General features: G+C 42.0%; 1 long non-coding RNA gene across 1 annotated transcript; it reads left to right on the top strand.

Moving 5' to 3' along the window:
• The first annotated feature begins 43,722 nt into the window (after positions 1–43,722).
• LOC125961980 (uncharacterized) lies at positions 43,723–47,408 on the top strand. Its single transcript, XR_007473220.1, has 3 exons — positions 43,723–43,860; positions 45,497–45,693; positions 47,268–47,408. It is a non-coding gene; the product is annotated as an uncharacterized LOC125961980 (long non-coding RNA).
• The last annotated feature ends 24,681 nt before the right edge of the window (positions 47,409–72,089 follow it).

The following is a 72,089-nucleotide window of genomic DNA, read 5'->3' as shown; positions in this document are numbered from 1 at the left end:
TGTATGCTGAATGCTTTAAAACACACTAGGGACGTGTCTGTTGGTTTGCAAAGTCTGTTTAAAACCCAAGAACTGTGTCTGTGTCAGAGATGTAGGGGAGGCTGCCATGTGCATGACACTTGGGGTCAATTTTCTTCTTGGGTTTACCATCTTGCAAGGTTTCCACCAGCAGGAAGCTACGGTGGACCCAAATTTGTAATGTAGCTGGTGCCCCCTGCTGGAATAGGGTTTCTTAAATTTCCATCTCTTGGGGTGTCTGTGCCAGCAGCCCTGTTAAGACAGCAGCCTTGCCAACATAGCCTACGGGCATCTGGGTAAGTCAGTTAATTAACCTCCGCTTCAGGTCTCTGACATGTAAGAGTGGGTAACAATAGCAGCCCATCCTAAATTTCTCGTTGAAAGGTAGAATTAATTAGGGAAGACAGTAAAATACTTTATGAAAACCAGGGACTGAAGAGTGATAAATGTTTGAACATGCCTCTGCTATTCTTGGGCAGGAAAATGACCATGTGATACGTATTCTTATTAAAGCTGCTGTGGCTAATTTTACCTCACTGTTAATTCTCGCTACTCTCAAGGTGAGATGCATAGACACACCTCACACGTCCCAGTCGATGTTATATAAGCTGAAGGATCTGGGTGGTCGTGGGCTCTGGTGCATGGGTGTGGAGAGGACGGAGGGCCCCAGTCCGTAGGTGCATCTCGGCACTGCAGGTATGACACTTTGGAAATCTGCTCTGCTCTGTGCTTTCATTGATAAGGGAGCATGCTATCTCTCTGCACAATAGTGAGAGTGCCGTCAGGATCCCAGAGAACGAATTCCCCTGGAAGACAGAAGGGAGTAGAAAATTGAAGATGACCTTCCTGATACAGGAGAAAGAAGTGTCCTCTCCTTCTGGTCGAGCAGCTGATGGGAAAAAGAAGAGAGAATGGATTTGAGTGAAAAGGTCAGCGTGGGTCCCGTTTCCTTCCTTGAACTAGAACCCCAGTGGGGCAGGGGGAAGTCTGCAGACAGGGTAAAGATCTAGGAACTTTCCAGGAGCAGCGGCTATAGCTGGGGGCTGCTTGTCTCCAAGAGGAGCTGTACTTACGTTTGCATCCTGCCTGAGGCACCAGTGGCAGAAGCATAGGGGTGAAACAGGCAGGCCTGTGGTTCCCGCTGCCTGTGTGCGGTGTGCAAGAGATCAAGAAACAATCCCGGTGGGAAATGGTGAAGGAGTGAGTGATCCTGGGCTTAAGACCAAGGGTGCAGTTTGCTAAACCTTCAGGATTCGGGGCAGGTGGCTGGGACCGTGGATTTCAGCAAGGAGAGCCACCACAATGCCCGGATGGTCCTGGTATCGGACACACCGTAGCGGCTGTGGGCCGGCGGGTAGACGAGATCACCCACCCGCAGCAGACACTTGAGGATGTTATGGATCCGGACAGCCCTGCTCTCCGGCCACTCGGGCCACAGCAAGACTACAGTAGGTCCACTCCAAGCGCCCAGATGCTCTCTAGGAGGGATAAGGACCACTGAGGATTCACCCAAAGAAATAGTAAATGATTGGGTCAGACTAAATTCACCAGACTGAGAAAGTAGATCAGCCCCAGGAAGTGAAGACGCTCTCGCGCACAGCCTCCTTTAGTGCACACATCTGTGGCCCCTCTACATGGCTGAAAAACTGTACCAAAAATGCACGGATTTCCACCGGTGGCCCAACTGTTCTAAGTATTATCCAGTAAAAAAGTGTTGTATGGATACGGTCGCCTGCACCGCAGAACTTGTTACGAAGGACCTGGTCTGTGTTAACCCATGAACTAAATGGATTTTTGTAGGCCCTTAAAGACGTAAAGTGGCCCTTACCACTGATGTGCAGTTAACAAAATTATTATGGGATATGACGTAAACAGAGAGGATATATGCCATGCATGGAGAAGAAATCGGCAATGGAGGATTTTAGTTTAGATAATAGCCAGACTTGTTCTCTGGAATGATACAGGGGTCTGAGCGAGAACCAAGAGGCCAGATTCACTGCCATTTAGAAACAAGAGGAATCTGGGCTGTTCTCTGGGTTTTGTTGTTGTTGTTATTGTTGTTGATGCTGCTTTACAGACTCAAGGCCCACTTTTAAAATAAATGTATGGGACATATACACACTACCATGTGTAAAATAGACAGCTAGTGGGAAGCAGCCGCACAGCACAGGGAGACCAGCTCGGTGCTTTGTGACCACCTAGAGGGGTGGGATAGGGAGGGTGGGAGGGAGGGAGACACAAGAGGGAAGAGATACGGGGACATATGTATATGTATAGCTGATTCACTTTGTTATAAAGCAGAAACTAACACACCATTGTAAAGCAGTTATACTCCAATAAAGACGTAAAATAAATAAATAAATGAATGTATGGAATGGACAGTTGGAGAAAGTATGTTTTCCTACTTAAAGCCATTGTCAGTGAGGTTGATACTAATGACATCACTATCATGACTGTTGCCATTTCATCTAATATTCATTCACTTAACAGCAGGACTGAAAAACCCATGGGTTTGGACAAGCGTGTCCCTGGGGACTTCCAGTCTGGACTGGACGGTATAGCCCCCTCTCTTCCTGCTTCTCCCTGATAAATACATCTATACATCCTGGAAGTAAAGCAATAGACAACCAAAGGAGAAAGTGACAGGAGGAGTGAAGAAGACAGACTGACCAGCGACCCCTGAGAGGAGGGAACCCACGGGGGCATCCATCCAGTGACGAGGCCGTCAGGCCTGGTTGCAGCTGGGCAGAAGGTAGGCCCTGGTCCAAGGGGAGTCCTGCTGGAAACATCACTGACCACCTGGAGACACCTGGCAGGAGCCCTTCTACAACAAGCCCACCTGTCCCGGAAGTGCCTTTCACATCACCGTCAAAGCCAACACTAATGAAAAATAATGAGAAAAAAAAAATAATGAGAGACTCAGGTTCTGTATGGATGTCAGTGTAAAACCTAAATAAAATGTTAATAGGACCCAGGATCCCATTAGAAGAAGAATATCCCACGGTCGGTGGGTTTATCTCAGGCATACCACCTGTATAATGTTCACAGATTATGATACACAATATTATACCATGGGTTCACCATGGCACTTGGCACTTGGTGACCATTTAGTAAAGTTTTGTGAGACGGATGAAGTAAAACAAGTTGGAGACCAGCAGCCTTGGCCATGGGGTAGATACCCACTAAAGGGTGTGCCGTGACCTGTGACTGGTCCCCGTACTGCCTGCTAGCAAGCAGCCTCTGTGGGGACCAGGAAAACAAATCGCAGGAATGAGAGGAGTGGCAGGCCTTCCCGACGAGCATTGGGCCCGGATTCCACTCTCAGGAAAAGGGAGCAGCCGTCCCTGACACAGTTGGGAATATCTTTTTAGTTTTTGAGTAATTCTCAGTGTCAGAGCCATTTAAATTTTCCGAACGTGCAATGTAAAACAAGTGCTCAGCTGGGGAGAAAAGTCCAAGAGGAGAAAAGACTAGAGGCTGCAGACTTGTTTCCACTAGTCGGCGGCCAATAAATGATGTCTAGACTCTGTGTCTTGCCCCATCTGGAGAGTTCTTACATAATAAACGCATCGGAGGAAAGCAGTGAAGGCTCTCTGCATTCTGCATCCTTTACGACGTCCTTGCCGACAGGAAGACAGCTATTCTACCGAAGCCAGTGAACCCCATGAAAACTGCCTTCTGCCCAGCCTTTCTCCCCCTCCGACCAGCCAAGCGGTTTGGGGTCGCCAAGTCGTACTTTGGCTCAGGACTTTCTTATACTCTGAGAATTCATACGAAGAAGATTATGTACACTTTCTGACTTCTTTTTTCAGAGCCTGAAACCAAAGCCATGTTTAAACGTCTTATTATCTCTCTCTGGTGATTGCGTGTGTGTAAGCAATCAGTGTTTTCTAAGGGAAAGCGAAGTGCAGATTTTGTTCGGGGAAGGGAGCAGCAAAGGAAGAGGGTGCTTCCTGCGAAACTGCGAGCCAATGGAGGAAGCGTGGCGAAGAGAGCGCGCGACTGCCTCCCGGCCTTGCACGCTTCCTTACCGTTGGCTGGACTGCAGCTATCTCTGCTTCACTGAGCTTTCTTTGTTGCCCAGGTTCCTGCGCAAAGGAGAACAAGTCTCTTCATTCCCCAGGCCTTCCTAGGGGGAGGGGTGCTGTCCAAGGGGGAGGGGGAGGGCCCCAGGAAGGAACCTGGCCCCTCACAGCGGGCAGGAGCAGAGCTCCTGGAATTTTCCAGGGCGTCCTGTGATGCCCCTTGGCCCCGTCTCCTGCATCTTTGGATGGCTGGCAGGAGGGAAGCTGGGGGAGGCTTTGAGAATGGTTCCTGAGCAGGTGTGGTCCCAGCTCGGCTGCTGTCCCGGGCACCTTGGCCTTGGTTGGCCTTGGTCTCTGGAAGGTGCAGTCCGAGTGCCCGTCTGGGAGGTCACGCCCCGTGTAGGGACCGAATTCTGTCGACGGCTGCCGGGCCGTACACACCTATGACTCTGCTCGTCAGTAGAGACGTTTCTGCTACTTTGCTTGGGGGGCATGTGACATGCCTTGATGGGACATGACAGAAAAGCACGAAGCCCGTACTCCTTTGGTCAAAGGCACACAGCTCAGCACTCCCTCTTCAGTTCCCCACGGCTTTGTTTCTAACTGGTACGTTTCCGTGTTTGTCTTGGGCTGGCGTTTCCTGCCGAGCAGCTGGAACAGGGAAGCAGTTGTTACTCATGCTTTCCTCATCCTCCGAATTCTAGGTCTTCATGCTTCTCCCACACCCGAGAGTCCGGCTGCGGCAGCTCCGCACGCAGCCCTCTTACAGGCGTCTTTTACTTGCCATCATCTCTAAAACCTCAGTGTTTTAACAAGAACAACAAGTATAACACTGAAACCTGCCGTGGGCTCAAGAGCAGGTGCGAGCGTCTCATTCTTTCCTGGCCGCTAATATTTAGAATGAAAGCTTGGGCTAGATAGTAAAATGTGGTGTCTGCTGAGGTTCCGTTTAGGTGAAATTCCTCCAGAATTAGACCCCGAGACAAGGATCTGAACGCGTGTAGTTTGGGGGGGGGAGGTCCGGGGTCAGGATAAAAGGAGGGGGGAAGTGATACAGGGAAGGGAAGGCAGCCGATAAAATGTACCTTATCCAATCTACTACCACAGGGCCCACGGGAGCTTAATCCCACCGAGAAATTCTGGGACACATTGTAAAACACGTGCTTCCAAATTTTCCCACCCAAGAAGCAATGGAACCAGTGCAATTAACCAGCAACTACTGAAAGTAGATTAAGGGCTGTTTCCTGGAGTGTTCATTCCCTGCCACTTCCAGCTTGCCTTGCTGGGACCAGAGCGACCTTCCATGGCTCAGGAACTAAATGCCCTCGGACACAAAGATGCAGATAGAAGCAGCTGGAAATCCACCAGACACACTGACAGCCCCAGGTCATCCAAGGGCACCGATAGGATCTGCTCCAGTGAGTTGTTTCTAAGTGAAAGTAGTTGTTTATTGTACTAATGTCTCTGGCTATAATTTTAAGGCTATCAATGACATTTTTATCACAGTCATTTCAGTAATATAAAAATAAATGCTATTTTAATAAAGTCCAACTTATCTCTTTTTTATCCCTCATACTTTTGGTGTCATGCCTAAGAATCCACTGCCGATCCAGGTCATGAGCGTTTGCCTCTGTTTTCTTCTAAGCCTTTTATGGTTTCAGTGCTTACATCTAGGTTGTTGATTGACTCTGAGTTAACTTTTGTACAAATGCGAGACAAGGGGTCAAGTTCACTCTTTGGCGTGTGGATATTCAGTTGTCTCAGCACCACTATTCCTTCCACAGTGAGTGATCTTGGCGCCCTTGTCAAAAATCCACAGGCCATGATGTATGGTTGATTTCTGGACTTTCAGTTCTGCTCCATTGATCTAAATATCTATTCCTATGCCAGCACGACATTGTTCTGATCACTGTGTCCTTGTAGCAAGTTTTGAAATTGGGAAGGATGAGCCCTCCAACTTTGTTCTCTTTTTCAAAATTGTGTTGGGAGTTTGGAACCCCTTATAGTTCCATATGAATCTGATGAACTGATTAACCATTTCTGTCACAAAAAAGACCCCTTGCGTTTTGATAGGGATTGCGCTGAGTCTGCAGGTCCCTTCGGGCAGTATTGCCATCTTAACAGTATTAAGCATTCTAATCCAGGAATATGGGATGTTTTTCATTTATTTAGGTCTTTTAAAATTTCTTTCAGAAATTAAAACAGTTTTACAGTTTTCACTACACAAGCCCTTCACCTACTTAGTTGATTTTACTCCTAGATATTTCATTCTTTGAATGCTATTGTAAACAGAATTATTTTCTTTCCCGATGGTAATTACTGGTATATAGAAACACTGATACTGGCATGTAGATCTTGTACTCTGCAATTTGCTGGATCATTTGTTAGCTCCAGTTTTTGTGTAGATGCTTTGGGATTTTCTATACATAGGGTCATAACATCATGAAAAAAGATAGCTTTGCATCTTCCTTTTCAGTTTGGATAACTTTCATTACTTTTCTTGCCTAATCTATCTGGCTGTAACTTCTAGCACAATGAAATCAGGGATCTGTGTCTTATTCCTGATGCTGGGGGAAAGCTGCTAGTCTTCCACCATCGAGTATGATGTTAGCTGTGGGTTTGTCATAAGTACTTTTCATTGTGCTGAGGATACATGATATTCTATTCCTGTTTCTGAATGTATATTATGAAAGGGTGTTTGATTTGAGGAAATGCTCTTTTGCATTTCTGTCAAATTAGATGATCATGTGACTTTGAAGTCCCTCCCTTCCTTCCTTCCTTTTTTCTTTCTTTATGTTGTTTGTTGTTATTGTTTCTGTCCTGGAAAAGTTTCAGCTAATAAGTCTTTAATGTTTCTTCTCCTATTCTCTATTATTTCTTCTGGGACTCTGATGAGGTGTATATTACATCTTTTCACTTTGTCTTCCATATCTTTAGGTTTCTCTTTTATTCTTTCTATTGTTTGGTACTACTTTCTGGGGAGTGTTTTCAAAGCTATTTGTCATTCCCTGTCTCTTCAGCCCTATCTAATGCGTTGATCAGATATGATACATTTGATTTTTTACTCTCTATAGTGATATTGTTTTTTTCTGTGATACGTATTTGTTTCAGATCTGATCATTTTAATTGTCAGAAGGAAGGAAGGGAGGGACTTCACAATCAAGAAGCACGATACCATAATGAAGTACCATAGAGCACAGACAGAAAGGGACATCGCAGAAGCATCAGAAATAAACACAAACGACCTACAGATGGATGACCATTAGACTAACAAACAGCAGGTGTCCCAAAAGCAACAATGTGAATCAGAGGATGAGACGCTAACCTTAATATCCTGAGAGAAAATAATGACCAACGTCAAATTATACGATATATGTTGGTACAAAACAAGCCATTAATAATTCTTAAAGAAGATAATCTGTACATTAAAAAATAATTCCACTGAAAGTCTAAAGTCCTAGACTTTAAATGACAAAGACTAATTATCTAACACCTCGATCAGTTTTTCTTGTCCCTCTTGTAGATCCTTAGGCAAGCTTGGCATTCATATCTCGTAATTTAACCTTGGCAGTCTAGGTTGGTTGTATTCAATTTTAGGTTGCTTTTGCTGAGTCTCGCTCACACTGGATTTTTTTCCTAATTTGTTCTGTGATTTTCTTTTTAATTGTCAGTGTATGATTCTTGAAACTTTGTGAAAATTATTTGAGGTCTAGGTTTCAGAGAGTTTTTTCTGTCGTTCACCTGGGACAAGCTAAAACTAGATACTGTCCCTGGATTTTTGGAGGTCATGGAAATAGTGTGTCCTCTAGCCCCCAAACACAGATAAGGTCGTCTCTCTGTTGTGAATTCGAATGGAGACGGCTTGCAGTTCTCCTAATTAGCCATGTCCTCTCTTATCTGTCACCTTGCTTTTGCTTAGAGTCTGCTCTCTCTTTTTCAAGGCTAGGGAAGCATTTCCTAACCAACCAGCCCTACTCTGATTAATTAAGGTTTCCTCCGGCTGCCGCGTCACCTAGTTCTTAGCAGTTTTTTTTTTCCTTAAATAAATAAATTTATTTTTTTTGGCCATGCCTCACAGCTTGTGGGATCTTAGTTCCCCAACCAGGAATGGAACCTGTGCCCCCTGCCGTGGAAGCACGGAGTGTTAACCACTGGACCATCAGGGAATTCCCTCTTAGCAGTTTTGACACTGTATTTCAATCATCTGAAACCTTCCTGAAAGCAGGCACTCTATCTTTTCCATCTCTTATCCTCAGGGCTGAGCACAGTCTTTGCCACATCCTAGACATGTCATAAATCTTTGCTGAACAAATGAATAAAGACAGTTCAAAATTAATAAAAACAAAAACATAATACTCCCCTCTTGCTGATGGCTTGACTGTAGCATCACATTTCAGGCCCAATGGTGAAGAATAATCGAACATATTTACCAGTTCCTGTCATCAGGGACAGTTAAAAACAAATTACTGCTCAAACCAAAATCGTGATATTGGGAGAGACTCCTCAGGATTACTGAGTGGGTAACACTAAACAACACATGCAACAAACTCACTCATCTCATTATGTGGGGACCATGGAATGTGTAGCTTAATCGTCCCAGTGGAACTGTCTTCGAGCAGCTCTTTCCAAAAGCCAAAGTTGATGTCAGTAGAAAGAACAGCCTGCAACTCCCTGACGGCCGGCTGACCTTGTGCTCCTGACACACCTCTGCACACATTTGGGGGTTTCTGGGAGGTGGCCTGTTGATGCAATTGTGCAGATCTGGAATTGTTGTTTGAGGAAGCACGGATTCTGCCTGTCCAGCTTTTCCTGCACAAATCTGTAAAACGTGGTTAGAATACAAGCGAATTTCCTTGATTTACATCAGTTTGTCATCTACACTGCTGGCATCTCAAGCTTTGGCTGTTCTTTTGATGAATAACACAAAAACACTCACACTCCAGTCGCTTTTCAGCTTTTTATGATTTGCCAAAAATCCAGCTAAGAAAGTGGACCTTCAAAGGGGAAAGTATGAGCAGTGTTAACTATTCCTTCTTTTAGAGCCCAAATCTCTATCTCTGTATCACATCAGAGTATCAGAAAGTCAAGACCTGGAGTTTATTCCCTTGGATGTCCATGGAAAGTTTTATAGTTCAAGAATAGATGCCTCGATTCAAGGTCAGGGAAAGAAATGAACATGAAGAATTTGTTGCTGAAACCAGACCTTACCCTAACCTACGCGACAGATTGCTTCTTATTTAGCCTAGTGATATTTATGGAGCACTTACTGTTCCAAGAAAAGTTTATCTTTTCAAGAACTAGTAGACTAGCATTAGTTACATAACTCAAACTGTGCTGTGCCTTGAACCTCCTTCTCTACTTTTGCTGCCAGAAAGTTCAAAAGTAATTTGGGGGCCCAACTGCAGTGATTTCCTTTTAACCTCACATTCCTAGTGCAATTCTGTCTCCTCCACTCTCTTCCCACCCTCCTGATTCCGTTCTCTTCTTGGTTCTTGTTATCGCACCCCTATTCAATCTTATTAGGGTTTAAACATTTATATTTAGTGACCTAAAAAAGACAAGTTTCTTTATAATAAAGAGTGGTGCAGCAGCACTGCATTTTTATTCTTTGTCAACCAGCGGTCCAGGGCAGCATTAAGAGTCTTAAAGATCATGATGAAATACACCAAGTATTTCTGGCTTAAAGGAACTTAGTGTCAGGTGGAAACTGGAATACCTGGGCTCTACAAACTCAAAGTCCTGAACAATGAAGCTATTTTTAAGGGCTTAACTGCTTTTCCTCAGTTCTGTTGTATTGTGAGATCGGATGAAGCAGCACTGCTGGCATGGCATTTAGAGTTGGCTGTAGCATGACAAAAGCCATCATTCTGGGCCACCATCTCTCGTCCAGCAAAAACAACTCAGAAATTAGGAGCTTTTATTTTTTTTTTTGCCAGTTGGATATGATGGTGGCCCAGGTTACCTAAGTTTCTGAAGCATCTAAGCTAACATATGACCTGTCATATCTATGTAAAAGTTTTCAATAAAGGCCCATTTATGTATCGATATCATCTGTTAGCAAAGAAGGTATGATGATGACTTATTGAAACACAATCTAAATGATTCTGAAATAACAACAACAGGCACACTAAATTGTAGCCCAGCAATCGAGGGGCTGGAGATTTTAGAAGATAAGGAACATCCGACCTTATAACCCCTGTAGACTATGTAGTGTGTGTGTACCATTCACACGGTCGTCTTGTTCAGTTTTCACAATGCTGTGCGTTGACTAGGGCAAGATTAGTACCTAAGATTCTAAGGTTCAGAAAACTCAATTCCAATTCTAAGTCTCTGAGATAGCAATTAAAATAAGTAAACTAGATTTACTTGTATCATCATATATATATATATATATATATATATATATAACTAAAATAATAAATAATGATTAATAAAAGTTAATTGTAATGCATGCAAACATACTTCAGGAATAATGATTACACTTGGGGGGATATACAGAGGATGAGGTGGACAGTTGTATCTATAACATGTCATGCAAAAAAAAGTAAAATATAATAAATAAACAGGGAAAAAGCTAACATTCCTTTAATCTGGATTGTGAGTATATAAGTGCCTGCTATAATGTTTTTTTGACGTTTGAAACATTTATTTCAAATAATTAAAAATTTAAATTAAAAATCCTCTATGTCTTTGTGATCTCATCACTTATCCACGGTCACATGGATAGGAGTTTGATTGGAGCTCTTCCTACAAAAAATATGTCTGCCCAGAACATCAGAACGTGGCTTTATTTGGAATAAGTTCTTTGCAGATGTAACTAAGGTCAAGGTCTCAAGATGAGATCGTCCTGGATTAGGGTGGGCCCTAAAACCAATGACAAATGTCCTAAAAGACAGAGAAGGAAAAGAAACAGAGATGCAGGGGAGGAGGCCGTGTGATGATGGGGCAGAGACTGGGGTGACGTGTCTACAAGCCAAGAACGCCCGGAGCACCAGGAGCTGGAGAAGGAAGGATCCTCCCTGGAGCCCCCAGAGGGAGCCGCCCTGCCGACATCTTGATTTAGTACTTGGCCTCCAGAACCGTGAGAAAACACATTTCTGTTTTCTAAGCCACCAGGTTTGTGGTGATTTGTTGTGGCAGCCCTGAGAAACTGACACAGAGGGAAATATAAGCCACTCGCTGCCTTTCCAGACCTGAGTGCCGCTTGCATTTACTTCTAGAGAGGCTCCAGGAAGCCGAAGTAGCCAAGATGCAGACCTGCCAGGCTCTGCCCCATCGTGGGTCACGCACAGGTGCCTGGAGCCTTTATAAATACACAGGGAACGATGCCTTTCCAACAGCACCAAAGGTGGATGGTTTCCTGGAAGATGGTGAGGAAAAGAATGTTCTTCTTTTCCATTTAAAGGTTTTTCGGGAAAATATCCGGATTTCTCTGTGTTCTTCCTTTACCATTTGCGGGACTTAAACAGACACCCAACTCAGGCTACCAGACGAATCCTACACTTGAGAGTCCTGTCCTGGGTGGATGGAGATAAATATGGGGCCCTTGGGAGGTCAGATGTGGAGCCATGGTCAGACCCAACACTGAGCATGAGGTCAGGGCTGGACTCGGCCAGTGTGGCCCCGGGTCCCGAGACCAGAGAGCAGCTGGGGCCCAGGCAGGGAGACTGCAGGCTGGTACACACAGTCGACCCCTCTGCCGGCGCAGCTGGAAGCCGGGGACCCGGCTCTCGACCTGTCCACCGCTCCCAGCTGAGCAGCAGGGCGAGCCCCGTGTGTCCCTGGCCGCTGCCCGTTCGCTGAGCTCAGCCGGCTCGGCCAGAGAGGCGTGTCTGAGCTTCCTCGCTTTCTTGGCAGGAAGACCAGAGAAAAACATCAGCTTGGGAACGAGCCCGTACTGGCGAGTGCAGCTCACTGCTCTGTGGACAGCAGATCATTTTTCCATCTGTGTGTGAGGCTTGCACGTGGGCTACAGGTTGGTGGGTGTGATGGACCCACCCTTGCGCTTTGGTCTCGGTTCCACGAGGAATTGATGTTTCTTGAGGGGGCTTGAGGTCACCCAGCAGGTCGCTGGTATTTCACCCAATGCTTTTGCTTCTTTTTCATTTTCTTTCCCTCTTTCTTTCTCTCTCTTCCCCTCTCTGTTTTCTTTCTCTTTCCCTTTCTCTCACTTTCTTTCTTTCCTTCCTTCCTCCCTCCCTCCTTTCCTTCTTTCGTTCTCTCTCCCTCCTCCTTCCCTCTTCCTTCCCCCCATCCTCCCTTCCTTCCTTCCCCATCCTCCCTGCTTCCCCCCATCCTCCCTTCCTTCCTTCCCCATCCTCCCTTCCTTCCCCATCCTCCCTTCCTTCCTTCCCCATCCTTCCTTCCTCCCTTCCTTCCTTCCCCATCCTCCCTTCCTTCTCCATCCTCCCTTCCTTCCCCATCCTTCCTGCCTTCCTTCCTTCCTTCCCCATCCTCCCTTCCTTCCTTCCTTCCTTCCCCATCCTCCCTTCCTTCCTTCCTTCCTTCCCCATCCTCCCTTCCTTCCTTCCCCATCCTCCCTTCCTTCCCCCATCCTCCCTTCCTTCCTTCCCCATCCTCCCTTCCTTCCTTCCCCATCCTCCCTGCCTTCCCCCCATCCTCCCTTCCTTCCCCATCCTCCCTTCCTTCCTTCCCCATCCTTCCTTCCCCATCCTTCCTTCCTCCCTCCCTTCCTTCCCCATCCTCCCTTCCTTCTCCATCCTCCCTTCCTTCTCCATCCTTCCTGCCTTCCTGCCTTCCTTCCCCATCCTCCCTTCCTTCCTTCCCCATCCTCCCTTCCTTCCCCCCATCCTCCCTTCCTTCCTTCCTTCCTTTCCCCCCATCCTCCCTTCCTTCCTTCCTTCGTCCCTTCGTCCCTTCCCCATCCTTCCTCCCCCGCCCCCATCCTCCCTTCCTTTCTCATTTTTTGTTTCTTTCCCTTCCTGTCTGGACTCTCCTTCTTCTCCCATGTCCGTTAGCAATGGGTCTTCAGTGGGCTGTGGTAGGGCAACTGGGGAGCCATAGAGTTGAGAGGTTCTCAAAGCATCACAGACCAAGCCCCTTTTTAAAAATATTAAAGGAGACTCGAACTCTCCTGAAGACAGTGGGGATGGGGCAGTGTGGACTAGGACAGTTCGTTCCCAGCACGAGGACGCTTACCGAGATGCACGGCGTGACCGGCTCCCTGCCAGGCACTGTGGAGGTCGGAACACCTGTGTCATCTTACAAATCCAAGCTTGCACAAGTCTTGCTCATGAAGCTTGGCACGTACTAAGGAAAAGACAAGAGTTCTGCTTTTCAAAACACATTTGGTACTACGGGGGAGACGGGGATTTTTCAGAGCAAACCCAACAAAACAGAACAAAATATGTGTATAAAAATAGAGGCGAGGAGGGAACGGCTTGAGTAACGGTCTCTGCATTAGAAGGGTTTCCCGACACCAACGTGGAGCATGGTTAGTCCTGTGGGCGGGTGACAGGGCCCCACCCGCAGCAGCAGCAGCAGCAGAAGGGTTATAACCTCAGGAACCGACTGGGCCGTGGCGCAGCCTTCCTGCCGGATGACGGTGGGCACCACAAGCCTGGACACATGGAGTGTTAAAGGGCGAAGCGTTGTCACCGTTGTCCCTGGCTCTCTTCTAGATGGGCTAATGGTCTCCTTCTTTGACCACAGGCTGGGCCGTGAGAACACAGCTCCTTGCGCTGGGGACCCTGACCCGACCTGATATGGCTGCAGTGGGCCTGCTCAGGGGTGTCTGTGCCCCCACGGGCATGTCCAGGGCCGCACACATACTACTGCACGTCCAGCCCACATCCCCATCCCCCAGGACCAGCACTTCTGCATCCTCCAGCCCCGCCTGGACAGGAAGCACCGATTCTCTCTGCCAGGCCTGATTCCCCTTTGCGAACTGATCCCAGTTTTTCCTATTTCTTTCAGAAAATGGTCCTTTCAGTAACCCTCCTGCCCTGCCACAAAATCAATTCATCATTTCTTCCTTTCAAATCATTATCACTCTAAGTGGGTCAAGGTTTTCCAAATTCTAAATCAAACGGACAAAACTTCCCTCTTAAAATCAAACAAAAGAAGGACATAAAAAAGAAAGTTACTTTTTGCATAACTTTTCCCCCCAGTACAGTCACATCCCACTTATTCACCCACGTCCAAAATTTTCAAAGAAATTGACCCTTACTTACTTAACTTAGTTCACTGTGTTCTTGTTTGTTTGTTTGTTTGTTTAACTTGGCTTCTGCTCTGCAACACAACTGAAATCATTCCTACGAATGTCATCAAACGTCTCCCCTTTGTTACGCTGAACGGGCCTTTCCGGTTCTCAGACTCTTCACTCATCACCACAGTTGGCATAGTTAACCATTTTCTCTTTGATGTATTTCTCGCTCTCTCTCTGTGTGTCTCTGAACATCACTTGTTTCTCTGAGTCCTCCTTCTCCTCCCATTTTCCGGTCAATATGGTCCATTGGAGCTTCCTACCTGTGCCCTTCTGTCCACAATCTCCTCCCGTCGCTGCAGCTGGGACCTCTCTGTGTGTGCCCTCAGCCCGTCTCCACCTCCCCCTCGCTCTCGTTTTAACCGTCATCCCCCGCCCCCCATCTTTGCCTCCTGCTTACTGCAGTGGGTCCAAAACGGTCCCCCTCATTTCCCCAGACGTGCCAGTGTCTCCTCTTAACTGTTCTATTCCTGGAATCGTGCAGTGGAAACATCTGTAAATTCCTCCTATTCTCTAAGTTCTCTTAGTCATCAGTTCTTAGTGCAGAAAAGCATTTTGTACCTTTTTATATTCCCGCTGCCCCTGCATCTCCCCGTCTCTGTTGTCAGCAGTTTTATTGAGATATAATTCACATGCCATACAATTCAGCCATTTAAAGTGTACCATTCAATGTTTTTTTGGTATATTTCACCACTAGCTTTCAAAATTGTGGTAAAATATCTAGTACATAAAATTTCCCACTTTAACCATTTTTCAGTTTCAATTAAGTGGCATTAATTACATTCGTGATGTTGTGCAACCCTTTAGTTGTACAACTATTTAGTTCCACACTTTTTCACCATCTCGAACAGAAACCCTCTAACCATTAAGTAGTAATAACTCCCCCACTTCCCTCTCTTCTCAGCCCCTGGTAATCTATAATCTACCTTCTGTTCTTAAGAATTTTCCTATTCCAGGTACCTCATATAAATGAAATAATATAACATTTGTCTTTGGTTGTCTGACTTATTTTGCTCAGCATAATGTTTTCGAGGTTTATCCGTTGTAGCATGTTTCAGAGTCTCACTCTTTTTTATGGCTGGAATATTCCACTGTATGTGTATTCCACATTTTGTTCACCCATTTATCTGTTGATGGACATTTGGGTCGTTTCATCTTTTGGCTGTTGTGAACAGTGCTGCAACGAGCACTGGTGTACAGGTATCTGTTCAAGGCCCTGCATTCACTTCCTTTGGGCGTAATAGGGGTGGACTTGCTGGGTCATGTGACATTCTACATTTAGCTCTTTGAAGAACAGACAAAGTGTTTTTATAACAGCTGCAACATATTGCATTCTCACAAGAAATGTACAAGAGTTCCAACTTCCCCACATCTTCACTATTATTATTATCATCACTATTATTATTATTATTACATCCTCACAGCTATCAAGTGGTATGTATCTCTCTTATTATTATCTGGTGCCTGGACTATTATAATAATCTCCTACCTGATCTTCCTGCTGTCGTATTTCTTTTTGAATACATCCAGCACACTAATGCTACGTTCTCTTACCTAAAAAAATTCTCTGATCAACAGCTTTCAATGACTCTTTATTGCCTCTTAAAAAAAGTCTAGACTCTACTGGCCTACAAAACTTGTCATTTCCTTGGCCCCCGTCTATCTTACCTGAACACGGGGAGCATAATATTCCTCCCTCATAGGGTATTTGGAAAGAAAAGGTAACACTCGGTGAGCACAGTTGTCTAACACATGTGCTCAGTAAAGGTTTACTCTTTTGAAGTAACAGCACCTTATTTGCAGATGAAAAAAGTAAAGTCCTGGAAAAAAAAGTGGTTTAACTGAGACTAGCTGCTCAGTCTGAGATGAAGTCCGATTCTGAGCTGTCCAGGGTCAGGTTCGAATGAACTAACCCCTTACTTGTTCTACTGGTCCATGTAGAATTAGGAAACAAGGGTGATTCACGGCCCTGTGAGACATCGTTTGATGGTCAGATTAAGGAATGACCCTATCACGGCCCACCCATCTCCTGGCGTAACGTCCAATGGCAACTTAGTCACGTGGATAAAATCATTCTTCTGCTCGTATGTGGACTTCACACTCAGAGGGGTCTCCCCGGCCTGGGGGGGCTAACCACCACCTCCTCCTAGGCCACCCCCAGTGTGCTCGGTTGTGATGGGTCCACCTCCGTGTCCAATACGCCTCTGAATCCACCGAAGTACCCTTCCTCCGTCTTCCCCATTGTTTCCTGAGCGCAATAACCTCTGATTTATAACATGTATCTCCTCTCCCTTGATGTTTTTAAAGGTCTTTGTCTTATTTAGGTGATAAGCCCAAGGGATCCAAGCAGCTCTGTTTTCTAAATTCAGAGCAGCTCCAAGTATGCTGCCAGCGTTTAATTATTAACGCATGAAAACAGTAAAAACAATACCAGCAACGACAGGCAGATCCCACCATCTGCTACTGCTTCGGGCTAGAAGGGGTGCACGTCCAAGGCCAGCTGTTTTGGGGGGCTTCACTTTTTCCTGCACCATTTGCTTTCGATTTGAGGGCACTGGGGCCTGAGAATATTTTTAGAATTTGTTTCCCTACTGACACGGTACTGATTTCCATACTATCATCTTATGGCTCTAACGTTCTCATTTCTATGTCACATTAAAAATTCTGCTGGAATACTTCACAGCTTTTCCCATATCTTTTTTACCCAGTGGAGATCAGAACTGCCAAAAAGGTTCCAGATGCACTTGAACCGGGCTGTGCAGAGCAGAGCCACTGCTTCCTTGTCCCCCAGGCGAGGGTCCCCCGTAGAAACCCGAGATGGGCCTGCTTCCCCCCACTGTGGGAACGCGGGGAGTGGGCGCTACACCCGGATTCTGGATCAGTGACGTCTGCTCACATCCACTCCTCCACGCAGAGCAAAGATGCTATGTTTTGAGACCTTCATTAAATATCAAGTCAGCTTACTTTCCCTCCATCTGATCTGGTGTTTAGTAAATGGTCCCCTGGGATTCAAAATATTCACGGAGGCTTCTTCGAACCAAAACTGGAAACCAGCTGGAGACAGATTTGCTACCTTGACTGTTTTAACACATATTCAATGAATAATACTTGAAATAGACTTCCAGCAATATTTTTTTCTGCAAAGGTGAATGTTAGAGTCAAGTGCAATGTCTATGACTTAAACTATGTCCCGCATAATGTTCATAAAACTTTCAGAAATGAATGTTTCTTCCCTGTACTTGAAAATTCTATATTGTAGGTTATTAAGATCCCCAGTATAAGGCTTGTGAGAGAGGTCTGCCATATATATCATATAATGTTTTTTCATTAACAGGTGTGAAAACCTTTTAAAATTCATGGTTGAACATAATTCCTAGAAGCCGTCTTTATTTGGGGGACATTTTTTCACTTGAGGTACAATTAAAACCAATGAAATAGTAAGCTATGTTGCTTTTCCTCCAGGACGGCTGGTAAATTGAATGGTCCCCAAGGCTGTTCCAAGCTCACATAATTTGCTAAAGTTCCCAATCTCATCACACTTCCACACATCCCAACGCACTTTCTGTATTACTTTGCCTTCAACGTGAGCAAGAAAACAAAGGTCATTAGAGGTGAACGGTCTCTCCATCCTCATCCTTTCACTTTACATTTTATACCTGTCTCTGTTCACACTTCACTATTTACCTTCCACTTCTCAAAATCAAGCCATGGCCCTCTTCGTTTTTACTGGAAATCCCTCTGTGACTTGGTCACGGAAGAGCTTGGGCATGGAGTCATCCAGACTTCTGTCTGAACTCCAGACTTACTGACTAGTTGCCTTCTGTTGGACCAATTGCTTCATCTCTTCGAACCTTTGTTTCTCCATCTGGGACAGAGAAGGGGATACAGTGTGGTGAGCCAACAGTCGACACTCAAAGCATGATTCTCCTTCCAAAATCTTCCAGGGCCTTTTTACTCTTGACTATCTCTTATTTCTTGCACGTGTTCCTTCCCTCTCGTCATTGGCTTCTTCCTCGGTGAACAAACAAATTTCCCATTTTGAAACAACAAATAAGTTTTTAAGTGGAGCCTTCCTCTTGTTAGTGTTTCTCCTTTAAGCCATACTTCCATTTCTTTTTCCTACTTGTTTCGATGTTTCTTGAAATCATATATTCACTGTGCCACTGTTCACATTGCTTTATTTCTTAACCACAACCCCTGGTTCCTTTCACTGCTTTATCCAAGGTCTCCATTGGGCTTCTATCAGTTCTGATTCTTCCAGACGCATATGGAACTTTTTACCATATTGAGGAGCCCCTCCTAAAAATTGTGACATGGTTTCTGAAACTGAGCCCTCAACTCAGTTCGTTTTCTAGCCCTCTAGCTCCTTTTTGGCGTCCTTCTCTAACTATGCTTCTTCTGATCACCTGTTGTTAAGCTGTCCCTGACATTCTTTCCTGGGACATTGTTATTTTTGCCCTCTCCTTGGACAATTTTATTTCCTTCCATGCCTTTGAATTTATGGAAACAACTTACACTTGATCTTTATACCTGAATATACAAATATAGTGAATGTCTGTGTCACAACAATGTTAGCAGATGTACCTTCTGAAAAAGTAAATGTTGGACTATCTATTTTTCCTCCATATTTTTTTCAACTCTACTGGTTCACTCCAAGTTTTAACTATGTTGCCTTTAAGCCAATTGTTCCCCATTCAAAGAAAAAACTCATTTATTTGCCAAAATGACATTTTTAAATGTTGGCCAGAACAAAGGCCATCAAATTTGAGAAAAGTAATGACATTCCAGTATAAAACATGATCCCTAGTGACCTTTCCTAAATGTAGAATAGCTGAGGGAATTAGAAGCCACCCCTGAAGACCTATTTCTGTGAGAAAGGATTATAAGGAAACATTTTGAGTGACATATGCCAATACATTAGACAACATAGATGAAATGGAAAAATACATAGGAATACATAAGTTACCCAAAGTGATGCAAAAAGTAATAGAAAATCTCATTCAACCTATACCTAATAAAGAAAAAATTGAATTGATAATTAAAATCTTCCCACTAAGAAAAGCCAGGGCTCTCATGGTTTCAGTGGTGAAACCTGCAAGTTAGCATCAAAACATCAGAAAACAAAATTGGAAATACAATTTCATTCACAATAACTTATGAATACATTAAATACTTAGGAATACATTTTAACTTAAATAGTGCAAGAGCTGTACACTGAAAATTACAAAATATTACTGAGACAAATTAAAAATCTGTATAACTGGAAAGACATAACAAGCTCAGGTATTGGAAAACTCCATATTTAGATGACACTTCTCCCCAAATTTATGTGTAGATTTGACACAAAATCTCATGCAGAATTATGTATAAATTCACAAGCTGATCCTAAAATTTATAAGGAAATGCAAAGGACCTAGAAGAGTCAAAATAATTTTGAAAAAGAAGAACAAAGTTGGAAGACTAACACTACCTAATTTCTAAACATACTATATTGCTATAGTAATCAAGACAGAGTGGCGTTGGTTGTAAATATATATATTTACATATATATACATATATGTTTACAAATTTAGATATATATTTACATATATGATATATACATATAATACATATAAATGTAATAGATTAGAGAGTTCAGAAATAAACTTAATTTTATGGTCAATTGACTTTTAAAAGGTGTCAGATTTAATTCAATGGAAGAAAAATACTCTTCAATAAATGCTACTGAAAAATTGGATATTCCATATGCAGAAATATTAACTTAGGCCCCTCAAAGCATAAATAAAAAATTTATTAAAATATATCATTATTCTATATTTAAGTGCCAAAGCTATAAAACTTCTAGAAGTAAACATCAGAGAAAATCTTTGTAATCTTGGATTAGATATATATATTTAGACATGACACTAAACGCACAACACATTACAAATAATACATTGAATTTCATGAATATTTAAAGCTTTTTTTCTTCAAAGACACCATTAACAAAACATAAAGACAAGCCACTGACAAGAAAATAGTTGCAAATATTTCCTGTAAAGAACTTGTATCCAGACATATAAAAAGTTCTTGCAACTCATTAATAAGAAGACAAACAACGCAATTAAAAAATCAGCAATAAATCTGAACAGACATCTCACCAAAGAAGATATGAAAAACTAATAAGAATTATGGATGAACAGCTAATAAGAAGATGAAAAGATGGTCACCATCATTGTCATTAGTGAAATGCAGATTAAATCCCAAATTCCATACCATTAAATACCCACTAGTATATCTACAGTCCAATATAGGACAATAACAAGTGTTGACCCTGCTGTGGAGAACTTGGAGCCCACCTACACTGCTGATGGGAAACTAATGATATAGGAAGCTTGGAAAACAGTTTGGCAGTTTTTATTATTTTCCATATAATCCAGAAATTTCATTTCTGTCCACACAAAGGCTAGTATGCAAAAGTTCATACCAGCATTTTTCATAAGCGACAAAGACTGAGAAAAATCCACTTGTCCATCAACTTGTGCATGGAAGCAAACTGTGGTATTTCTATATAATGGAATACTACTCAGCCATAAAGACAAACTATCGGTACATGCGACAATACAGATAATTATCCAAAATATTATGCTAAGTGAAAAAAGCCACAAAAAGACAACATATTGTATGGTTCCATTCATAAGAGGTTTTAGAAAAGGCAAATCTATAGAGACAGAGGTCAGATCCCAGGTTGTTTGGGACTGGGGGCAGAAACAGGAAATGACTGAAAACCAGCATGAAGGAACTTCCTGTAGTGATGGACAAATTCTAAATTTTGAATTAGGGTGATGATGGTACAACTGTATGCATTTAATAAAAATCACTAATAACTGAATCCTTTTACTGTACACTTGAAACACTGTAAATCAATTATACTTCAATAAAAAATATTTTAAAATTTCATGGAAGTAAAAAAATAAAAAATAAAAATAATCCCACCCCACCAAAAAAAGTCTAGTGAAATTCTAAGTTGCCTGAAGCAAATAAAAGAAAAAAATAAATGTCTCACAATATTTGAAAAAAAAATCATTAAACTTTGCACTTACAAAGGGTGAATTTTTTTCTACTTAAATATAGTTGTTAAAAACTTTATCCTGTCACTTCAAAAATTTAGCAAAACTGGAAATGTATTACAATTCTAAGTGTGCCTACTAATCATAACAGTAATAAATGTTATATATTAAATTTAGGAAATCGGAAGGGAGGAAATTTGTAGTTTTGATTGGTATTTAACAAAGAGATGGGTTGTCAAGAAGTTGTACATTAAACATGAGCTTCAGATGATGTAACTAATTGAAAACCAATAACACCAATAAAGTTTCTCTTTATTGAGTCTCATTCTGTAAACCCCAACACAGCCATCTTGTGAGTCCTAATTTCTTCCATCATTTAAAGAAGCCTTAATTCTTGAAATAAATATTGCCGCACTTCCTTAGACACAGCATTGTATATTTGCTAAGTCATAATATGAATAATAAACACTATTTCAACACTTGAAAACTTGAAAGCACATTCATCTGAATATAGATGTCATTTGTTTTAAATCACTTTGTTATAAAGCAGAAACTAACACACCATTGTAAAGCAATTATATTCCAATAAAGATGTTAAAAAAAAAGCAATCTGCAGTCTTTAAATGTACAATAATTCATTCACAGCTTCATAAGTAATTTTTTGGTGGATCCAGGTCTAGAACTTGCCAGACAGGTATTTTGTGACCACATATATTCATTATTTGGCTTTGAAGGGATACCATATTTCAGAGATGCTGGAGTCCATTGATTTGTAAAGTGTGGGCCACGACCCATTTATAGGTTGTGAGTATAAATCAGCTCAAGGGCTGTGAATATAAATTTTTCTTTTAATGAAAGAGAATATTACAATAGAAAACAATATGAAGCCCAGGCAGTAAATTGTGGTAGAGATTATTATTCTTCCAGAATTTTTCTTTTCCTTCCCACTCTTGCAATAATTTGGCCTTTGGCTTTGGGCTTGTCTGTACAATTTACTGTGACCAATAGAACATGGACAGAAGTGGCAACACGCAGTTCTCAGCAGAGGCTTTAAGGGGATCACATGTCACCACACATGCTCTTGGGCACCTGTACAATTTCACAGGAGACTCTGGTGCAAGATGGGGAGACCAGTGAAGTAAGCCCAATTCCAGCTCTCAACCTGGAGCCTGACCCAGCAGGTCCTGACTATTCCCAGCAGAGTCACAGCTGACACACACAACCAGGTTTGAGGAAGAAATGCTTGTTACTGTAAGCCGTTAAGGTTTGGGGTTGTTTGTTATGTAGCATTAATACCGCAAAACCAATTAATACCCAAAGTTTACTATTGTATCATGAAACTGTTTTTTCACTTAGGACACATATGTTTATATGTTTGAGGAATTGAGCCATCCCTAGAGTTGGGATATAAAATACATTTCATCTTGAGTGTTTGGTCAAAAATTGGAAAATTATTTCCTTAACTGACTAAAAAGGGAAACTCCTTTTAGACAAAGGAAAATACATATTTCTCTCTAGGGAGTTATCAGCTGTTTTTTTGCATCACTTTGTACCTAGTGGTCAAATTCATAATTTTTTTTTCAAAATATCTGGGCTAGAAGTACAGTCAGGAAGGGGTAACGTGGAGCATCAGCTAAAGTTGGAACAATTGGGCATCCTTAATTGTTAAGAGCCTGCAGGAGAAGAAAGCATTCCCTGGGGTCGCGGCTTGTTTCAAGTACAGGCAGGAAGAGTGTGTGACGATGCTGCCTCCTGATGAAGTGTGCCTACAGTGGAATGTTCCAGAAACTCAGAACCACAGAACCAGTGTGGAGATGATGCAAGCCAATTAACTAAGAAGTAACTGAGCCGCAAGATGTGGGGAGGGAGATTTTATTCTCTTTTTGATTTTTTAAAGCTCTATGGGAAAATACTACTAAGAACTTTTTGGTATAGTAATATTCAAAAATTATATAAGTGAAGTCAATTTTTTAGGTTTAAACCCTAGGAATGGCCCAATGATGTATACTAGGTCTCTCCTGCCGGCAGGAAATATTTGGGTAGAAATAGCTGAACCCAAAGTTGGAAGTCATTAGAAAAATTAAATTAAAGTGATAATTTATATCCAGATAGGTTTTAACAAAGAATTCAATTAAGAATTTAAAAAATTTCTGGAGTAGGTTAGAGGAAAATAGGATTTGCCTAAAGTATCAGGTCTTTTGATCCGATTCTGGGAACCCTACAAATCAGATAGCTAAAATGAATGAAGATAAAGTGCATATAATGATGCTTAAAATCTGATTAAGCGTGATCACAGGACTAATTTTGGCTGAAATAAAATGTATGCTGTGTAACCCTTAGTGCACAAATTAGAGAACTTACGAAATTCTAGGGAAAAAAAAAAAAGAGAGTTTGGTTTTAATCTGAGGTGTTCAATTTTCCTGAGGAGGAGGTGAAATGATAAATTCCATGCTTTCTAAATGGTTCTCAACTTCGGCTGCATAAAAAGCACGCCCACTGCCCAGGCCTTATCCCACCCAGTCAGCAGCATCTCTGGGGGGTGGGACCACCGGTGACTTCTGATGCAGCCTAGGTTGAGAATCACTGCTTTAAATATTCTAAATAAGTGTTTAATAGAAACATATGATCATTTATCAATATTTGGAAAGTGGGAAATGATAAAAAGTGATATGAAAGTTTTTTAAACTTTTCCTTCAGTGGGGCTGAGAGGAGTATTAGAGCTGTAGCCTTAAGGTAAACTTTTGATAAATTTGGATACGTTGTCCAATATTTGACTGATGGCTAAACATGTTACTAAAGTCATACGGGGCTCTGGTGTTACAGCATTTCCTGAACATACCTGAGATCGTCTAGATTTAACCATTTCCATCTGGACTGGGAGAACACTGGATCTTATCAGTAGCCCAAGTCCTTTAGTAAAAAAAATAACGAATTGTAAATAAACACAAAATAATGGTAAACACCAAGTCTTATTTTTTGATTCACTTTGGCAATGCAACCTTTCAAGCTGGACTACATATATGTCAGAGGGAAGGGAGGTTGCTGTTTTATGGGTCTAAGAGGAACATTTTCTATTAAGATTCAATCTGTAACATTTGCCATATTTTTCAAATAATAAATTGACATAAATTTTCTTTTTATAGAGCCACTGTGAGCTCTGTATATTAACAAGTGGGACTCTTGTGTCTCACTTGTATCCAGCCCAATACCCAGCCCATAGTAAATACTTAATAAATATCTGTGGAATAACAGTGGAATAATTCTATGCTCGTCTTTCAGTGAATTAAATGAAATGCTATCCTAAATTATTTTTACTAGTTACACTAGTTCCCCCCCACCCCGCGCCCCCGGCCTCCATTTTGCTTTCCGAAGTTTCAGATACCTGTGGTCCACCAAGGTCCGAAACTCTTACATGGAAAATTCCAGAGATGAACAGTTTATAAGTTCTAAACTGCGCGCCGTTCCGAGCAGCTGATGGAATCTCGCGATACCATGTTGTCCCGCGGGGAGGGACGTGAATCACGCTTGTTCCCCACGTCCCGCCCGCCTGCCCGTCAGTCAGTTGGTGGCTGTCTGGGTTATCAGACCGACTCGGGTGTCGCAGGGCTCGTGCTCAAGTGACCCTTATTCTACTTAATAACGACCGCAAAGCAAGAGGAGTGAAGCTGGCAATTCCGACACGCCAGAGAGAGGACGCACAGTGCCTCCTTTGAGGGAAACGGCGAAAGTTCTGGACTTAAAACAGGAAAGAAATAAAGGTGTGTGCCGAGGTTGCTGAGATCCACGGAAAGAACCAGTCTTCTGTGATGTCGTGAAGCAGGAAAAAGAAACGCCTGCTCGGTTTGCTGTCACATCTCAAACTGCAAAAGCGACAGCCGCAGCGCGTGGTCAGTGCTCAGTTACGATGGAAAGGCATTCACTTTGTACAATAAGATTTTTGAGACAGAGGCAACTTCACGGAAGTTTTGACAGTAGGTTGTCATAGTTGTTCTGTTTATTATTCGTCATTGTTGTTCATGTGTCCCTGTGCCTAAGTTACAAGTCAGAACATGACCGCAGCTCTGTGTGTAGCGGGAAATATATGCAGGACTATGTGAGGTTTCAGGCATCCACTGGGGGTCCTGGAAGTATCCCCTGCGGACACGGGGGGACGACTGCATAACCTAAATAATCTCTCTCTCTCTCCTCTCTACCTCTCTGTTTCTCTACTATTCGATGGTAAATTGAATGAGCAGGAACAACATATGTCTCCAGCTATCCTTTGACTAGATACTTGGTGAGAGAACTTTTTCTTCAATTGCGAGTGCATGCCTTTTCTATTCTTTCATAGGTAATAATAATAATAATGTCACAAAGAGTTTCACTAAGTTATTTGTATGTAATTATATATCATATTTAAGATCTATCTATACATTTATATGTATAGATGATTATTATACATAAAATGTATAAGATCTACATATCATATAGGTATATCAGTATAGATATAGATGTCATATATCATTATATAAGATCTATATATCATATTTAAGATCTAAAGCTATACATTTCCTTATATTTAATAATTAAAGTTTACAAGTCCATTTAATGTAAGATTTCTCCTCCCTGGAGCCCTGGGAGGAACCTGCCTTCAGAGCAGTGTCTGGTGGTTCCGTCTCTTTTTTTCTTCTTTCCTCCCCTACTTTCTGGCTGCTGTTTGCACCCCTTCTGGTGCGGGGGGGAGGGATGGAACTCGTGGACCCCACCGTATCAGATTCCATGCTCATTCCCACATTAAGGCACAAAAACCTCAAAAACTTCTATGATGTGAAAACACACCCTGCATTCCCCCCGAGACTAAAGGCAATGTCAGGGCCCAAAGTGAAAGTACGAGCTCTCTGCTGAATGTAGAGATCTCTCACCAAACCCTGTTTTATTCCAGATACAGCTTTTCCTGTCAAAGTTGTATTAATTCCAAGCCTTGACAGCAGAAATTGTTCTATGATCAGGTGAAGCATAGATCTCTTTATAAGACATAACGATCTAAAGAGTTAAAAAAAAAAAAGAACAAGGAACGAGGAGAAAAGAGAAGTGGATCAGAATGTGCAGTAGAAACTGTGATGAGTGGTGGAAGGTTGAAGATATGTCTAAAAATACGTGATTGCTAAGTCTCTTCGGCTGATAATGTAGATATCGCTCATGCAACAGTCACTCAAAGAGATCAACAAAAGTTCCTAATGCCCATATTTGTATTAATCTGAGCAAGTCCCTGGACTGGTTTCCAAAGATCTGCTGTTCTGTAGGCCTCTTGGACTTGTCATGTCCTTAAGGAAGCTGCTTGGTGTACGATGTTTATATTTTGCTCTGTTTCTTTTGTTTATTTTGAATTGGTGAAGGCAGTGTGGAGGGCTGGAGAGAGAGGTTTGCAAGAACTCTGGGTGGAAATCATACTAATACTGTGAACAGTACTCGCCACATGCAAATAAGAGGAGCCAGATAAAATAGGGGTGTTCAGTGAAATGTACCCTTTACCCCAACTTCCCCCCTGATTAGTAGTCCTGGGAAGGACAAAAAAACAAGTTGCAGATCAGAAAAGACTTGCTCGCTGCCGTGTCTGGGAAAGCGTTTTGGGAGCGGGTGGTGTGAGCTCCGTCTGGGTGGCAGTCCGCATTGGTCTGTGTACCCTATGTGCATTTTCCACTGTGAGGGGCAGTGCCTTTCAAGTCCAAATAGTGACGTTCGGAAGATCAGAGAGATTGTTTACTTTTTCCTGCACAGGGCTTCCTGAGGCATTTCATCATCATGGCCTGCACTGCCAAGTTTAACCCCCTGGATACTCCCTCACTTGACAAAGCTTTTAACACTTTGGTTTTAAATCCAGATGCTTTTTCCCACAAACACCTGTACTGTAAATGAGAACATTTTTTCTGTAACTATTTAATAGTCAGTGGCTGACAACACAGGAGCTAAGATAGCTGTTGTCTTAAGTGCAGAGGCATACAGGATGCTGTCAGTCATCCTTTTATGTGACTGGTCTGTTTGTGATCTTTGCCTTTTGGGGGGGCCCAGGATTTGCTGGGAACCAGAGAGCTTTACCACCAGCAAACAGTTCTTTTGTATTTTCCCTCACGTATGTGACTTGGAAGCAGGTTTGGGGGTGTGACCGTATGTAGCTGTTGTTATTTTAGATGACTCCCAAAATAGAGGCTGCTGGAGCACTTTGTAAATGAAAGATTCTAACACGTCTTGGTAATGGTAGGCGTGATCACTGAGGAATGAAAAAGCAACTTTTGGGGTCTCAAAGTGGAAAGATAATTATGCCGATCACCGCACCTGGTTCTGCAGGCCTGTCTCATTACAGGAACAGGACACTGAAGGTTTTCATTTCCCACAGTCCTTTGCATCGCTGCAGCTTGATCGTTTTCTAAGATGTGGTTCTACCACATCTCTCGTGGAGGCGTCCTGCCGCAGCCACCGCACTGTGTCTTTCCATGAACTCACATTTCTTACTGCTTAGAGAGTTCATTTTGCAGTCAGTCTTATTTTGTTCTGTGAATTTAGTTTCTATTTGAAAGCTGGCATTTTCTTCCCCCATGCATTTAGGACTCTTCATTTAAACAGAAATGAAGTCCTTCTCGAGGGGAGGGACTGTCTTAATAATACCCTAAATACTAAATACCCCCAATAGTGCTTTGCACATGGAAGGATTTTATTAAGCAGTTTAAAAAATTCATTGCTTTGGATAAAAATTAGTGATCTGACGAGCATCTCGTAGAGGCATCTTAAACGAGTCACTTTATTAGCCTTTGAGGACATGACAGTGGTGTGTCCAGAATGTGAGAAATGGCTTACACGTGGAACCTGGAATCACACACAACTTATGAAGTTTCTTAATAGAGGATGATCACGCAAAAGAAAGTGCTCAGCAAATGTGACTTGTGAGTCATCGTATGTGGGAGTCTTTCAAAGCTGGCATTACTTTCAGTCTAGTGTAGAAGCCCATTAAATGTGTAAGGTACACCCAAAAAACCAGGTCTTAAAACTCCTTCTCAGTTGACTCAATCCATCTCTCGTTAGGGGTTTTCTCTCCTTTCCTTTGCTTTGCTTTGCTTTTTCTTTTTAACAAGTGACTACTGTCTGCTATGCCCTTTCTGGGCCTTTGCCAAGATTTCGTTTCCAATCTTAATAACCAACTTACAAATGCACTTTAATTCCTTATGGCACCTGTAAAAGTTATCAAAAGCAACTTGACTTTTACTTCTTATTGAGTTAACATGCATACTCTATTGAAAATGTAGAGAGAAATCTAATACCTTTCAGGTGCCACTAAAAGTACTTCCAAGCAGTGGTGATTTATTCAGTTTCCAAATAGTATCTTTTCATTCACAAAGAGAAAAGTATCAAATTTCTTAAATGAAATATAATTGTATTATTTTGTAAATTTATGGTAAACATTCTTGGCACTCATCCCATTTATATATAGTTATTTTTAATTTTTTAGTTTTGGGAGCAGTTTTAGGTTTACAGCAAAATCAAGGGGAAAGTACAGAGGTTTCCCACATACTCCCTGTTCCCATAGGTGTACAGCCTCAGCCATGATCAACATCATGCCCAGAAGGGTGCATGTTTCACCAGGTGCCAGGACGATCTTACACAGACACATCGTAACAACGCAAGGACCTTAGTGTACCTGAGCTTTCACACGGTCGTTGTACATTGGATGTAAATAGTTATTTTTGACATTATCATTTCATAATTCTCTTAATAAAATATTTGAAGATGATCTATTTCTGATAATTTTTATAATACAACAAACAAAATAGTGTTTTGCTGTAGTTGCTGGTTTATTAACATGAATTTGGTAGTTCTCTGATATAAATGATTTGATAAAAATGAATGATTTACAATGTCACATTTTCATTTCTACTTGCATAAGTTCCAGCATTCAGGAGTTCTCAAAAAGAAAAAAAAAAGAGAGAAAAGAAGAGAAAAGAGGTCATGAAAAAGGGAATCTCTCTAGAGAATTTCTTTGGTGAAGCATTGACACACACAGACGTTTTCATCTCCAAGGCAGTCATCAGAAGTAGGATTTTCATAAGTGCAGATTCAGATAAGTATAGCAAACTAAAATAATATCTAATCACAGTTGTCAGTTTATTATGGAAATATTTAATTTTCCAGGGATTTTGAAATTATTGAGTTATATCACTTTTTATTGGATAAATGTAAGGGAACATATTTTAAAATATGAGAAATTGGAATCAACGCAAAGCGGCCAGAAAGGAATTACAGGTTTAACCCCATAGGAGAGAGTTCCAGTATAAGGAACATGTGGATAGCTGGCCATGGAGCTGGTCTTCACACAAATGATTTTTTGAATCAAACAAACATTTTTGGGGGTTAATTGATGATATTCTATGAATCACCTTTACATTCCAAGATACCTCCCTTTGCTTTCAGAGCTCATGGGTATAATACCAATCAAGTCAGCATTTTCTCCTCTTAAGCTTAATTAAGTCTGAGAAAGACAACCAGGTAGGGGAACAAATAGGAAGCCGATGAAAAGAGCACCTACTTAGAGAAGGAGCAGTGAAAATATTTTCATTTGTAATCGAGCAATATTAAGTTACTGGTGCTAACATCCATGCGATATGCTCAAAGGTCATCTTTTCTTCCTGGGCACACAACCAAGTACAGTTCTGGCCTCGTAGTTCACGGGACCATGTGACTGAGTTCTGGCCAACAAATGTGGGCCATCCACGGGTGCCACTCCCAGTGCTGGCCTTTCAGGGGTCTTCCCAGCACTCTGTTTGCTAAGGGGACGGCCAGGGACTAAAGACCTCGTGGAGGTCTCCAGGGCCTCGTGGGTTCCCAGGTCAGCGGATGGCAGACACTTAGGTGGAAGCAGCCTGAATGCCTGAGTCATTTCATGGCCGAAGCTGTGCAAGGACACCCCCCAAAGTGGGACCTCTGCACTGGACATTGGTGAATGGAAAATAAACTATTATCTGGGGCTTCCCCGGTGGTCCAGTGGTTAAGACTTAGCCTTCCAGTGCAGGAGGTGTGGGTTCAATCCCCAGTCGGGGAGCTAAGATCCCATGTGTCTTTGCGGCCCAAGACAAAAAAAAAAAAAAACCAACATAAAACAGAAGCAATACTGTAACAAATTCAATAAAGACTTTAAAAATGGTCCACATCAAAACAATCTTTAAAAAAAAACCCAAAATAAACGATTACCATGTTAAGCCCTTGTGATACTGGGTTGGTTTGTTACAGGGCTTAGTACAAGACTAGCACTTTCTTCTGGGTTCCCTGAAATATTTACGAGACTGTGTCTGCTTTAGGAAGAAGCTAGAGGTGTGTATCTCAAATGGAACGAATGAAATGGGGAGAAGATATGTACACGTATGTGCATTTTTATTTAATACGAGGCTTCTAGTCTTATAGATCATTCTTTTACTCATCAACTTTGAAAAGGCTTAGCTTAGAAAATGACTTGACTCTGCACTTAAGTTCATCGTAGCTACGTCTACACGGTGCTAAAGGTGAGCAGCATAGGGTGCAAACCTAGGAGCCCCAGTTGGATTATACAGTCAATTGTTTTCAAAGAAGTAGCCTGTGCGCTGGCGCAGGATTCTACCCAGTTGCCAAATGACAGAAAGGGATTGCTTCCTTTCCCTCTGATTCTGTGTCTGCCTCAGTCCTAGACTATCCAGACAGAGTCATGGTGATCGCCTGAATTAATTAGAGAAAACATTCTAATAAATTCTCCAACATCCCAGCGTCTGCCATACTTGTAACAGTGGTGGCAGAGCGCAGAAGATAACACGCGGCCCGAATTGGGTCACGTGTCACCTCAAGTGAGATTTGATGCACTTTTCATTTTAACCACTTAATTCCAAAAACATTCAGACGCTGCAAATGTCTAGGGAAACCTTCTTGTATTGGATACAGGTGGTTAGACCACAAGGCTGGGACTGTATCTATTGGGGGGTACGGTCATCTCAGGAAGTATAGGACAATCACAGGCTTGGGTTTCTTAATAGCAAAACCAGGGCTCCTGGGGGAAGTGTTTCTGTGACACACGCTCCCTGAATCCATCAGGGCTGCCTTGACTGAGGGGAAATTTCTGGTTGAAACGAATAGCTCCGAGGTGAGAATGAATGCAGCTGCTGTGGTCTTTTAGTGTCGATGCTGGGGGCTGCTGCTGAACGGCAGGGGTGTTAAACCTGCCAGTCTGGTCACCTTTAGCTTTCGGTGAAGAGGTATCAGGTTACTGCCTGCTTGTGGGACCTCTGCAGCAGTCTTTAAGCAAAAGTTGTTATGGGCCAGTTGGAAGTTAAGAACTGTGGCTTCCTTTCCTTCTGTCTCTTGTTTAAATCACTAAACTACTCCCTTTAAAATATGTTTGTGTGTATAACATGCCTGCAGTTTCCCCCTCTGGAAATTTAACAAGATACCTCCTACTTCACGATAATTATGTATTCCTTATTTAGGTTAGGAACTATTGTGTGTATTTTTTTAAATTTATGCTTTGGGGCCTTGTAAAAAACTGGTGATTAATTAGTGTAGATTTTGATATTGGAACCAAGATAGCAGAAATAATTAAGAAGTTTCCAATTTAGAAGAAATCAAGAATTTGAAGCAAAATTAAAAACTGAAGTTAAATAATATCATGACATAGTCTTTTGAAATGTCATCTATTGTGTGAAGTTAATACACACTTTAAAAAGGAGACTAAATAGGTTTGGTGAGAGCTTAAAAAGAATGGGGCTAGGTGTTTGGTAGCTTGATAACAAGTTAAGTATTCTCTAAGCTTGATTTTTATAATTTGTTCTTTTATGCCTTATAGAGAATTTATATTTGAAAGAAAATACTTGCTTGATTTTAGTCAGTTGATGAAAAAGTTGGTAGAATCTAAGGACCCTGTCTAGGAGTGAGAGAATGACATTGAGAAGGACATGTGTATGATTTGGAAACCTATTTCTAATGTGGGATATATCCTATGTACACTACAGACTTCCCTCTCAGGTCGGGACTGTATTACTAAGAAGTGTGTCTGTTAATGCTTAAACATTTTCAGTCTGAGTAAGACTTTACCTTACGTTTTATAATGGTTTTCCTTTTCTTTTTCTTTTTTTTTTTTTTGCGGTTCATGGGCCTCTCACTGTTGTGGCCTCTCCCATCTGTTCATATTTTCTATTTCTTCCTGGTTCAGTCTTGGAAGGTTATACCTTTCTAAGAATTTGTCCATTTCTTCCAGGTTGTCCATTTTATTGTCCATTAGAGTTGCTTATAGTAGTCTCTTAGGATGCTTTGTATTTCTGTGGTGTCTGTTGTAACTTCTCCTTTTTCATTTCTAATTTTATTGATTTGAGTCCTCTCCCTCTTTTTCTTGATGAGTCTGGCTAATGGTTTATCAATTTTGTTTATCTTCTCAAAGAACCAGCTTTTAGTTTTATCGATCTTTGATATTGTTTTCTTTGTTTCTATTTCATTTATTTCTGCTCTGATCTTTATGATTTCTTTCCTTCTGCTAACTTTGGGGTTTCTTTGTTCTTCTTTCTCTAATTGCTTTAGGTGCAAGGTTAGGTTTATTCGAGATGTTTCCTGTTTCTTAAGGTAGGATTGTATTGCTATAAACTTCCCTCTTAGAACTGCTTTTGCTGCATCCCATAGGTTTTTGGATCATCATGTTTTCTTTGTAATTTGTCTCTAGGTATTTTTTGATTTCCTCTTTGATTTCTTCAGTGATCTCTTGGTTATTTAGTAATGTATTCTTTAGCCTCCATATGTTTGTGTTTTTTACATTTTTTCCCCTGTAATTGATTTCTAATCTCATAGCATTGTGGTCAGAAAAGATGCTTGATATGATTTCAATTTTCTTAAATTTACTGAGGCTTTATTAGCGATCCAAGATGTGATCTATCCTGTAGAATGTTCTGTGTGCACTTGAGAAGGAATGTTCCCAGAAAATCTGGTGTTTTTGGATGGAATGTCCTATAAATATCAATTAAATCTATCTGGTCTATTGTGTCATTTAAAGCTTGTGTTTCCATATTAATTTTCTGTTTGGATGATCTGTCCATTGGTGTAAGTGAGGTGTTAAAGTCCCTCACTATTATTGTGTTACTGTCGATTTCCTCTTTTATAGCTGTTAGCAGTTGCGTTATATATTGAGGTGCTCCTATGTTGGGTGCATAAATATTTAGAATTGTTATATCTTCTTCTTGGATTGATCCCTTGATCATTATGTATTGTCCTTCCTTGTCTCTTGTAACATTTTTTATTTTAAAGTCTATTTTGTCTGATATGAGTATTGCTACTCCAGCTTTCTTTTGATTTCCATTTGCATGGAATATCTTTTTCCATCCCCTCACTTTCAGTCTATATGTGTCCCTAGGTCTGAAGTGAGTCTCTTGTAGACAGCATATATATGCGTTTTGTTTCTGTATCCATTCAGCGAGCCTGTGTCTTTTGGTTGGAGCATTTAATCCATTCACGTTTAAGGTAATTATCGATGTGTATGTTCCTATTACCATTTTCTTAATTGTTATGGGTTTGTTTTTGTAGGTCCTTTTCTTCTCTTGTGTTTCCCACTTAGAGAAGTTCCTTTAGCATTTGTTAGAGCTGGTTTGGTGGTGCTGAATTCTCTTAGCTTTTGCTTGCCTGTAAAGCTTTTGATTTCTCCATCGAATCTGAATGAGATTCTTGCTGGGTAGAGTAATCTTGGTTGTAGGTTCTTCCCTTTCATCACTTTAAATATATCATGCCACTCCCTTCTGGCTTGTAGAGTTTCTGCTGAGAAGTCAGTTGTTAACCTTATGGGTGTTCCCTTGTATGTTATTTGTCGTTTTTCCCTTGTTCCTTTCAATAATTTTTCTTTGTCTTTAATTTTTGTCAGTTTGATTACTATGTGTCTTGGCGTGTTTCTCCTTCGGTTTATCCTGTATGGGACTCTGCACTTCCTGGACTTGGGTGGCTATTTCCTTTCCCATGTTAGGGAAGTTTTCGACTATAATCTCTTCAAATATTCCTCGGGTCCTGTCTCTCTCTCTTCTCCTTCTGGGACCCCTATAATGCAAATGTTGTTGCATTTAATGTTGTCCCAGAGGTCTCTTAGGCTGTCTTCATTTCTTTTCATTCTTTTTTCTTTATTTTGTTCTGTGGCAGTGAATTCCACTATTCTATCTTCCAGGTCACTTATCTGTTCTTCTGCCTCAGTTATTCTGCTCTTGATTCCTTCTAGTGTATTTGTTTTTTGTTTGTTTGTTTTTTGCTGTACACGGGCCTCCCACTGCTGTGGCCTCTCCCATCGTGGAGCACAGGCTCCGGATGCACAGGCTCAGCGGCCATGGCTCACGGGCCCAGCCACTCCACGGCATGTGGGATCCTCCCAGACCAAAGCACGAACCCACGTCCCCTGCGTTGGCAGGCGGACTCTCAACCACTGCGCCACCAGGGAAGCCCTTTCTAGTGTATTTTTCATTTCAGTTATTGTATTGTTCATCTCTGTTTGTTTTTTAATTCTTCTAGGTGTTTGTTCTTTAATCCTTCTAGGTCTTTGTTAAACATTTCTTGCATCTTCTCGATCTTTGCCTCCATTCTTTTTCCGAGGTCCTGGATCATCTTCACTATCATTATTCTGAATTCTTTTTCTGGAAGGTTGCCTATCTCCACTTCATTTAGTTGTTTTTCTGGGGTTCTATCTTGTTCCTTCATCTGGTACATAGCCCTCTGCCTTTTCATCTTGTCTATCTTTCTGTGAATGTGGTTTTTGTTCCACAGGCTGCAGGACTGTAATTCTTCTTGCTTCTGCTGTCTGCCCTCTGATGGATGAGGCTATCTAAGAGACTTGTGCAAGTTTCCTGATGGGAAGGACTGGTGATGGGTAGAGCTGGCTGTTGCTCTGGTGAGCAGAGCTCAGTAAAACTTTAATCCACTTGTCTGCTGGTGGGTAGGGCTGGGTTCCCTCCCTGTTGGTTGTTTGGCCTGAGGTGACCCAACACTGGAGCCTACCCGGGCTCTTTGGTGGGGCTAATGGTGGACTCTGGGAGGGCTCACGCCAAGGAGTACTTCCGAGAACTTCTGCTGCCAGTGTCCTTGTCCTCACAGTGAGACAAAGCTACCCCCCGCCTCTGCAGGAGACCCTCCAACCCTAGCCGGTAGGTCTGGTTCAGTCTCCCATGGGGTCACTGCTCCTTCCTCTGGGTTCCGATGCGCACACTGCTTTGTGTGTACCCTCCAAGAGTGGAGTCTCTGTTTCCCCCAGTCCTGTCGAAGTCCTGCAATCAAATCCTGCTAACCTTCAAACTCTGATTCTCTAGGAATTTCTCCTCCCGTTGCTGGATCCCCAGGTTATGAAGCCTGACGTGGGGCTCAGAACCTTCACTCCAGTGGGTGGACTTCTGTTGTATAAGTGTTCTCCAGTTTGTGAGTCACCCACCCAGCAGTTATGGGATTTGATTTTATTGTGATTGCACCCCTCCTACCATCTCACTGAGGCTTCTCCTTTGTCTTTGGATGTGAGATATCTTTTTTGGTGAGTTCCAGTGTCTTCCAGTTGATGATTGTTCAGCAGTTAGTTGTGATTCCGATTTTCTCACAAGAGGAAGTTGGGATTTTCGAAATTATTAATGAGGAAGTGGAAGAGAGTTTGCACTACCAACAGAATGATTGCAGTCCACTTGATGTTTCAAGTAGCTCAAGGACCCTCCCTTGACTCAGCACCTCAGAGACACTCTTCGTGGAGTGAATCGTGACCACACCGTGTATGCGCTCGCCACTCCTCTCTGTAGGATGACAGTTCCCAGGTTGGGCATATAGAGATAATAGACACACCATCCATTAATGTTTAAGGAACAAATATGAGTCTGAGGATGTGCTAAAGAGCGCTCTTAAAGATCTTAATTAAATGGTGGAAATAATCTTTTACTTATTTTGAAGCATCCCAATGAGACTTCAACATGAACTTTAGCATCATTGCTTTAGAACGTGCCTGCTTTTGTGTATAAAGGCATATTTTAAGGTACTAGAACTTCTTCCAGAACAGGACACAGGATGATTTAAGAAGGAGAAAGTGACTGGACTTATTATGGTGATCATTTCACAATATATACAAATATTGACTCATTAGTTTGTACACCTGAAACTAATATAATGTTGTATGTCTGTTATACCTCAATAAAAAGCCAAAATGTCAGATGCAGAAACGAATGAAGATCAGTGAAAATGATAAATATGTGTGTAAGTACAAACATTTACTATTTAAATATTTAAATCAGATATACACAAAAATAGCATTTAAATTTACTTGTGAAGATATTTTAAATATTCTGAAGTCCTTACATTAACTGGCAAAATAATTATTAACATTTGATTTTAATAAGTCATGAACACATGCTCTAATATCTAAGGTGATCATTAAAAGAACAGAGCAAAGGATAAACCAATCAAATTAATAGTGAGAAAATAATGGATAAATAAAATAGAATGGATAAATAAAATAAAATGGAGTGTTTATTTTTCAATTTGAAATTGGGATAAGGGAGAGAAAAATGACTCAACAACTGGTGATGCAAATAAAGAGTATGTAGTAGTATGGCACACTTACTCTCAAATTATACATAATTACAACAGATATAGATGGATTATATACTCATTATAAAAGACAAAGATTATCACAATGAGTATTTTTTAAATGTCGAACTATACTATAAACGTATGACAATGTTATCGAAAACATCATGCTAGAAAGGTTGGAAGTAAATCGTTGGAAAATATATGCCATGCAAATATCACCAAGAGAACTTGTATAGTGATTCTTCAGACAAAATATTCTTTAATGGAAAAGGCGTTATTGGAAGCAAAAAGTGTTGCTACATATTGATAAAAGGTCGTGTATTTATATGCTCTTCAGAGCATGGCTTTATAATGAATAAAACAAAATTAATAGAGCCAGAGGACCAATAGATAAATCTACAGTGGTAATGAGAGATTTTAGTAGATTTCTCTCAAACTGATAAAACAAAAGATAAGAAGTGAGCAGATTTTAACATTATGATTAAAATGAACTTACCCACCGCGGCTAGCCGGGAGAGAGTCCGGGAAAAGTCTGGACCTGCCGAAGAGGCAAGAGACTTTTGCGTCCCTCTTTGTTTCCTGGTGCACGAGGAGAAGGGATTAAGAACGCTGCTTGAGAGAGCTCCAGGGACGGGCGCGAGCCGTGGCTAAAAGTGCGGAGCCCAGAGACAGACATGAGACGCTAAGGCCGCTGCTGCCGCCACCAGGAGGCCTGTGTGCGAACACAGGTCACTAGCCACACGCCCTTCCGGGGAGCCTGTGCAGCCCGCCACTGCCAGGGTCCCGGGATCCAGGGACAACTCCCCCGGGAGAACGCACGGCGCGCCTCAGGCTGCAACGTCACGCCGGCCTCTGCCGCTGCAGGCCCGCCCCACACTCCGTGACCCTCCCTACCCCCCGGCCTGAGTGAGCCAGAGCCTCCGAATCAGCGGCTCCTTTAACCCCGTCCTGTCTGAGCAAAGAGCAGACGCCCTCCGGCGACCTACATGCACAGGCGGGGCCAAATCCAAAGCTGAGCCCCTGGGAACTGTGAGAACAAAGAAGAGAAAGGGAAATCTCTCCCAGCAGCCTCAGAAGCAGCGGATTAAAGCTCCACAATCAATTTGATATACCCTGCATCAAATTGGAATTTGATGTGGAATACCTGAATAGACAACGAATCATCCCAAATTAAGGAGCCCTGTGGATGAAAGGCTCTTGGTGCTGCAGCCAGGAGTCAGTGCTGTGCCTCTGAGGTGGGAGAGCCAACTTCAGGACACTGGTCCACAAGAGGCCTCCCAGCTGCACATAATATCAAACAGCAAAAATCTCCGAGAGATCTCCATCTCAACGCCAGCACCCAGCTTCACTCAACGACCAGCAAGCTACAGTGCTGGACATCCTATGCCAAACAACTAGCAAGACAGGAACACAACCCCACCCATTAGCAGAGAGGCTGCCCCAAATCATAATAAGTCTACAGACACCCCAAAACACACAACCAGACGTGGACCTGCCCACCAGAAAGACAACATCCAGCCTCATCCACCAGAACACAGGCACTAGTACCCTCCACCAGGAAGCCTACACAACCCACTGAACCAACCTTAGCCACTGGGGACAGACACAAAAAACAACAGGAACTACGAACCTTCAGCCTGCAAAAAAGGAGACCCCAAACACAGTAAGATAAGCAAAATGAAAAGACAGAAAAACACACAGCAGATGAAGGAGCAAGATAAAAACCCACCAGACCTAACAAATGAAGAGGAAATAGGCAGTCTACCTGAGAAAGAATTCAGAATAATGATAGTAAGGTTGATCCAAAATCTTGGAGATAGAATGGACAATAGAATGGACAAAATGCAAGAATCAGTTAACAAGGACCTAGAAGAACTAAAGATGAAACAAGCAATGATGAACAACACAATAAATGAAATTAAAAGTACTCTAGATGGGATCAATAGCAGAATAACTGAGGCAGAAGAACGGATAAGTGACCTGGAAGATAAAATAGTGGAAATAACTACTGCAGAGCAAAATAAAGAAAAAAGAATGAAAAGAATTGAGGACAGTCTCAGAGACCTCTGGGACAACATTAAACGCACCAACATTCGAATTATAGGGGTTCCAGAAGAAGAAGAGAAAAAGAAAGGGACTGAGAAAATATTTGAAGAGATTATAGTTGAAAACTTCCCTAATATGGGAAAGGAAATAGTTAATCAAGTCCAGGAAGCACAGAGAGTCCCATACAGGATAAATCCAAGGAGAAATACGCCAAGACACATATTAATCAAACTGTCAAAAATTAAATACAAAGAAAACATATTAAAAGCAGCAAGGGAAAAACAACAAATAACACACAAGGGAATCCCCATAAGGTTAACAGCTGATCTTTCAGCAGAAACTCTGCAAGCCAGAAGGGAGTGGCAGGACATATTGAAAGTGTTGAAGGAGAAAAACCTGCAACCAAGATTACTCTACCCAGCAAGGATCTCATTCAGATTTGATGGAGAAATTAAAACCTTTACAGACAAGCAAAAGCTGAGAGAGTTCAGCACCACCAAACCAGCTCTACAACAACTGCTAAAGGAACTTCTCTAGGCAAGAAACACAAAAGAAGGAAAAGACCTACAATAACAAACCCAAAACAATTAAGAAAATGGGAATAGGAACACACATATCGATAATTACCTTAAATGTAAATGGACTAAATGCTCCCACCAAAAGACACAGATTGGCTGAATGGATACAAAAACAAGACCCATATATTTGCTGTCTACAAGAGACCCATTTCAGACCTAGAGACACATACAGACTGAAAGTAAGGGGATGGAAAAAGGTATTTCATGCAAATGGAAACCAAAAGAAAGCTGGAGTAGCAATTCTCATATCAGACAAAATAGACTTTAAAATAAAGACTATTAGAAGAGACAAAGAAGGACACTACATAATGATCAAGGGATCGATCCAAGAGGAAGATATAACAATTGTAAATATTTATGCACCCAACATAGGTGCACCTCAATACATAAGGCAAATACTGACAACCATAAAAGGGGAAATCGACAGTAACACATTCATAGTAGGGGACTTTAACACCCCACTTTCACCAATGGACAGATCATCCAAAATGAAAATAAATAAGGAAACACAAGCTTTAAATGATACATTAAACAAGATGGAGTTAATTGATATTTATAGGACATTCCATCCAAAAACAACAGAATACACATTTTTCTCAAGTGCTCATGGAACATTCTCCAGGATAGATCATATCTTGGGTCACAAATCAAGCCTTGGTAAATTTAAGAAAATTGAAATTGTATCAAGTATCTTTTCCGACCACAACGCTATGAGACTCGATATCAATTACAGGAGAAGATCTGTAAAAAATACAAACACATGGAGGCTAAACAATACACTACTTAATAACGAAGTGATCACTGAAGAAATCAAAGAGGAAATCAAAAAATACCTAGAAACAAATGACAATGGAGACACGACGACTCAAAATCTATGGGATGCAGCAAAAGCAGTTCTAAGAGGGAAGTTTATAGCAATACAATCTTACCTTAAGAAACAGGAAACATCTCGAATAAACAACCTAACCTTGCACCTAAAGCAATTAGAGAAAGAAGAACAAAAAAACCCCAAAGTTAGCAGGAGGAAAGAAATCATAAAAATCAGATCAGAAATAAATGAAAAAGAAATGAAGGAAACGATAGCAAAGATCAATAAAACTAAAAGCTGGTTCTTTGAAAGGATAAACAAAATTGATAAACCATTAGCCAGACTCATCAAGAAAAAAAGGGAGAAGACTCAAATCAATAGAATTAGAAATGAAAAAGGAGAAGTAACAACTGACACTGCAGAAATACAAAAGATCATGAGAGATTACTACAAGCAACTCTATGCCAATAAAATGGACAACCTGGAAGAAATGGACAAATTCTTAGAAAGGCACAACCTGCCAAGACTGAATCAGGAAGAAATAGAAAATATGAACAGACCAATTACAAGCTATAACAACCCTCAAGGAAGACTCCACAGCCTGGCTCTGAATTAACAGTTACTCTGGGGGAGGGAGACGCAAGAGGGAGAGGATATATGGGGATGTATGTATACATATAGCTGATTCACTTTGTTATACAGCAGAAACTAACACACCATTGTAAAGCAGTTATACTCCAATAAAGATGTTTAAAAAAAAAAAAAAATGAACTTACCGACCATATATAATCCCCTGCACCAAAAAGTGTAATACACAATTTTTTGAAGCACACATAATATTTTTAAAAATTGATCATATTTTGTGACCTGAACTCTCCAAATTTCACCAAATTGAAACCATATAGACTATAGTCTTTGATTATGATTTAAGGATGCTAGAAATTAATAACAAAAAGATAATTAGAAAACACTTATATTGTGGTGCATTGAGAAATATACCACTAAATAACCCCTATATCAGGAGAGACTGACAGATTGGGGCTCTCCAGTGGTCTTCTCCCCAGTAAAACTTGTGAAAACTAATTTTTACAAAACCCAAACATTTAAAGCCTGTGGAAATTATTCTAAGGGTAAGTAGGACAAATGCAGGAACATCTGTTTAAGAACATCAATAAAAATTCAGTGAGAAGGGTATGAATTGGTGATATTTAAACCCAGACTGCTGCTCCCTCCCTCCACCTTTTGAGGTGGGCACTCACTCGAAGCTGCAGCCCAGAACACAGGGGAGCCTCTCTGCTCTCAGAGGTCTTTCTTCCCAGGAGGAGAAGGATGTCATTGTTTTCATCCTGCCCTCAATTACCTGTTGCTGAGCCTAAGTCCCGGGTGAGTGTGGTTGAGGAGCCCCCTCCCACAGCCCCCCTTATGGAATGGAGGCTCTCCGTTGGGTGCAGTGTGCTAAGGTTGCTGGGACCCTGGTCCCCCTTTTCCAGGTTCCTGAGGTAGTGGATATATGCCAGGAGAGACGAGCAGAGAGGTTCATAGAGAAGATGCAGAAAAAAATGTTGAAAAGAACGATGGTTTAAACTTTCCAAAATTTATTAAAAACAATAACCTACACATCCAAGAAGCTTACAGAATTCCAAGTAGGATAAACACATAGAGAACCGCAAACAGACATACAAAAGAAAAAATGCTGAAAGTCAAAGATGAGGAGGAAATCTTGAAAACTACAAGAGAAAAATAAATCACTACTTACAAGGGAATCCCAATAAGATTAACAGCCAATTTCTCAGCAGAAACAATGGAAGCCAGAATACCATTGGATAACATATTCAAAGTGCTCAAAGGAAAACAGCTGTCAACTGTGGCTCCTATATCCAGCAAAACTATCTTTCTAAAACGAAGGGAAAATAAAGCATGTCTCAGATAAACAAATACTGAGAAAATTTATTGCTGGCATACCTAACTTACAAGTAATACTAAAGGAAGTTCTTCAGGGTTAAAGCAAGTGGCCAGGGTTGTTAATTTGAATCCACATGAAAGAAATGAAAAACACCAGTAACTTAATTATGTAATTATTAAAAAACGATGGAAGTGCGCATTTTTTCTTCTTTCTTCTCTTAACTATTTTAAAAAGCAATTGTATAGTATAATATGTATATAATGTGTTATTGAGCCTATAACATACAGAAACATAATATATGTGTTACATTTTCCAATAACATTACAAAGGAGGAATATGGTTGTTTTGGGCTAAAGAAATGACTATAAATTAATAATTATAACAATTATAACAATTATAACAATTATTAATAATTATAACAATTATTGTTATAACAATTATAACAATAATTATAACAATATTAATAATTATAACAATTATAACAATAACAATTGTTGGTTGTTATAATTAATAATTATAACAGCCAACAACGTTGGTTTCATAACATTAATAGATACAATATGTACAGCAGTATTATCACAAAAAAGGAGAAAAAAAGGGAATAAAGCTATATAGGAGCAACATTTCTATATAACACCAGAATTTAGTGTAAGTCAGAAGCTGATTCAGATAAATTAAGATGTATATGATAAACCCTAAAATTACTATTAAAAATAACTTTTAAAATAGTTTAAAAGTCATTAAAGAAATTAAAATGCTCCATTAGAAAAATACTCAGTACAAAAGAAGGAGGAAAAGAAGAATTAAAAAGACATGGGACATATAGAAAAGAAAAAGTAAAATGACAGGCAGAAATCCACTATGTTAATAATAATGCTAAATGTGAATGGATTAAATAATCATATCAAAAGACAGAGATTGTCTGACTACAGATAAAACAAACCGTGTACAGCTACATGCTGTCTTCAGGAGGCAGTTCAAATTCAAAGATTCAAACAGATTGAAAGCAAAATGTTAGAAAAAGACATATGCAAACAACAACCACAAGAAATCTGAAGAGCCTTTACTTTTATGATATAAAATAGACCTTAAAACAAAAAAAGTTACGATAAAGAGGGACATTTAGCAATGATAAAACAGTTAATACATCAGGAAGGCATAAAAATTATAAACATGTGCACCTAATAGCACACCACCACAATACATGTAGTAAAAATCACAGAAATGAAGTGAGAAATAGGTAATCAAACATGAACAGTTGGAAACTTCAATAACCCCCTTTCAGTAATGGATGGGACAATTAGATAGAAATTCAGTAAGAGATTGGAAGACTTGAAAAACACCATAAGCCAACTAGATCTAAATGACATCTAAGAACCCTCCACCCAGCAACAGCAGAATACACATTCTTCTCAAGTGCACGTGGAACTTTCTCTGGAATAGAGAATACTCTGAGCCATAAAACAAACCTCAATAAATGTAAAAGAACAAAATGAATACAAGCTATGTTCCCTGATCACAATGGAACGAAATTAGAAATCAATAGCAAGAGAAAATTGGGGGAAACTCGTGAAATACACTTCCAGTGGGTCAAAGAAGAAATCAAAATGGAAATCAGAAAACACTTTGAGATAAATGAAAATGAAGGTACGATATACATAAGAGTTCTAGGAAGTAGGTAAAATAGAGGGAAATGTATAGCTGTAAATACCTGTATTAAGAAAGGGAAAGATCTCAATTCACTATCCTAATAATCCATCATAAGACACTGGAAAAACAAAAGCACACTAAGCTCAGGTAAGCAGAAGGAATAAAATAATAAACATCAGAGCAGATATCATTTCAAAGGAGAATAGTAAAACAGAGAGATAATAAATGAAGCCAAAAGCTGATTCTTCGGAGAGATTGAGAAAACTAACAAACATTTAGCTACAAAAATAAAAGTCTCAAGTTACTAGAATTTGAAATGAAAGAAGAGACATTACTACTAATCAGAAAATAAAAAGGATGAAAAGGAACACAGTGAATAACTGTAGGCCAACAAATTAGATAACCTGATTCCTAGAGAGACACAAACTGTTGAATCTGACTCAAGAAGAAACCATCTAAGTAGACCTATACCATACGAAGAGATTAAAGTAGCAATCAGAAACTACCCACAGAGAAAAGCCCAGGCCCCCACAGCTTTACTGCTGAATTCTACCAAAGATTTAAAGCAGAATTATTACCAGTTGCTGTAGTCTGAGGGGTAATAACTACTGATACCAGTCAAAACTCTGACCGTGGTTTCCTAAGAGACGTTTTCCATTTATAGGCGCACCTCAGCACCCACTGTGTATTGTCATTCTCATTTCTTTCTTTAGATGCACAGCTGTGAAGAGTAAACTCTGGCAGCGTTCCTGATGATGTGAGGTCAGAGTGGTGAAATACTGACTTCACTCTGGAAACATGCATCATCTTTACTTTATCCAGCATCCTCAATGCTGCTGTTTGTGTAGATAGATGGTATCCATGTCCTGACGTAAATAAGCAGGGTGGAATGTTTCCTTCAGTGCAGGTGTGGTTTGTATTGATCTGTCCCCTAGTCTCAGTTCCTCATGACCCTGCCCATAAATATGAGATTGCTGTCTACAGCCAGGTGTCATCTGTGGCCGTGTGGCCACACACATATGCAGATGTGGTTTGCACCCAAGACTCTGGTCTCATAATTCTACCCTCCTCTCAACCGAGCCAGCCAACAAGAAATAACCTGTGTGAGTCACATGTCTAGAAATTCTTCACTGTGATAATGCAGTTTCCTGAAGGAGAAACAACAGATACCCTTTAATACAAATAAAAATAAAATAAAATTTGAGCTGTCAAATTCATATAAGCTTTCACAGAAGAAAAATGTCCTTTGAGTCTTAGAGTAATGCTATTTTAGGAGGTGTATTATGGGACCACAAGATAGGTGAAGTTGGATTACAGCAAAGTCTTGTCTGATTCTAGTAATTTGAGAACTTCCAAATTTAAATCTTCTGCGCTGAATTGCGCCTTATAATCACATTGTAGAAAAACAAGGTGATTTTGACAAACCAGTTCTTAATTTGGAAGCCTTCTTCCTTGTGTAATGTTCCTGTCAAGCTCTTTTGAATGTTGTAGAGTTTTAACAAAGCACAGCACAGTGTGTGGGGAAATGGTATTTCCAGTGAAACTCTACCCTGCAGGGGTGAAGTCTGTGATACTGTGAATTTTTCATGGGATTTTCTAATAATGAACATGTTTTTCATTCTCAAAACTCTAGTTACCACACAGGAATTTGCCCGTTAATTACAGTGTGAGCGCCTGCTATTTCCTGATAGCCCTGTAGATAGCACAGTTGGCGTATTCCGCACTGGAGCTCTCTGCCAGATTCCTGCCCAATTACAAATGAATCGTAACGACAGAAAGATGACATGATTTTATATTCCGGAGAACTGCAGGGAGATCTGAGAATGTCAGGTAACATGGTAATTACGTTTAAAGTAACTTGGTAATTCAAAAAAATATATTACTAAGTAATCTGCTGAAGCATGTAGTTATTATGTGGCTACATGTCTCTCTCCATTATGTTAGCACCAAATTACGGGTTAGAATTCCTATATCTACCTTTTCTACTCTCTCAACAAAAGATGCCGAGTTGAAACGCTGGTGAGGGGGTGGAGTTTTTTCCCTACTACAGTTGACAAAAGAATGAAAGTTTCAAGCACAATGCAACATATAATTTCTTTCAAGTTTCTTCTTAAGCCGACATCTAAGCAGAGCAGGGAGGCCCTCTGGAAGACTATTTCTGTCATTTTGAAGCTGCCGTCATGTTCTGCTGATGGAAGAAAGCAAGAGAGGGTGTCATTCAAAGCGCTCTTTGCCATGGCCATCCAGGGCTTCATCTGAATGTCTGCAGAGATGAAGCCCTCTGGGCATCCCAAAGGATCCCTGTTACCCTCGGGCTGTAGTCACCACGGACACTGGCAGACTCTTCTAAGTCCCCAGGAGGTGGGCGTGGAGTTTATTGTAAGGTGTGATCACACAGGTTAAAGGCGTAGATTAGAATTGTGTTTGGCAAAGAGGAGTCAAAGGAATAAATACATACATTCACTAATACCAACGTTTGTTTCTGGGAAATAATGCGAAAGGGAAGGCAGGTAAAGTCCCTGGTGAGAATGTGTGTTCTGTGACGAGGCAGGAGGGAGGTGTAAACTATTGGCACTATGTAAATGCTTGCTATCATTATTGGTGCAGTTTCTAGAGTACAGGCATGTTGGAAATGCTGGGCCGTCTGTTCAGGATAGACTTTCTGATGAGAGTGGAGTGTGCCCTTAAAGCTTATGGGAATGGGAGGTTAAGTCGGTGGGGGGCAGTGAAGTCCAGGTGAGAAGCGAACAGACACGGCGAAGGATGGGACCGAGAGCAAGAGCCCCGAGTGAGAACTTTGGGGCAAACGAGAAAGGAATAAATAGGGGTTTAAATCATACTCTCTAGGTACATGGTTTTCAAAGAGCTTTTCTTTGTTACTCAGCGGCGGTTCCTGAGGGTCTGCGAGGTGGTCTTTGATGGGTCACAATCAATACTGAGTATCCTTAAGTTTGCATCGTTTTCTCAGTTTAACGAGAACGTTGGCTTAACTGTGATACAGCACTCCACCAACACTGGTATCTCCACCATCACTCCCCTCCTCCCCGTACTCAATTTATCTTTAAAGTTTAACTTTTTAATTGAACTTACAATAACATTTGCTGAAAATGTCGGAATTTTCGTTGTTGACAGGATTATATCCAAAAGTTTTACTTTAACTGTATGACTCAGAAAAACAGCATTATTATTGAACCTGTTAACGGATTTTCTGTTTGAATTACCAGATGACAATGATTTAAGACTTGCGTCATGCAACTATTGATAAAGTTATTCTGCTCATGGAGGAACGCATGAACTAACCACCAGTTCACTGTTTGCACATTCACTGAAAATTACGTTTGGAGATTAATTAAAGAGGCCGGTTATTTGGTCTTAGTGACAAATCTTGTTTTATACAATAATAGGTAAACATGGAACCACGGGATGGACTGCCACCTTCGGTCAAAGTCTTTGCAAAAGTAACTACTAATTTTGAAGCAGATGCTGTTGGCTTGGCCAGGAAGTTTGCATTTTCTGCTATCAGGGTGGCCACTGATGTTCCCACTGCTCCCACAGTAAACAGTAAATGTTAATGAATACTTTGTGCAAGTGCACATCATCTTTCCGAGAAATTAAATTCAGTACTTGTAAAACAATTATTGGGTATTTATTCTCTCTTTTTCTAGCTCACATCTGCCAGTAGAAGAGTCTGAAGCCTTGGTGTCTGTAACTACAACAAACATTAAACATGGCCCGACTCCTTGTCAGATTAATCTAAATCCTCACACTAAAGGTCAGTTTATGCCATGCTCATACCAGTTACCTTTTGTAACATGTCCTCTTTAAAAAAAAAGTACAAGACATGCCAAAGGCGAGGAAAGCGCAGTCTGAAGAGACATAGCAACCATCAGAACCAGACCCAGATATGACCCAGATGTTGGAATTATCACAAAGGGAATTAAAATAACTATTAATAATTTAGTGGGAAAATAAACAACATGCAAGACCAGATGGGTAACACCAGCAGACAGGTGAAAAATACAAGAAAGAATCCAAAGGAAATGCTAGAAATCAAAAACACAGTAATTGAACTGAAAAGTGCCTTCTATAGATTCATCAGTTGATTAGATTTAACCACAGAAAGATTCAATAGATTTGAGGAGAGATCCACAGACACTTCCAAAACTCCAACATAAAAAGAAAAATGAAAATTAAAAAAATAGAGCATACAAGAACCGGGGGGGGGGGGGGGCAATATCTAATATAACATAAGTATGTTTGGAACAGAAGAAATATTTGAAGAAATATGGCTGAGAACTTTCCAACACTGATGTTAGACCAGAAAACTCAGAGAATCTCCAAGCAGGACAAATACCAAATAACAATAACAAAAAACCTAGACATGCATATTCAAATTACAGAAATCCAAAGAGAAAATCTTGAAAGAAACCAGACAGAAAGGAAACCTTACTTACAGCCAGAAAATGTTGAATTTAGTAAAATCGTGTTCAATTTATTAGAAATGAAATATAGGAAATTAAGCCTATAGGTTGGAGGACTTGAGCTATAGTTCAAGTGACCTACCGTCAAGTTTTGAGGACATGTTGAGGATATATTGCAGTTTAACTCATGTAATGTACGAGAGAATAATTATTGCTTTAATAAAGTTTTATTTTCACTTATTAACGGCTATGATTTTTTTAAATGTACCTTTTTACTGATCTACAGTGTTAGAGGCATTGCTAGAGCTTTTGTATGTTTTAAGTTTTAGGGACAAGTACTTGACATTTTCTTCTTGTAGAGCTGCACTGTTTAAGTGACACCCAGAGGACATCTCAATCGGGAGGGGGGGGCCTTAGTGGTGTGGTCCTATTGCTGGTTATGCCCATGTGAAGCTGTGACCTCGGTGAATAGTAATTTATTATTATTTAGCTTATATAAGCCGAGAGAACTCGCTATTAGCATAGGAAGTAGAACGAAGCATACCGAAAAGTAGGGTGCTGGGTTGAAATAATAAGCAGAGATGAAGTCTTGAATTTGGACTCCACCTGTGTATTTCTGCAGGGGATGGGAGAGGCAGGTTGTCTGGTTGTTCCTGTATGTGTACTGCGTGTGCGTGTTGAGGGGTGTGCAAAACAGCACCTTAGGTTTTTAGTTGCCCATGAACTTAAAAACGATCAGCCTGGCGCTGATCCCTCTTTCAAGTCTAGTGAGTCTCTGACTGTACCACTGAGGGCTGGAACCCAAGGAGGGCCTCACAGCCCTGTTTTCAGCCCCGGTCAGACATAGTGTTCGTTTCCGGGAAGCACCATTTCAAAGGGCTGTCTCTGAAGCAGTGGGAAGGATCTGGAAATTAAAAACACCATGTGGCGGAACACTTCATAAAATGGGGGCTATTCAGCCAGGATAAGAGAAGTCTCACAGTGGGATTGTTGCTGCCTTTTAAGTATCTGAAGTTCCGTCGTGTTGAATATATAATAGACTGTTCAGCTTCGCTCTTGGAAGGCAGAGCTGTGAGCAACTGTCGGAAGTGACAGAATATGGTCAACTGGCTTAACGTGAAATGGACATTTCCAGCTTCCAGTGCTTTCAATCAAACACCCCTGAGTTCCTCCTTTTCCAGAATAGAGGATGGAACCATGGAGTTTTCTTTTGACTGAGAGTCAGGGCTTTGAAATTGTCTCTAAGTAGCACGATAAATAGAACTTGATGGTAAATTAATTGGTAAATCATTACTGCAGTTACAAGTTAAAACTAATTGCTCTTCTTCACATGGCTCAAACCAGTCTGGTTAATTATAATAAAATATATTCCCGCGTGTATTGGGATAGGTTATGATCCTTTGTTCAAGTTTCCTAATATTTTACTTTTAAGGTGATTACCTAAAAACTTAACAAAATAATCTGATGTGAAGCAATATATTATTAAAATCCACCATTTTGAATAAACATGTTGACATTTCTTGTATTAAACAAAAAGTAGAAAAATTTTATCCATGAGCTGAGGAAAGCTGTCACCACAACATTATTTGCACACATAAGTAAGAGGCAAGGTAACTGTGATGGAATTATTCCCTCTTTTTGCCCTATAATCAGATATCTAAAGACATTTTCTAGAAAAAGGAGAGAAATGCAATGTTTGGAAGGACTGTCGTTAATATGAAGTATATGAGAAGAAATATTTTGATACGGTCGTGAGGCAGGAGGCATGATGTGGTTTCTGGTCAGAGTTGGAGAACTTCCTGCAGGGTTCTCAGAGGAGGAGATGCTCCTGGTTCCAGGCTAGAGCCCGGAGGACAAAACTAAGGGTGTTTTGGAAGATGAAATAGTGGGGAGTGTGACCTTTGACCTGGGAACTCAATAAATGGGCCTGACAGTTGGAGGGAGGGGCTGTGCAGGGCTGGTAGAGCAGCGACAACGTCAGGCGGTCCTGGAGCCGCGTGATAGGCTGGATGGAAATTCCAGCCTTCCCTTGTGCTGTCTTCAAATTCCTTAGGGTTCAACAGTCCTTGAAAGCTCATTCGCTTTCCCTTGGTCCTCCTATTCTTTAGCTCCCAAATTCACTCTCCCAAGGTAGACAGGAGGGGGGAAACATTCTTATCAGGGTGGTCCCTCCCCCTCATCCATCCCTCCACCTCCTCTCCCTCCACACGCTGAGTTCTACTCCACAGCAGTAGGGGTAACACTTCTACACTGTCACCTCCTTCCCTAGACCTCTGGGTCTGTACTTCCCCTTCTGCCCCGCTTGCCTTTATCTTTATCAAGATTCTGTCCAGGCAGAACCCTCCCACCCTTTCCTACCAGTTGAGACGGGCGTGTAAAGCCAGCCGGCAGGTCCTAAAGGCACAGGGTGCGGGGAAGGCACTGAGTCGTGTTCATCTTGCCAGAGAAGCAGTGTACGGGCTGAGCAGTTGCTTTTATGGAAACCTTGGTAACTGTCTCCTGATTGGATCATACCAGGTTATGGACCATACAACATGGTTCAGTGTTCCAGAATTCTCCATTAACTAATGGTTGTCCAGGTCTCCTAACCACTCAAGGGCCAGATTCCCTCATTTATTTGTAAAGACTATTTTATCATAACAAATTCCTCAAATGACTGTGTGAGTTGAATGGGGTGTCAAGAGTAAAGCACACTTTGTGAACAAGACAACAGAAGTGGTGGTTATTTTTTATAACAGCCTGGCCTCATATCATTGGCCACTTCACTTTTTCCTTCTAAAGGCCGATGTAATGTGTTATCCATGATCTCTCATTATTTTCTTATTCCTGATTATGTGAACAAAGCTGCAAAATAATGAAATTACGAAATTAAAGAATGGGCAATTAAAAGATTAGAAGCCTCAGGAATACCAGGATAAAATCAAGAAATTTGAGGTCCGCATAGTGTATAGTCAACTGGTCATAAGTAGTAAGTGGGCATCACCCATCTGTTTGTTGTTTATCCAACAAACTGTGACCAAGTGCTGAGTAAGAACTAAACACTTGTGGGAAGAGGACCACATACTCTGTGTGTCTCCACTGGGAGGGACCCGCATTTGAATAATTACTGACCTCTGTCTCTCCTGCTCCTGTGAAGTGACTTAACCAGCTTGCCTGACTGGATTCTTTTCCTCTTTTCTCTCTTTGCTCTTTTCACCTTTTGAGAACGACTCTGATTATCCGTGGCTGTGACTCTGGGCAAATTCAATCCGGAGGAATAATATCAACCAGCTCACTTGGCCAACAGACGGAAGTCATGCTCGTTAACCCACATTTTATAGAAGCGAAGGTAATATCTGAGTCTCCATTTGTTTCACTCACTTCATTCTCAAATGCGTGTGTGGAGCGAGGGAAGGATGATTTTTGTTGCCTGCCCCTCACACTGCAACAGGTAGTAGACTATAGATGACCATGACGTAATCTGGCCTTAAGATATTTTCTAATAGGTCTAATAGGTAGGATGAAAGAGTGAGCACAAGCAGAGAGACAATTCAGACACCGGGGTTTTGAGTCTCAGCTCTACCGTTCACTAGCTGTATGCTTTGGGGGAAAGTTGGTTTAATCTCTTTGAGGTTCGATTTCCTCATATGTAGAGAGTAATATAAGATCAAAGATAATATCGCTGTGAAAAATTTTATAAACTCTGGTGCTAAGTAAACTGTGTCCTAGCTTGTCTTCCTCAAATCAGTCCCCTCCCATCCCTTACCTGCCAAGTCCCTACCCTGATTATTTAGCTGGCCTTCCACAATACTTTCCTTGTTTCCAAACATGGATTGGACCCGTATCCCTGAAATTCACTTCCTAAATGGGGAAGCACCAAAAAGCAATGCCAGTCCCAAATTCTGTTTCTCAGCCGTTACCTGTTGCTGACCTCAGCTGGTTTCACCCAGAGTTTGTCATCGACCAGCTCCAGCCTCTACTCTTTCTGCAATTGGTTGTCCTATACTCCTGCTATAATTGTTTGTCCTATTTCCCTAGCTCTGTGCTTTTCACATCTTCCTACACTTATTCCTATGTGTATATGCCAATATGTGATAATGTCCATAAGGCAGAATGTTGACAATTTCTTCTTGTCTTTTTAAATCGGCGAATATATGATGGTCGAATCCAACTCCTATAGTATGAGTTAGTTCGAAATAAAAATGTATGACCTTAAAACCTTATAATCCGAGTCACTCTTGGTAAAAGCAGCTGAAACTTCCATTTATAGAACTTATTTCGAAATTTTCCAGATAATGAGGGTTGAAGGGGAAACACCAAAGACTGCCTCAGAATAGCAACAAGGCCCACCTTGGGCAGCTGCAGCCAGTCGGAGGGGGCTTGAAACCTGTCTCAGACCTGAGCTGAGGCTCTGAAACGGGACCAGCTTGCTAACAATAGTGTGTGGCGCTGAGTAATTGCTAAGGGGGGAAAGACACACAGAAGAGAAAAAATAATAATACAGCATGTTATTCATATTATTTGAAGGTACCTATGAGTCATTCGGGAGAAAATTCACCAGAAAACATACAATATTGCACGTATCAACTCCCACTTGTTAAAAAAATAAAAAACAAAAAACAGTAGTGATTCTCCTATTACTGAAAGGAGGTGCAAATGCAGATATATTTTTAGAATGGAACAACCATTCCTCTCTGAATTAAGACATTTGGGCCCCATCTACATGAGGTCAGTTATGCCACCTTCGCTGTGTAATTTGGCCCCGACATCACCTCTGCTTTGCACTGTCAGGCAGGGTGTAAGTGTGGGAGGCTGTTACTGTTGACAGGGTGATAACAATCTCTGAGGTCTAACGTGGAAGAGATTCCATCCTTGACCTTGGTACTGCATGCCAGGATCTATCAACCCACAGGGCCAGGTCCTCTAGCCAAGTCGTTTGGTCCGTCCTCAGCAACATGGAGGCTGGTCAAGTGCCCCCCAGAGAGGAGGCCTGCAGCCCTGAGTAGATTCCAAAAGACATGTGTGGGCTCCACCAAATGGAGGACCCGACAGAGAAGTACCTCTAAATCTCCCAGTACTTTGTCGGTTTGGGAATAGGAGGTTGTATGCCGAGGTACTGTTGGTAAAACAGAACCCAGAAATGACGTTTCTAGGTCTCCTGGGTCTTTGAGTTGGGAGTAGTACGAGTGGCAATTGAATTCATTTGATTTTCCAAATATGACGGAAGAAAATAAAGCATTTGTGATTGGGGGCTAGAGAAAGCCTTCTGGAGAAAGAGTTAAAATTCAGAAGACTTCAAGGAAAAGACAGATCTATCAACATCATACATACAAACTTACGGTTGGGGAAAACATCAAAAATGACATTACAACTTAGGAGGCATTCTAGAAGGAAATATTTGGAACCAGACTAGACATGATTCGTGTCCCAAATACACACAAAGCTACTAAAACTCAACAAGCGAAAGATCAACGACTCAGTAGAAAAAAGGTGACAAGATATGAACCAGTAACTAATTCATAAAAGAAAAAAATACAAAATAAGGCATAAAAACAGTAGCTATAATTAGAAGCAAATTAAAACAGTATCATTTTTATATCCCACATTTCCCAAACAAACAAAAAATAAACAAGAGGTCACAGCCCAGCTTGTCAAGGGTGTGGAGAAACAGCAAATATGACAGTGCTGGGGGGGCTGAATTTTGGCCCAGCTTTTTTGGCAAGGTTATCAGGACATGTTTGAGAAAACAAACAATGAACAAATGCTATTATTCAGCAGCTTCAGTTCTTGACAGTGACCTGCAAAATGCTTACTCACGTGTATAATGATCCGTACACAAGGGTGTCCAATTCATACCGTTTGTAAGGACAAATGGAAACAATCTAGATAAGAATAGAATGATTTATAAACTGTTACAGTATATCCATACAACATATTATGGCGTAGCCATTGAAAAGGACCCGTGCAAACGTTTCATGATATCTTTAGTGCAAAAAACAAGTTCCATAGCAAAATGATGCTGTGTTGGCAGAATAAAGTGTGTCTGCCTTTCTGTATATGTGCACATTCAACAGAAAAAGCCTGAAATGTTATCCTCCTAACTTTGATCATGGTAACCTCGACTGGATGACCTGGATGTAATAGCGTCTCTCTCTCCCTGTCTGAATACGTGTAAAATATGAGATATTTTGACAGTTTTCTTGTGTTTCTCGTATTTTCAACAAATTCACCTCAGTTGTGTAAAATACAGTTATTTATAAGTTATCAAACTGTGCATTTTTAACAATGTGATTTACAATTACAGTAGCGTAGAAGGAAAATCTAAATAATGATATTTCTAATGTCAGGGTGGCTTGAAAAGGCCGTCAGCATGACATGTGATGCTAATGGTTGTGAATGCATTAAATATTACGTCGACAACCACCAAAATTAATGGGGAATTTCTACTGCCATAATAATAGGCATAATTTACATTTGTGTGTCACAAAATAACCCAGATGGTGTATTATGAGACATTTCAAAGAAAATATTCTGGAATCAGAAGAATCAAATTGAAAAAAATTTTCTCATTTTGCCAATAACAACCATGTTTTTAGTAAAATCTTGTTAAGAAGTTTTAAAAGCATGTTGATGTGTTGTCCCTGCTACGTTTTAAGTAAGCACAGAAACAAAGCTTCACCGTTTACAAGTTCAGAAAAACCTGTTTCTGTGCCTCTGTCTTACTTCGTGTAAATGGAGGAAGAGTTCTCAGTGAAGACCTAACCAAACTCCTCATTTTGCAAATGAGAAAGCCAAGGTCGAGAGATGAGAGATAGTCACCAAGGGTGACAGGGCGCGTTGGACTCCTCTGGATTAGACCTTGCCTGCAGCCTGAGTCCTGGGAAGTCGTTGGCCTCCCTGTTCTTGTGCGAGTGGGTAGAGAAATAAGAACAGAGGGACAGGAATGAAGGAGCTTGACATGCGTGGCACGTTGTGTTGCTTAAGGGGTGTGCGGTGACTAGGGACACGAGTGTGTGATATGAGATGAGGAAGGAAGCCGTGCTGGGAAGTCCGGAGGTGATGGGCTGTACAGACACCAGGGAAGCAGCAATGGACCTGAACACCAGCAGAAGATGAGTCTCAGGTTGTCTTAATAGAACTAGCATCCTTGGAGGCACTACAGTAGCAAATTCTTACGAAGTGCGTGAGGTATGCCAGGCATTGCACTCTGTGCTTTAGATATCACGGCATAAGTTAGTTATCGTTATAGGACAGTTAACTGCGGCCAAAATCATGCTGTGTAACAAGCACCACTGAACCTCGTGTGCACAGGACAGCAGGCTTTTTCCTCACTCCCTGTACTTCAGGCAGGCTGTTCCTGGCCGGCTTGCTGGTGTGTCTGAGAACATGCTGCTCTGGCTTGAGCTCAGCTGGGGTGTCCTGCCTCTGCTTCCCTGTCTCTCCTCCTCTTCCTGGTCGAATAGGTCAGCCCTGCCACGTTATTCCCTGGGTGATGGCAGACGTGCAGGACAGGGAGCCTAGCTGCAGAGGAGGTTTCCAGCCTTTAGTCACTCATCCCGGGTATAACGTCTCTTTGGAAAAAAAGTCAGGGAGCCAGACCCAAACTCAAGGCTTGTGTAAGCACCCTGACTCACGGAGGGAGGTGGGCTGCGGTGACTGTTCTGAGCCGGGAATCTGCATTTCCGCAAGCGGGCACTAGTGTTACCTCCATAATATAACATCATAATTTGCTCAAGGACACAGGAGTAATGAGCAGAAAAACCAGGGAGACTGTGGGCAGGGGGTTCATGCTCTCAACACTGAGATACACATGGGGACCACTCAGGGGGACAGCACAGGCTGGGGGAGCTAACCGGCCCCGAAAGTGCTATGTGCACAGTGAGGGCCTCCACCTTGCAGACTGGCTGCAGAGGCTGCCCGCCCCCACCCCTGCCAAGTCCCCTCCTCAGTGGCCACGTGGCCACGGGCCTCCAGGCTCTAAGATACTACAGCCCTTCTCCTGCCAATGCAGGAGAAAGCCTTTATGTTCCTGTGAAAAGGCTCCTGTAAAGAGAATCTTAGGGCTCACAGCTCTGAGGAGCTCCTGGGCTGGCCTGGCCATCTGGCTTTCCTGGGGAAGTGGCTTTCTTCACTGACACGTGAAGTCCTGGTAAGCGAGACAAACATAGGCTGCAGCCCAGCTATTCACTGCGACTCGCTTGAGGAATCCTTCCCCCCCTGTGCAAAAGAGGGAGTGGAAATGCGGATGCTGCCTGATTTATGTAATTCATGTTTATATTCACAGTTCATGTAAGAACTCATTTGTTCACACAATAGAGTTTTCAGAGATGAATATATTAACATACAAATATGGTTTATAGTCACAAAGGGCTTGAACTTTTGGGTCACGGGTCATTCTGCAGACGGGCAGTGAAAAGAAAATGAATGTTTTCTTTTCTACATTGTGCACGCAAGTGCTTTTCTGGTTTATTGCCTTTTGCTCTCATTTTAAAAGGAGGAAAGAAATTCTCTCACCCCATTTCCTAGTGTTCCAAGTCCGACAGTCTACCTCTTGCCCTATTTTTATCACTTCTTACAGTTTTCAAAGTTATGTTGTTCATCTTTGTTGAAGGCATATTTTACTATTCTTTTCTTATACTTTCATCATCCTATTCAGCTTACCTTATAGCTGCTAGGAATTCTTTTATTGTCATGCGAAAAAATTTCACATTTAACTCAACTTGACTGAACTCCTAGTAAATGTAAAGGACTGTGTGAGCCTTTCATATATCTTGTACCGTTGAACCTGTAAAATTCTGTGAGATAGATATTACTTTCAAGATGGGAAAAGCGAATCTCATAAAGGGTAGCCCAATTTCTCAAGCTCCGATAACCAGGTAATGTTGGAAGAGACGTTTCGGGTGCCCTGGCCGCATCACCGCAGAGCTGCATGTGAGCGACCGCTTACCTCCCCGCGGCGTACCTCACACCACTTTCCTCTTTCCCTGCTAAGTGCCAGGCATAAGGGCTTCATTTCTGCTTCTCTGATGCTCCAAGCTCCTTCTCATCTTGAGGACTTTGTGCCAACTCCCCGCTCTGTCTTCACAACAAGCCACATGGGTGGTTCTCCTCCTGTCATCCCATGGTCAATGTCACCACGTCCCAGACTTCTGTCCACTGCAGGGGAGCTGGCCAGCCGCTCTCCCATCTCCCGGCTTTACCCCTTGGCACAGCCCTGAGAAGCATCTACCACACTTGCTGCCTCGTCTTCCGTGTACCAGTCTCCACTCATGAGAATACAAGCCCCGCAAGAACACAAACACTGTCCATTCCCTCTGTGTCCCCAGCTCCTAGAACACCCCCTCTGAGGTCTCCAGCAAGGGTTTGATGAATGAATAGATGATGTCTCTAACTTGCTGAGACAGCTAAATTCCAGGAGGACAACACGGCCTGGTCTTGGCCCTCAGAACGTGGAACCCAGCACCTGGTGTGTCTCTATGCAGAAAAGGGCATGTAGGACTAGAACTAGATCAAGACGGTGAGGCTCAATTTAGCAGCAACTAAAAATAAGCACTGATATGTAAATCGGGATGTTAGCAAATCCATTCCAGATCTTTAAACTAATTTTATACATAGACATAAACTTATAACATGCTGTCTTAAAAAATACCACATAACAAGGACTTAACTACAAAGTAAGTTTGGAAGACTGCGGTGGCCACACTTTGGAGCCTTCCTGAGCTAGGAAAAGATGATTTAGTGAGATGCCTGGGAGAAGCCTTAAAGGAGTCTGTGATAAGGAGGCAGAGAGAGAGAGAACCAAGAGAGCAGAGGCCAGAGACCTCAGGGAGTGGAACGCACGTCTCCTCGAGAGTAGGGGCCACTACGTGTGTGACGGGTCGCCCACCTGGTTCCCACCTTATCCCCCCCATCGATGGCAAACACACACGTGCTGCGTTGATGAGAGGCTATAGGATTCCAGTCCATCGGATATGGCATGATTCCAATTCCAAACAGAGTTTATCCCAGGCGTTCAAAGGCCTGGGGCTCCCCAGAGGCAGCTGGAGCTTGTCCTGGGGGAGCCCTAAAGAGCGCCTAACGCTCCCTTAGGTGTTTGCTTTGTTTCCTTAGCGGGAGTCGGTGGTGCTAAAGTTGTGTTTTTGAAATCTTAACAGGAATCTAAGGACTAGTGTGAAATTGGGTGTAAGTCTCACCATATACTTTATTAATCAACATTTCAAGAAAAGATATAAAATAGGGGTAATATTTTTATTTAAATATTTGCACTAATCTAATACAAAGGTATTTCGCTTCTATCCTAGTAGTTGTGAGGACTGGAAATCTCTGTGTTTTCTTGCCATTTTTAAAAAACTTAATTTTCCCCAATTATTACAGCCGTGAGAAGCAGAAACACTTGCTATATTTTCACCACCCAAGGAGAACAACTAAATATTTTGATGTTATTTCTTAACAGGTTTCTTTTGCATAATTAACAATCATTATGATTACATTGCTTATTGAGTTTTCTGTACTGATGGCAAATAAATTTGTACATAAATTTTCACAGTTTTTAAAATTAATGCAAAATATTATTCCGTGTAGGAGGTGATATAATTTACTTAACTACTTGGTCAATATTGAACATAGATTTCCACTTCCCCCTTATTTACATAAAGCTCTTTTATATTTTAGATTATTTGTGATCTGAATATTATATATGTTGTAAATTCAGATTTTGATTTCAGATTATACTCTTATAAAATGCCCCCCAATTTTAAACAGGTAGGGAAATTTGAAGTTTATTGATATCAATTTTTAAACTGTTTTCAAAAGTTTGTGAAAAACGTCGTCTCAGCGACTGGTAAATAAGATTCTTATTTCCTCACACACCCATCAGCATTTAACAGCACCTTTAAAATACAACTTCTGCTTTCACAAGTGAAAAAATGTTTCTTCCCCAACTGGAATATCTTTGTTTACATAGTGAGATAAAACATTTTCAAAATGCATCTTGACCCTTTCCTCCTTTGTTCTTGGTTACTTTCTTGACTATACCATACCCATGTGGTGGTTTCTATAGCCAGCTTCTTTTTCTGCAGTTGGGCTGGAACAAGTTATGAGTCCAGCCTCTTTCAGGAGCTGTGACTCCCTCACATATCTGGGAGTAACTAGTGGCAAAGAAAGATGTGAGCAGTGCAGTCTCACATTGTTAGGTCCGTTGTGCTTAGGCAAAGTCTTACAAGAGTCTTTATTTTTAAAAAAGAGGAGAAATACTCAGAGTTGAAATAATGTGTCCATCTGATGATTAGTATAATTAGAATTCTGAGACTTTGTGTGTGAGGTGCTCATCGATGGAGTGTGGATCGCTAGGGAGGAGGGGCAGCCTGGATGGGACAGTGAGCTTTCCCACCATCACTGACGTGTTCTGCCAACACCTTCCAATATGTGCCTTTTCCTCGACTCGTCCAGAGCTGTGCACCAGAGAAGAAAATGCAGCCATGAGTGTCATTACCTTTCACCGTGAGGCCATTGGACCCACTGGCAAAGACACCTTTCGATGATTGTCCGGAACTAGCATGCTTCTTGGAAGAGCAGCTCGGGTGTAATGCTGTTCCCCTCGATCCCTTCATCCACCTCTGAGGGCAGGAGGCCTCTCCTGCAGGCCTCTGCTTTCCGAGCTGCCATTTGCTACACATGGCTCAAATGTACACGGTGTTTGAAAACCGATCCTCTGTCTGAACAAACTTTTGAGAGCTCACGACACAGGCCGTGCACAAGGCTGGAGATGTACCGTGGACCTGGGAGCCGAGGGGTGTTTCCAGATGCTGCCACGGCTTTGCTCCTGCTTTACCCCTCCCCCCCCGCCCCCGTGGGACTGTCATCCTGGGCGCCCTCCTTTCACTGACAATTGTCCTGCCTGTAACTTCGTGGTGCTGAGCTGTGGACACCCAAGAAATTAAAACGGTTGAAAGTAAAGCCCATCGGTGTTCCCAACATCATCAGACAGGAAGTTTCCCAAAGCCATTTATGAATATGCTGATCTCTCTACATTAACATCTTCTCCACGTCCTGAGTTTGAAATGTCCCAAGTGCAAGTTCATTTCTCTCAGAGCGAGTGTGCATCACGCCAAGGGCCTGTCAGCACCAAGACTGTCCTGTGAGTGACCCACAGAGAAGGACACTAGGCAGGAGAAGAGCCCTCCTTGCTCAGCGGTCACTGTCATTAACACACCCTCCGGCACCAGCTGGGCTCTCGCCTGACGGGGACCGACGTCTTTATTGGATTGTTGTCATGTAACATCTTATGATGAGTACGGAAGGGAGACTGGGAAATAACACCAGTATAGTGAACTGTTCCTTAGAACAGATACTGTAAATATTCTTCCATCTCTTCCCTGCCTCCTTCTGTCTCCTCAGTGCATAGGTGTTCGTTTAGGACGAGAAGCAGGAACCGTGTTTCGAGGTGAATAGGACTGGTTTGTCCGGACCAACCGACCTGCAAGAACGTTCTACACAAGCAGGGCCTGAGTGAGATGAGGGAGTGAGCCCGCTTCTGTCCGGACACAGGTAGAGAAAGCAGGCGTCTTTGTTCAACATTTGGATCTTTTGTCCATTATGAATTTTTATGGCAATTTTGAGTTTTAAAAAGACCACATTAAAATATGATGTATCTGATTCCCGAGTTTATTGGCACGACTTAAATCTGGGCTGCAGGTCAATGCCCTGCTCGCCTCACCCTGGGACTCTCCAGAAACACATGCCGGAGAGAGAAAATGAAGAAAACCTCTGCTCAGAAAGTAAACTCATTGGTGAGAAGCTACCAGAGACAAGGAGAGATAAACTCCAATTCTACAAAACCCACCTTGGGTCATGAAGAAGGAACAGCAAGATGAAGGTTCAGTACTTCTGCAAAATCATCGCGTTTATGCTCCTCTGGGACTTTTTAACAAGCCCTGTGCCCATCCCACTTCTGTGCTTTTCAACGGGAAAATAATACATTCTGAAGTAGCACATTCATCACTCATTCAAATTCCTTATCCATTTAAGAGATTCTTTTGAAAAGTGGGATTTACGTTGTTGTTGTTAATCAAAAAGGACATACATCGTCCCTTTAACTAGTATTTTCCAATTGCCTCATTACTTTTCGGAACCCTATCTTGGCTTCTTTGTTTTAGAAACGTCTGCGATTTATCAAACGTGTTTTTCTTCCTAGCTGTGTGAAGTTGGAGGAATAAATAGGCTTGTTCCTATCCACTCTGCTTAGTTAGTTCTCAGAGGCTTTTCACTGTGTATTTTTATAACTCTTCACAGTGGATTCAGCTGGTAGTATGATCACCAGGCTTAGGGGTTTTGAATAATTCTATTTCCCAGCGCTCATCTCACCCAACATCGCACCACGCACCTGCTATCACAATTACATCTGAAAGGAGGGATTGCTTGAGGCCTAAGTCTCTGTACTCGGAGTTTTCTTACCTCAGAGAATTTCTGTGAGTAATTACTACACAGGCGTGTCCCTAGTAAGGAGATAATCAGAGCACCCTCCCTCTCAGCCCCTCACCCCGTCAATACTGTGATTGATACCGTGATACTCTCACATCTGCGCTGCCCTTTTCTGCTGAAGAATTCAGAGCTCTTCCAGTATAATTACCCTTGTGGTCCCCAATGCCACGACTGGGGAAAAGTGGAGGAAACGAAGAGTCTTGCTAGATGAGTTTGTGGGTCCTTTTCCTGCAACCGTGCAAGGTGTCTGCTTTTCTTCGGAGCCCATGACTTTCGGCTAGGTTCCCTGCCGTTCCACGTTTAATTTAGAGAAGTCCCATTGGGAAATGTGCAGAAGAGCGCTTCTGAGCTGCTTTCCCAGCAGAGAGGAGGAGACATCTGCCTTTGACCAAGCTCCTGATCGGGTCCGCAGAGGCAGAGATGAAATAAGGTGAAGAGATGATACACTGACAGCAGAACTGAGGTTTTGGATGAAGAAAAGAACAATTAAGCAAAAATCCATACCGCGGCCCTGAGGTTTACACACCCCAGGTCCCCTCTTCTGGCCCGGCCGAGGACGTTCATGAGTCTATCCCCATTCATCATGCCCTCCCTGGCAGCCGCGGATCACAGCGCACGTCACACCCGCACGGAGGAATATCTGCGTCCACCCGGGTCCCCCTGGCAAGGGCGCATCCGTCCCCCCGGGGGTGGGGCACGTCTGTTGGAGCAGCTGTGGCTGGGACACTGCACAGGACAGGGGCCTGCGGGTTCCTCTGTCAGCTTGGTCTGCTCTGTGGTTATAAACCTAAGGAATGTCTGAACCTGGAGTTGTCAAAAAGAAGAAGGCTGTTTTTGCTGGAATGTCTGGGATTTTATTCATTTTCCCCAAGATCCCCATTTCAGAAGCTTTACATTTTATGGGTATTTTTTAAACAATAAAACGTTGAGTTTGTAGATGTGGTTCTAAGACATAGAACCCCCTGAGAAGTCTAGATTTGGTTTACCCAGAAAATCCCAGCCAAACGCCTTGAACTTAACCTGAACTCCTCCCCTCTCCCCACAATTGCAACGTTTTCCACTTATAACATCACTACATTATAACTTGGGTCTCTGGCAAGTGTGTCATCCGTGATTAGTAAAACACTGACACAATGACATCATGTCTATAAAATAATCACAAAAAATGCTAACTATTAATGACTAAGTCTCAAAATGGAATTTGAGCAATGCCAGTGACGGCTAGGTTCGCTTTCTGTATACTGATCTAGAGAAATTTAATAGATTTGATACCCACCTTCTCCTCCTGCCTAGTTTCTGCCCTTTGGCCGGTTCTCCACTGGCCTAGCCCCTTCCCTTTCCCAAGGAGTTTTTAGTAAGAAGGCCTGTTGAGTTTCAAAACTACCCAGTTTGCCCTCTGATCTCTATTGGGAGCTTTCGCTCATTTCCAGCTAGCAGCACAGCTCTTCTGTGAATCGGGGTCCTGCTTGAGCTTCCAGTCACTCCACGGTTCACGAGCGGCGGGAGAGGCATGGAAATTTGAAAGCACACACGTTGCCCAGATGAAGGCAAACAAAAATCTGTCTTGCCTACTTGGATGGCGGAAGCCAGGAGTGTAGCTCACGAAAGTCGTGGAATGTTAGACGCTCGCAAAGCAGTGGAATGTTAGGGTTTGAATTCACTCCAACACCTCCACCGACTGTCGTGAACATTTTAAAAACACAGTAGGCTTTTAAGCTTAAGCCAGAGTGAATTGTAAAGGAAATACCATCCATGTGGGGAAACTTCCAAAGTGCCCCGCACCATTGCTAACCCCCTGGCTCTGCTCAGCTCACTGTTGCTAGGTCAGCTGTGAATCTGAAAGTCTATATTTTTGGAAGAAATGCATGTGTATTTATTTATTCAGTAAATATTAAGAACACGTTCTCCCGTGTTAGATGTGAGGGTTTTCTTTTCTTTTTTTTTTTTTCTTTTTTAAGCAGTGGTCCAGCATTTAGAGTGTGACACGGAGCCCAAGTTTTGTACAAATATATTTATACACTTCAGGTCTGTCGTGGAGATTTCCTAGCTCACTTGCGTTCACAATAGCTCACTCTTCTGTTTGGGTATAAATTCCCAAAGGGCAGGAGCTCTTGGGATGCGCCGTCCTACTTCCCTGGGGGAGGAGATGCTCAGTAAATGTTTGTTAGAATCAATCAGTGCATTTTGTTCTTGATAATATTTTATTTGAAAAAATAAAGTTTTGACGTTACTGCTCTACATGATGGCTAGAAACGCTTAGGCTGATGTGAACTCAGCTGACTCACCACTGTGATTTCTGAACGTCGAGTTGTGGTCCCGACGCCCAAAGCAGCAACCTGGTTATTACTCCACTGCTGGTGACACATTCCGGACTCCTATGCTAGCTTGCACCCGTGATTCCTGCTGCAGAGTTCTCAAGCGGTGATTTTCATGAGGCTGGTAGATTGTGAGGCCCCAAATTAAGCACCTAGAAAGAACCCAGACTGGGCAGCCCTTATAACAAGCCCTCCCTGTTCAGCATCAGTAACTTTGCACAAACTCCGTAGGTGACCTTTTTCCTTTCTCTGCTTCCACTTAATCAGATCATGTGACCTCTGGGAGTCTGGTGCTGGGATGTTGACGAGTACATGAAAGCATGAAAACACACACTCTTTTGGGTCCCCGCCTTTGGAGGCATATTAAAATCCTCCTGAATGCTGTTGTCTTTTCCTCATTGAAAATATCAAGTCTGTTTTCTATATAAACAGGCATTTTCTTTTATCTTGCTAATATTGTTTTACATTCCAACCTTATGGCTTAAATATTTTATTTGTCTCAAAATCATTTTTGTAACATGGCCTGATTATTTGAAACAAGTGCGCTCATGTTGGAAAGGAATTGTTAGTGACCTTTCTTTCAACTGAAGAGGAAAACAAACATACAAATCGTTTTTCCCCTGGATGCTTTGCAGTGGTTAGTCATACACCCTTTCTCTGGTTAAGCGTAACCTGAAATTGAAAGAGAAGCATGAAAATGAGCTCTCTGAGTATCCATCCCACATGGCATCGGCACGGAGACGCTGGCCTGGGCCACCAGCTTGAGGAGAAAAAAATGATGTCGGTGTTTGGAGACTAGAACAGTAGTGTATTCATTTTATGTCTTTTTAAAAATTGAAGTATAGTTAATTTACAGCGTTGTGTTAGTTTCGAGTGTACAGCAAAGTGATTCAGTTATACATATGCATGTATGCATATATATATATACACATATTCTTTTTCAACTTCTTTTCAATCATAGGTTGTTACAAGATACTGAGTGTTCATTTTATGTTTTACATGAAGGTGCGTCAGAGATCAAAGCATTAGAAGCCTTATGGATGGAAGATTAGGTGATCTGTATTTGCAAATCGGGTTCATTGATTCATGGTAAAGTCACAGGGCGGAAGACATCTGTCTTTGCTGTCACTGGAGTCCTAACCCTCTTATCTTGCCCGTCCTGCTTGTATAACTGGAGGTCAGCCCTCCCCCAGGTCCCATTCTGTAAAGATGTCCACTCGTATCTCTGCCAACCATACTGAAAGCAGAGGTTGGCAAATGTTTTCTGTGAAGGCTGAGCTAGAGCATGGATGTGCAGGCCCTTCCCGCCTCCGTGTCTGACTGGAGTGTTTTACTGTAGAGACGACACATCCCCAGAGGCGGTGGCTTCAGCTGCTTCCTGCAGGCTGAATCGTGGACGGGTAGAGAAGGAAGGCGCTGACGGGGGGTTCTCTGGGGCCTCACCCCGCCCCCAACCGTGGCAGGGGGCAGCCCTGGTGTCCCTCTTCTATTTCTGAACCTGGGGGGGTGACTGCTTCCATCCTGGCAACCAGATCCTCCTGGTTTCTGAAAGCAGGCTCTTTGCCCCAACCATTTTTTGGTTATTAGGAATTTCTCTTTGACTCTGGAATAAATTTGATTGTCGTCCCTTATTCTCAGCCAGTGGTGTTAGAAATGTGTACATACTGTGTGTCTTTCCAGCTACACCATGCGAGTCACATTTAAAGTATCAGCCTGGGTCCTCTTTCCTGATCACGTCATGCTTTTCTGTGCTAGGTGACCCAGACCTGGGAATGGAGTGAAGGCTTTGGACTTATACCCCCACCGCCATCAAGCACTGGTGGGACATTACCTGTAGAGTTGCCGCTATGGTTTTCACGGTAGTGCCGTAGTTCTGCAGATGCAAATGGAATAATAGCAATACATTTTGGAGGAAGAATTCACTCTGAGGTATTTATTAAGATTTTGTCACAGAGATGTCATTTACCTCAATATTTGGAGAAGTTACAACCACTGGATGTATTTGAAAAGCAGTTTTATCCTCTAAACGGGATGTGCTTGAATAAGGCTGCCATGACCTGTCTCACCATTAGACCCTGGAAACGCCAAGTCCGGATTGAGCATCCCTGGCAGAGTAAGGAGACTGGATAATGTGGACGCCTGGGCCTTGCTGAGCCAGATCGCTCCCTGGGAGAACTTAACATGGTGTTTAGTGTAATTTAGAGATTCCTGCCAAGAATAGAGGCCCCAAGAAAGGAGACTTAGCTAAGCTCACAAGTTAGCGTCAGAGATTGGTCTACACCCTGGGTGCCCTGGGTACGTCTCCGCTTGTCCTTCCCCGTTCCCATGCCTCTATATCTGAGTCCTCCACCCCTGATGTAACCCACTCAGCGAAGGCCCTGTCTGTGCACATCTTTGTGTGTCCCCGTGAACCAGTGCAGGGTAACGATCGCTGAAACAGCATTTGCTAAGGTAGATGATTGGCCCTAAATGTCTCCTGACCTCCAGCGCCTCACATCCTTTGTTGGCTCGTGTACCTGTGTCTAGGCAAGGCCTCAGGTCTCCTGATTATCTCCCACAATTTTCTCCACAATAGAAACCGTCAAGGTCAGTTATGTGTCATTTAGGTGTTTCAATCTTTGCACAGAAAAGTTATTTTTTTCTTGCCATCCTGGAAGAATTTCACAAGAATTTCAGAGACTGACTAAATGATTGCAGAATTTCTGCATTTCCGCCAAATTGTGTTTAACAATAACAACAGAGATAAATAGCATTAGCCCAAAAGTCGTGCCGAAGTAGGTTCAGGCGAGAACAGAGCAGGACACGTGTGCGTTGGCCGCCTGACGCGGGTCTCACCACCCCCGCTCTGCTGCCAGCAGGGATGACCCCAAGAAGGCCCTGGCAAGGCTGCCACATGCTTATTTGTTTGGGGGCTTTGATACTATGTTGGCTGTGATGTGATCTTTGTTACACAGAGAGATGTAAAACGCAGATTGTTTTCAGAAGCCGTTGCCAATGACTGACGGTATGTATTTCAGTGGCACCGGAGAAATGAGCATCCCACATCATTCCATTCTTGCTCACTTTTCCATGAGCAACTTGCCACGTAAAGAGGACGTGTTTGGACTCAGTTGACCTCATTGTATAACCCCAGGTTCATGAGGGATGTCTCGGCAGGCTGGGGGAGAATTGTCGTATCTTTAGGACAACTAACTGTGCTTCAGTTCTTGATTTAGCTCTTACTGTAGATGAAGGCCCAAGCACTTTCTTTTGTGATGAAATATTCAACAGAGCAGCATTCACAAGTTGTTCTGAGGCCTTTCTGCTTAGGTCAACCAAGTATGATGGTTTCTCTGGTTGTAGGGGGGGATTTATGTATAAGTGTGTTTGTAAATAAGAACTATAAAGACATCTGGTTTTGTAAAAACATGCAGGGATGACCTTATCAAAGCCAGAGAGCAGACTGCTTGTGTACCATCATCAGAACTATTTCCTCAAGGAATTTTTCCCAAGAGAGTCAGAGAAGTTGCATTTTGGAGGTGTTTTAATGAAAAGCCTCCTGGGAAAATCACAGGTGGTGGGTCACTCCCAATTTCATGGGCTTTCCCTTCTTTAGACCACACCTAGGTTTACCGTTGAGTTTACATCATTGCACTGAGGAGTTACGAGTTAAGGAGGGAGGGGGGAAGGGCAGTTGTTCAGGAGCACAGGGTACAATCACCCTTCTGGTGGGGGAGGAAGGAGGGGGACCGGGGAAAGGGTGGAGGTGAGGAGAGGAGTGCAGAGGGGGTGATGTGCACATGTCCTGACCCTAGGCCTCCAGACAATGGGAAGCTCTGTTCTAGGGGTTGAAAACTGGCGAAGGATTTTGGAGCACTTTGAGTTTGAGGGCTTTTCAATGGAGCACGTGCTCTCCAGTCCCACAGACTTTGGTGTTTCCACAGCCTCATGCCTGGGCTGGAGCTCTTGGGTTTCGGAACTCAAATCCACCATGCCTGATCTATGTGTAGAGCAGCAGCCCTCCAGAAGATTGTTTCTTCTTCGCTTTAGTTTCTAGAGCATGCTGATCTATGTTTCTGCAGGGGATCAAGAATTGGGCTTTTATTTCGTCAGAAAAGGAAAAGAAATCCACTGGTTTCTTTCATATATTTTCTAATTTGAGCATGAATTGCGTACCAAGCATTGTCTTTATTACAACCAGTCTTATTAAGAAAGCCGTCTTTGGCATCCTCTATTTCTCCCCCCACCCCACCCTAATCATTCCACAACCTGCTGGGGGCTGGCTTCTTTTCCTTATCACCCCATCCACACAGTCCTAAACATTAATAGTCTTCATCTTACCTAATTTAGTGGGTTGTTTTCCAATCTTCCTCTTATTTGACCTCTCAGCAATGTGATCCTTGATCAGTCTCCACATCTTCTGAAGTGTTTGTCCCTTCTGTGACGGTATCACCTGCTGACCTTCCACATCTCCACTCACTCATCATTTTCCTTTATTTTCTCATCCTCTTCTTCTGGTCATTAAACTTTAGAATTCCTTATGACTCAGTCCTGGGCATTCTTTACTTCTTTATATACACATTTTGGGGCCTCATAAACCCAGACTTGTTTCCCAGGTTTTAATATCCAGTCCCGACCAGTCATGAGCTCCAGTCCCACATCCCCACTGTGTACTCAAGATTTCTTCTTGAACATCTTGAGGACATCATAAACTCAATACGTCAAAGAGAAGAAAAATCCACCCATGCAGCCAATACTGTCCCACTGTTCTCAGTTTACTTGTGTCTTTGGATCTAAAGTGAGTTACTTGTAGACAGCATATAGTTTGATCATTTAAAAAAATTTATTCTGACCATCTCTGCTTTTTAATTGGAGAGTTTAATCCATTTATATTTAATGTAATTACTGATAATCCTTTCCAACATAAGGTCTTTGCACCTTACTAGTTCCTCTACCTGAAATGTCCTCTCTTTCTCCTGCCACAAAACAAAACAAAAAAGCTCGTTATCTAGTTAATGCCTATTATGTCTTCAGATCTTGGCTCAAATATCTCCTCTTCAGGAAAGCCCTTGTGGATAACCAGTCTAGGTCAGAGCCCTTTGCCATCTGCCTATTTATGACATCTTTCCTTTTCTTTAGAGTTCTTATGATACTTTTTACTTGTACATTTATGGATGAAATGATTTGATTAAGGATGCATACATGATTCAATAGACTATCGGCTTTTTAAAAGGAAGGCTTGCCTTGTATTTGCTGCCTGTTGTTTACTCCCTGTCTAGTGCTGTCAGATTTTTGTTTATTGAAGAAATGAACAAGAAAATGACCTGTCAAGAAGTTTTAACTATTGTCTCATTTAATCATTCATCATTTTAGGCAGGTAATATTTTCTGCAATTTAGAGTTGGGGAAAATGAGGTTCAGAAAGTTTAAGTGGCTTGTCTAAATTAAAATAACTACTCATGGTAGTGTCACGATTCAAAACAAAGTTTCTCTTACTATAAATCTACACTTTCAACCAAACTGTTACACTACTGCACCCAATTCCAGATGAATCTGTACCACATTCAAGGAAAGCTCTTAGTGGAAGGAGCTAAGTCATGTAGCAAAGAAGAGTTTGTGATCCATGATAGAAATGCATGATGAGCTATGAAGGGGGCACACTCAATCCACTCAGGGTGACAGCTTCATGTAGAGTGAAGGCTATGAACATTTCCCAAAGTCTTCAGTGAAGGAAGGAAATGGCCCAGAGGTTGGTGAATGACATTCACAAGAAGGGGAAAGGGGATGTTAGAGTCAAGTGGTACGGAACCCCAAACAGAGTGATGAAAACATCCCAGAAAGCAAAGATAATGCTCCCCTGACCTCTTCTTCAAATACTAAGGTGTGAGAGAGTAAACTGCTGGGAGGGGTTAGGGAAAATGATTTCCTTAGAGGAAGACTGATTTCAGTGAAGCCAAGGAGAAGAAGGAAAGCTCTAGGAAGAGGGTGTCGATTGTTGGGTCTTGAAAGGCAGTTCCCAAAGGTGCGTTAGAAACGTGTGGGACATGGGTGAGGACTAGAGGTCCGGGTGAGGTGCCAGGAAGTAAAGACATGATGGGAATTGACTGATGAAGAGAAATTAGAGCCCTAATGGATTTGGTCCTGATGGTCTGTTTGAGGTTGTGGTCTGGATGCAGAGTAGTGTCCAGACGACTTGGCTTATTTGCCTTGGGGATGATGGACGTTCTGGTACCTGCAGTCTGAGTTCACGGGTCCTAGGGACGTGGAATAAGACAGCAGAGCCTGGGTGCTGCTGAGCCTGTGGGTGCGGAAGCACTCAAATGGTGAGAAGGTATGACAACTGGACTGACTGCAGCCCTACACGTGTTTTAAGTGTATTTAAGTCTCAAGTATTCATAGCTAATGCACAGAATTTTTTAACATTTCTTTTTCCTATTGCTACGGTTCTCATACTCTTGAGAAACATGAGGCTGGTGAGACTAGTGTAAATTCACTTTTGTAAAGACCCGTGTGGGGAAATGGGGTGCTGCAGAAGAGAGAATGCAGTCCTCAAGATAAATGGCTGGCGATGAGCAAGGAAGGCCTGGGAGAGAGGAATTCAGGAAGGCAGGGCTGGGAGAGCTGAGGGAAGATCAGGGAGTGGGGGTTCAGTACAGAGAGAATTTGACTCAAGTTCTGTGAAGAAGGCAGATGATATAGCGAACAAGCTCTCTTTCGCTTGTGTATTCTAATCCTCTTTTGGTGAACGGATATACTTTCCTCAGTACATCCGTATTTCAAAATGTGACTTGGGGGTGGTGGTGGTGAGATGACTTGGGAGATTGGGATTGACATATATCCACTAATATGTATAAAATAGATAAATAATAAGAACCTGCTGTCTAAAAAATAAAATAAAGTAAAATAAATTTTTTAAAAAAGAACCTGCTGTATAAAAAATAAATTAAATTAAAAAAAAATTGACGTGGAATCTTAATGAACAACTCCTGTAGTCTTCTCCATCCATCCCTCACGTGTAACGGGATTGTTTAGGTCAATCCGTGACTTGAAGGTTTCCAATTGTTCCTACTTTCAAGTTAAACAAAAAAAATCGTCCACCTCCCCATCCCTGCCCCCAAAATTCCAGCGGAAAATTTTTATTATAGACATCGATCTCATTTCCTGTCAGGCAGAAGAATAAAGGTAATAGGGTGCTGTTTGGGAAACACATCATGCTTTCCAGTTAAGTTTATGCTATTTAAATTATAAAATCAAAAAGAGAAGTTTATTTAGTCATCGTGTGTGTTGCGTGTAGCTGGTAATTTCTGTCTGTACTTTCTCCTTTCAAAGAATAAATATAATAGTCTCAAGGCATCAGAAAAAAAATTCAATTCACTTTGATTCCTCCCTTGTGGCCCATAATACACACCACACATGGTCATAGAGTGGAAGGAATCTGCATTTCCCTTTCCCACAATAATCTGAAGATAAATTCTCCTATTACTAGGTAACCTTGAAGAATGTTTACCCCTTTAGTCTTATGATCAGCAGAATGGGTTCTAGAATAGTTTAAAATTGAGATCATGTCTACAAATCCAAAGAACCAAATACTGCTGTCAGGGGTTTAGTGGTAAAAGCAAAGAGAAAATGTTACCAGATCCCTTTTCTGACCATGGCAGCCAACTATAAATTCTCTGACCTCTTTTTGGCTTGTTCATTTTCCCCAACGTAATGCATCTTAATCATGTAAAAACTTGTTCCATTGAAGCCCCCAGTTCTAGGCACAGTGCTTCCTCATTCTCAAATCTCGTGATAAGATAAACACCACCCTGTTGAAAAGATCCCCGTAAAGGAGAGTAGCTCTACTCTTTGATTGTACAGGACGTGATTATAAGTATATTTAAATAGGGCTAGAGTGAAGTTAATTTTTACCTAAGTCAGATAGCTTTTGACACACATAGAGCAAGTGTTTTTGAGCTGTGAAAAAAACATTCCTGGAAGAAAGTGCAGGTTTGGCTAATTTTTGCTGATGTAATAAAGAGACAAGACTGGAAATTTAACATTGAAGACTGCAT

This window comes from Orcinus orca, chromosome 18 (genome assembly GCF_937001465.1).
Source record: "Orcinus orca chromosome 18, mOrcOrc1.1, whole genome shotgun sequence".
Taxonomy (NCBI): domain Eukaryota; kingdom Metazoa; phylum Chordata; class Mammalia; order Artiodactyla; family Delphinidae; genus Orcinus; species Orcinus orca.
The sequence above is the reverse complement of the archived record's forward strand: the minus strand, read 5'-3'. Positions and strand labels throughout refer to the sequence as shown.